The sequence below is a fragment of the Miscanthus floridulus genome, chromosome 2 (genome assembly GCF_019320115.1).
Source record: "Miscanthus floridulus cultivar M001 chromosome 2, ASM1932011v1, whole genome shotgun sequence".
NCBI classification, from domain to species: Eukaryota; Viridiplantae; Streptophyta; class Magnoliopsida; order Poales; family Poaceae; genus Miscanthus; species Miscanthus floridulus.
In genome coordinates, this window is record NC_089581.1 from 177,019,435 (window position 1) to 177,081,277 (window position 61,843).

Here is a 61,843-nt window from a genome sequence, read left to right on the forward strand (position 1 = left end):
ACCAAAGATAGCACTTTAAACTTAAATCATTTGTTTGTCGACTTAACCATGAAGAGTGGATTTAATTTGAATTTGATTTCTAAGCTTCCCAAAAATACTAGCTGATATTATTATTCTCCAAGATTTAAAATTGCATGTCCAGCTACGTAACTTGCCCTTAAATCTTTATTTCCACACTATACTCCAGTTATAATTGATCGTTGTTCATAGAAATTGTTTTCATGCCAACAATTAACACAACTCATTCTATTATTTTCGTTAGGAGTTTTCATCATCACCTCTTTACACTAAGTAAATGAACTCACTAATTTATTAGATCTATCTCACAGGCCATACTCTTAGTGCTTAGCGAGCTTAGTAACACAAGAGGTGTTACATTTTCTGTCGCGTTCGACGGACAATGACATCGCCGATCTGATCAAGAGTTTCGAGCCAGCTGCCAATGCCGTCTTACCGAAGGTGGGCCTAGACATATCAGTAGTATTAGTAGTCATGAATAAGTTTGATCTACGGGACGCCCTTGCAAAATATGTGAACTCATATTTGCATGTTGGTGTTAACTTTTATTGAACTTTCTATTAGGCCTTGTTTGGATGCATGTGTATCCATATCAATCCACATGTGTTGGAGGGAAATGGAATAAAATTTAGTTTAATTCCACTCAAATCCACTTCAACACATGTGGATCGAGATGAATACATGTGCATCCAAACAAAGCCTTAGGTGGGTTAAACTCTGTTGAGCATGGTGTAGCTCAGGTTCTTTGGTCATTTTGTAGCTGGTTTGTAGCCCCTGTTGGTTGCTTTTTGCTATAGATTTCTTTCTAGTTGTCTTTGATCTGATCTATAATATGCTAACCATTCATGAGTGCCTTTGATCTCTGTTGAAGCCAACTCATGTCTTTGATAAAATTTATTGAACTTAAAAGAACCATGCAGTGAGGAGTTCATTTGAACAAGTCTAGAATAATGTTTTTGCTTTTGATTTTTTGCTGTTTTGTTTTTATTTTATTTGTTTCCTTTAGGGATTCAACGAAAGTACTCGTACGAAATAGGTTTTCATGTATAACATGAGATGTGTCCAACCCAGTCAAATTTATGATGCTAGGGACTTTCTTGTGTGCGCAGTAAATTTGAATACCTATGTGGCTCCCTAAAGGAAATAAATCTAAAGAAGTTACATGTGACAACCATTACAATTTTAGCACCAAGAGCAAGTCATGCACTTATAATCTGTTCAGCAGTGGTGTAGCTCAGGTCATTTGGTTTCTGTTTGTTTTTTTGTTGCCTTGGTGTCTTTGTCAATCTTTGTTGAACTTGCAAGAACCTTGCAGCGAGGAGCAAGTTTTCGCCTCAGTGTAATGCAAAGCAGAGGAGCCATTGGTGTTGAAATGTTATTGCACACGTAAAAAAGTCGACCATAAGTCTCGCCTCAGTCTAATGTAGAGCAGAGCAACCATTGGTGTTGAAATGTTATTGCACATGTAAGAAAGATCAACCTCTATATATTTGAACATGTCTGCAAGTATCCTCCATAGTTTTCCTCGTCTTCCAGTGATGCTAGGTTACTGTGTCATTTATGATTTTAAGTTTGGCTAACTTAATAGTAGCATAGTCCAGTAGTACAATATTGTGGGTGCATTGTAATGCTTTTGAAGTGTCATTTTTGTGTATTTTGGAATGCCCTCATCAGCATACCCCATGTACCCATGACATTAGAAATCAATATAAGTATTGTACTATAGCAGAATTAATGGATGAAACGGCGACGGGAGCTATAACACCACCATAACACATGTGCGCACCAAACAAATAATTCAATTTGCAAACAAAACAAAGATGGCACACTAGTTTAGCTGAAATAATGACAACATCTATCATTGAGGAAATTAACATGCCCATAGACAAGCAAACAACATTGGTCCATTTAAAATGCATGACAGAGAGATACATCAAATACAACTTTATTTAATTTACTACTCTGCTAATGAGTCCAAGAACAAGGAAACATAAGGAAGATAGTATGGTCTACAGATGAACTCTTTTTTAATGGTACATCTACCATACTAAAAGACACGAACAGGGATAACATGAACTTTTTTGCGGTCCATATTATATGCGATGATTGTTCCATCCTCCCTAGCAAAAAAAATCAAATTCCATTATGGGTGAATTGTGATCACTATGTCCTCATCATCAAAATCTGGGAAACCAAATCTAACATTAATCCTTCCAAATAGGATCCGCATGGTGACCATATGCTTCAATGTCCAATTATCAGTACCATAGTCTTCACGGATCTAGATTGAAAGCTTGGAATAATTGGGACCATCAATAGTATATAAACACAAGTGACCCTGAGCTTGATGCAAAGAGTGGTGAAGACCATCTGTCCTATCAATTTTTCTCTATGTGTTTCCATCCATATCCATAGCAAATATCATAGAGTACCTCCTAGAGTACCCCATAATGTATAGACAACCATTAAGAAACACACTTGGTTGTCTATAAAATATCACATCAGTATACTCGCCTCATTCAGATTCCTTATAGATCCATGCTGCAGTTAAGATGAGTAGAACTCCACACCTGCGCACACAATGTTGACATCCACATATTCAATCACATGGAAGTGCGAGGAGGCTGTCAGATCAAACGTTAAGCGAGCCTCACCAACAGCATGGCCAACATCATGGGTGCTAGGCAACAAAATTTTAAACTTCTAGGTCATTAGGATTGCAAACAATATAGCGGTATCCATCAACCCCAAGGTACCAACATAGGATGAGGCCATTGCAGCAATCTAAGAAAGCTACATTGTCAATGTTGAAGGGCAAGAATTCCAAGGAGCGAGGGCATACACCACGAACGATGCTAGTGAAGTTTCGATTGCCGTTCTCACTGTCGTAGAAGAAGCCGGCCACAGTCTGGGACAACTTCTTATGATTGTTGGGGTCTAAGATGAGGTCTTTCCTGAGAGCGACAGACACATTTGCAGCAGAACAAGGAGTGGGCAGGGGAGGCGGCGGAGGATCTCAAAAATGAGATCCTTCGTGAGGCTAGCCAGTGCATTCCTCTTGTTGGGAGCCTCCTCCATTTTGTCGGTGTGTAGTACAAGGAGAGCTTCCTTAGTAATGAGATCACTAAAGAGGAAAATAATCCAACAAAGATCCATTAGTGAAGTTCACAACTCATACCAAAGTGCAACTATTAATAATTTTTATGGTACAACCTCATGTAAATTTAGAGTAGCACCACATAGATATATATAACTCAAACTACAGTAGCAGGTAATATAGCTATAACCATTATAATTTTAGTAGTTAGTTGAGCTTCCTCAGTTTTCACAAGTAGAATGTCAGTGAACAATTGGTAGTGATCATCATTGGCATCAGTAGCAACATGTGCAGCATAAACATTATTAGCCTCAATGATGTGAATGATGGACACAAAGCATTGATTTGCTTTCGATGCCTTCCTCTTATTTGGAACCAAATGGATAACTTGGTTGACAACAAGGAGAAGACACATAAAGCAAATATATGAGTTGCATGCTAATACATTCAACAACCATGTAGACACCATTGGCACAGAAATGTGGCCTTAGATATGTTACAAGTTCAAAATACCATAAGGACTCGCCGGTGGCACTGGAGCATACAAAACAGAAATATAGAATCAAGCAAGCACTAGATAGAAAAAAATAGTTTAAGGCAGAAGCAAATGGTCTGTATGTTTGCCTAGACAGATAGGTATAATCAAGCAAGCATTTGACAATTAACAGGCCTAGTTGCACATAGACATTTACATTAAGAATGCTAAACATATGCAGAAAACCAAGACACCAGCAGAAAACCAGTGTCACCTGCTAGTTCTTTTCATTCGCATTGGTATAACCAGATCTACAACGCTACAATGTTTCGTGTATACCTCATATTCAAGCAAGGACCAAAACAGTGAAGGCAGGAAAAGGCGAGAAAGTAGACCTACGGATTGGATATGTCGCCTCTACCGCGGCACACGACGAACACGGATGCCAATGCCATCGAGCTCCATCGGGAAGACCTACCGCCTAGCCTCTAAAAGGACATCTGAGCCACCACAGTACACTAGGGATCCTCCATTGCCGTTGCCGCCATAAGTCCAACGGGCACAGATTTATTTCCACTTGCAGGGGATACATCCAATATATAAGTCAACATGTCCACATAGAGAACATATACTACTATTAGGACTCCAAAGACATGTTAACACAACTAGACGTCTAGCATAATGGTGAAGACGGTCCATTCCTTGATCTGGGTCTCGGGTTTGACTCCTAGGTCTCATGGTTTTTTAGTTTGAATTTATTAAACCCCAGCGGCAGCAAGTGACACGCAAGCCATCGAGTCCCACAGGTCGGATAGAGATGGAGAAAAGTCCCACTAGCTGTTGGGTCCCAAAGGTTGGATTGTCCCATAGGTACACATGACATGCAAGCCATTGGGTCCCACGGGTCCATCGGGTTCCACAGGTCAGATGGAGATGGAGAATGGTTTATGTAACACCTCGGTGCTAAGCATACATTAACATTTTGCAAATCATGATCATAATCATTATTATGCATTCATAAGCATGACATGAAATATAGAATTGAAATATATTAATGAAACAGGTATGTGTATAGTCTTGTTTTAATAGATTGGATGCTATGTTTGTTTTGCCATGTGTGTACCTTGGTTGATCACTTAGACAACTTAGAAGTAATTAGAATGCATTTTGGAGCAAAGTTTATATTGAAAATTTTTCTAAATTATACTTTTAAAAATAATTCTTCAAAAATTGGGTTTTGAATTATTATTGATTTTTATTTGTAATTCAAAATCTACTGGGAATTTGATTTTGGTTATAGAAGCAAAGTTGTAGATCTCGAAAAATGGAGCAACTTTCATTTTTGCAACAAATCTTGAAAATGATTTTTGTTGCTCAAAATGATGAATTTGGGGTTGTTTGAATTTAGATTTTAAAAAGAAAATCATTTCATTTCCTTAGCGGGCCGCCGCCCTCGCTTCTCGGCCCACGGCCGAAGCTGGCTCGGCCTGCCTCCATGCCCGCCGCTCGCTTGCCTGCCCCGTGTCTAGCCCAGTAGCGCTTCGCCGACCCAGGCCCATGCCATGGCCGCTCCCGCACGCAAACGCGCCCGCCTTCCCCGCCTGTCCGGTTGCCATGCGGTGCCCATACACCGGCGGCGAGGGGTGGTGCCTGCTTCGACCAGCTGTGCTCCGCCTTCAAAGCTGTCCGAACACGCGCACGCCACTCCACCCCGCACGCCATCCTGTCTCCTCCTCCTTTCTCTCCAGTTCAGAGCTCCGCGGGAGCTCTCGCCACCGAGCGCCGCCGCTGCCCCACCGGCGACGTACCCCTCCTCCCATGCCTTTTTCTTCGATTCCCGCCGCCAGCAGCTCCGCCTTGGGTCCCTGCCTCGCTTGCGCTCGCTCGCGGTTGCCATCGTCGAGGTAAGGGCCGAGCTTGGCCACCTCCTTTCTCTCCGGCGAGTGCGCTGCCGCGGTCATGTGGACCGTCATGCCACCGGGCAAACTCCACCCTTCTAGTCGGTGCGGCTCAGCATGGAGTGCACGCTGGCACCGTCTGCGCCACTAGAAGAGCTCACCGTCGGTGAGCACCGGTCGGCGGGGATCCTCCCCTGCTCTCGGGTCACTGACCCGTGGGGCCGTAGGGCCCAGCCACAGTGGCCGGTGGAAGTTCCGGGTGCACCCAGCGTTTGCGCCCAGCTGATTTTCGTTTTTGAAAGAAAAAAAGATTTTTGGAAAATGCTTTTAAAGGATTCTAAAATACATAGTTGCTGCTGTGGTGCCCTAATTTTGGTGAAACAAATTTCTTTGTGTTTCTTATTCTTAGATCTACAATATAAAAATGTTGCATGTCAGTTTTGAGATACATTTATGTAGAGCTTTATTTAATTCTTGATATTGCTGATATCTTGTAAAATGGTTAGTAAATCCTATATGTATCAGAAAAATATGATTCTAAGTTTATTACTCTTCTTGTGTAATGTACTTTCTATGAAAAATATATTCCATGCATGTCCTGTAGAAAAAATTATGAGGTGTAGTTCAAGTGCCTTTAATGGTTGATTTTTGTTATTTTTGCTAGAGAGCAAAATTTGTATAAAACATGCATGTGATAATTTTTGTACAGCGATTGTATGCTATGAAGATCATGGGAAAAATACTAAATCTGTTGTTTGACACTTTTCATAATACAAAGTATTTTCACATTCATAATTAGGTCCAAGCTTGTCATTTTTGTGTAGGCTATTCCACTTATCCAAATGCCATAAAAATATGACGGTAGACTACTTAGGGTAGTACTGTGCTATGGTAATTTTCTAAGATTTTTCTAAGCTATAAAAATAGATGTTGCTATTAAAACCTATTATTAACTAGGGTTAATCAAATGTTGCTTTGTGTATGCTTAAGAAATTAGTGAAGCTTTGGTGTATCTTTGAAGCATTTAATGAGATGTGTTGACTTAGCATATTAGTAGTAGAAGAGAATGCAGTAGATGACATGTGCTTGTAGTACATGTTCTTGGATGCTGTTGACTACCTTGCAATCAAGCATATTCATTGTGTTCATTTCATTCGATGCACCTTTTGCATAAGCACTTACGCACCTGCATCATACAGTATCGCAAACCGAGAGCCCTGTCATCATACTCGAGGAAACCGAGGAGCAGCTTGAGGTGCAGCCGTAGGAAGTGACCGAAGCAGATGAGGAGGACATTGAGGAACTTCTGGAGTGCCCTGATCACCGCCCGAGCTCCTTCGAGAGGCAAGCCCCAGAGCATTTTTCTCCCTGGTTTGCAATTATTAATTAAATGCTTTACTTTAATTGATGCATTACGTTTAGGAGTTGTTTGCAACCGTTGCTGCATTATACCTTGTCTACCTTTGTTATACTATATCCTTGTTACCCTGGTATTTGCAGTCGAGTCAATGCTTAGCTGGCTTAGACCGATAGAAGTCGGGTGATTTCCTGTCACCTACGAGCTATAGGTGGTTACCTGGATCTGCTGGGAGCAGGTGTGGTACCTTTCGACCATGAAGCTGGGAGATTATTTAGGCCGAGTAGATTGCCCACAGCGCACTGTGCCGGAGCAGGTGTGGTAGGACACGAGGGCGCGATGATAAGACCAAAGGGCAGTTGATCGGCCCCTGGGTACATGTGGTTCCTGGCAAACTCGAGATTCCTGAATAGTTGACTCGGTGACCGATACCTCACTTTAGCGGGTGAGTGAGGTTTGTGTAAGGAATAAATCACCAGCTGGTTAGGAATCGATTCGAATCGCCATCGCTCCTAGATAGTGAGCACTTGACTTGAGTTACTTCATCATAGTAATGTTGATAGAACACTTGGAGAGTTATAATGAATATGACATTATGGAAGTTATTGATGATCATGGGTTATCATTATTTGCTTAATCACATGTTTGCTCTAGTATAGGTGCAAATCTAGTCGACAGGTTAATAATAATTAACTTGACAATAATGCTTTTGTAAAGGTTTTTGAAATGCTAAAATGCCTCCTTTTGCAAATGAGTCAGCTACCCTACTATAAAGCCCTTCATAATCCTTGGTGTCACTTATTTTCGGTTATGTCGGGTAAGTCTAGCTGAGTACCTTCTCATACTTAGGGTTTTATTCCCACTTGTTGCAGATGGGCAGATGTATTACGGCTACTGTATCAACTGCCTTTATCCTGCGATGGGAGATGCTTAGGACCATAGGCATGGTCATTCCTTACGTCTTGTCTGATGCTTTTGTTGGAGATGATCATTAGCTGGCACTGTATTTGAACTCCGTGTGAGTGGGTGTGGTTTTGAACAAATGGCTTCCGCTACTTTTATTCGAACTCGTTTTGTAATAACTATGTTTAAACTCTGATGTATCTATGATGCGAACTTTTATGTAATATGTGATGGTGACCGCTAAACTTATTACGATCTTAGCTGGTATGTGAGTTGGTTTGAAATCCTTCGGGATTTCATGGACTACCGGGTTATACGGGCTTAAGTTTGCTAAATCGTCTCCTCTGGCGGATGATTTTCTTACTTAATTTCGTATAATTGGTCGGTTCTATTACAGCTGGTATCAGAGCATGGTTTAGCGTATTACTGTTCACAAGTGTATTTAAAACAAAAAGGCATTTGAAAAATGTGATTTCCAAACTAAAAAGTGTGCCAGTGGTCATATCCTTTATGCCCAGTTAAGGACTCTAGGTGGCTTAATTAAGTACTGACTTGGGGTTCTTGCATCATATTTCTCTTTCGTTGCTCATATGGTGTGCTATTGTATGAGTGCCACTTGTTTGAGTGGTAATATATGGATCATTTGCCTCTACGCCTCGGTAAGTGTGAGTTGTGAGAGCATGATCGGATACACCGCTGATCTAGGGTGAATGCTTATATGATGCTGGAGTAATTACATGTTCTACTCATGTTTTACAAAGGTATCTCATGTGTGGGTATTCCGTCTGTTGAGGCGATGCCATCAATAGGACGATGGTTCAGGTAGTTACTACCATTGTACACGTATCTAGGGATTCGTGTAGAGCGTGTAGATAAAATTTACTACTTTTATACATTCATCGGGAATTGAGCTGAAATGAATCTTCTACAGGTACATAACAACATTATCATGTAGAACGTATTAGATACATATTTGAGAGATCATTTGTATGCCACTGAATTCATCGCTAGAAATTATTTATTTCATAAGTTTGTGAGAACGTACGGCACGTACATACATCATATTACTTGTGCATTTCATTCATGTCATGCATTCCTCCCCTTATAAATTGATTATCTTATTTTGATAAAAGTTGTATCACCTAAAATATGTTCTCATGGAGTAATAAAAGAACTTTTGCTACAGATGGCCCACACGAAGCCGACCGCCCGTAAGTCCACCGGAGGAAGAGCACCTCGACGTCCATTGGCCCTAAGGGAGCACCGCACCATGGACACCTTCTTGAGCGAGTTTGGCATGCCAACCTTGCTTTAGAGAGTGCTCCATGATGTGGGGTACCCAGAGGGTCAAGAGTCAGTATACTCTTGGAATGAGAGCCAGTTAGCAGAGGATGGACTTGCAGTAGTAGAGATCATGGTTCCTGCTCTTGGTGATGCTCCAGATTGGGATGGTTGGCACTTGGAGTTTGAGGGTCGCACTCCTATTAAGGGTGCAGAGGGAGCAGCTTTCTGTGTCATCAGGGATATCATGAGCAGATTTCCCAGTGAGCTTGCAGCAGCTCTAGCTGGCACCTTTCCTAGGGATAATCCTTGTGATGCTATTTGGGTTCAGCCTTAGGGAAGTGCTTTGGTTAGAGGTCCAGCTGAGGGACAGGCTAGCGACAACCATGCTATGAGTGCTATGTTTGCCGCTATCAGAGCATATCAGGGTCTTGAGTGTACCTACTGGACTTTGACTGGCTTACGTAGCCATGATGTGCTCAAGGTAAGAAAGCAAAAGAAGAAGCATGCACGTGCTATAGCTAGTTTGTAGGAGCAGTTGGCTGATATGAGCTTACAGCGGGACCAGGCGATAGAGAGAGGTGATAGAGCTATGTAGCGGGTGCATACGTTGACTCAGGCCAACAACAATGTAGACCGCATGATTGGACAGTTGGTTCAGGAGAGGAATGAAGCCTGGGACGAGAGGGACCTTCTACTGCAAAGGGTCGATGAGCTAGAGGAGTACAACATCAACCTGCACAAGGAGTTTCACACGCTCTACAATGGGGTTGGCCCATATGCTCCTCCAGACGTCGCTGGCATGGACATCGACGACGATGACGAGGATGAGCCTGTAGTTTCACCTGGAGGTGATGGTGACGTCTTCGATCCTGACGATGGCCCCGAGGAGTAGGCTAGTTGCCTTGCGCTAGTGTTTAGGTCCTATCGCGATGACCTTTCTTTTGTTGGCATGTAACCTAATGTATCTTGCTTTGAACTTATGAGACTGGCATGTGATTGGAACTTGGCTAGGAATGCGATATCTGAACGCATAAAAGTCCAGTGTATGTATGCTGGCAATTTGGTTGTATGGACATGATGTTTGCTGTTGAAGTAATTTAATTAGTGACATTGTTTTAATTGGGATGCGATTATTGTGCCTCTGTTTTATTGTATGAATTTATTCTCTCTAGTAAATTTAGTTTGGCATAATTTTTCATTCACTCACAATTATTATAGCTTCACTCAATCATTATTTGTTGCTGAAATATGCAGATGACAAATACTCGCCGTACCACATATGAGGCCGCTAAGACCGGTGCTAACGGTGCGGGGACCGGTGGTGGTGGTGGAAACCACGGCAACAACAATGAGCCTCCCTATGAACTGCATTTGCCACCTCCTCCCCCGTTTACCCCAGAGGTGTTCCTCGCACAGTTGCTCAGGAGTTAGCGCAACACGGAACAATCCTAGAAGAACATGGAGGATTTTCTGTGTACCATCGCCAACAATGTTCAGCGCAGTAACAATCAGGGTGGTGGCATTGGGGTGAATCAATATAGCAGCTTCAAAGATTTTATGGACACCAGGCCACCAATATTCAAGGAAGTAACAGAACCACTCGATGCTGAAGAATGGATCAACACTATGGAAGATAAATTCCGTGTGTTGAGGATGACTGAGGTATTGAAAATAGAGTATGCTGCACATCAGTTGCAAGGACCAGCGAGAATGTGGTGGAAGCACCATCGCACAACCTTCCCTCCAAATGCTCAGATTATGTGGAGAGAGTTCGTTGAGGCCTTCTGTGGAGTTTATATTTCACCTGGGCTGACCGAGATAAAGTTGGGAGAGTTCTTGGCATTGAATCAGGGCACCAAGACTGTGACGCAATATTTGCATGCCTTCAACAACTTGTGTCATCATGCTCCTGACATGGTTGACACCAATGCTAAGAGAATCGCTAGTTTCAAGAGAGGACTCAATCCAAAGATGATGAAGCATGTGGGTACCAACACTCGTGTCAGATTCAATGACTTCATCAGTGATTGTCTAAAGCAGGAAAAGAACAACAATGCCAGCACTGTAGCCAAGACTTGCAAGAGAGCCCTAGAAGGTGGTCCGTCCCAAGCAAGAGCACCTACGGGAGGTCATCCTCCCTATCGTCCATCTGCACCTGGCGCTAGGTTCAGGCCACCTCAGCAGAGAGGTCAGAATTTCAGGGGACCACAGAAGCCTTACAAGATGACAGTACAGTCCAACAAGGCAGTCACAACTGCGGTACAGGGCAGTTCCAAGGGAGCTGTGGGATCTGCTGGTACAGTAAGGAGACCCTGCTACAATTGTGACCAGCCCGGCCACTTCTCAAGGTTCTATCCTTATTCGCCTAAGAAAAAGCAGTAGACCTATAATGCTCGAGTGCATAGTACGACTATGGATGAAATTCCTGAGGGAGAGCCCATAACCGCTGGTAAGTTTCCTATCAACGAAAACCCTATAGTTGTTCTATTTGATTCTGGATCATCGCATTCTTTTATGAGTTAAGCATTTGCATAGAAATATGAACAACTATGCACAAAATTAGGTTATGGTTACCATATAAGTTCAGCAGGGGCTGATGTCTTGACCAATCAGATGGTTCGAGGGGCAACCCTTGAATTAGGTAGCAGGAAGTTTCGAGTAAACTTGATAGTTATGCCTGGACTAGTTCTAGATATCATTATAGGGATGAATTGGATGAAGGATTGGGGAGCAGTTATAGATACCGGAAGTCGGGTACTTACCCTTAAGGATCCCCTGGGTGAGGGTACTTTCCAAGTACCGTTGCCTCGGAGAACAAACCTTATAAGTTTGACATGTGCTACTGAAGTCATTCCTATTCATTAGATTCTGGTAGTGTGTGAGTTTCTGGATGTATTCCCGGATGAGCTACCTGGTCTTCCACCAGATAGGGATATTAAGTTTGGAATTGAGTTACTCCCTAGAACAGCTCTGATTTCAAGGAGACCCTATCGGATGCCTCTAGATGAATTAGTTGAGCTAAAAAAGCAACTAGAAGAGTTATCAAAAAAGGGGTTTATCTAGCCTAGCAAGTCTGAATGGGGATGTCCCGCCTTGTTTGTGAAGAAGAAGAAAGAGGGCACATTGAGAATGTGCGTGGATTATAGGCCACTTAACGCTGTAACCATCAAGAATAAGTATCCCTTGCCTCATATTGATGTTCTGTTTGACCAGTTAGCCAAGGCTAAGGTGTTCTCAAAGATAGATTTGAGATCTGGTTACCATCAGATCAAGATTAGGCCACAAGATATACCAAAAACTGCATTTTCCACCAGATATGGGTTGTATGAGTACCTTATCATGTCCTTTGGCTTGACAAATGCTCCTGCATACTTTATGTTTTTGATGAATATAGTTTTCATGCCAGAATAGGATAAGTTCGTGGTTGTGTTTATCGATGACATTCTGGTGTACTCCAAGAACAAGAAGGATCAGGAAGAGCATCTGAGAATTGTCTTGACCAGACTTAGAGATCATAAGCTATATGCTAAGTTTAGCAAATGCGAATTCTGGTTGAAGAAAGTTCCTTTCCTTGGTCACATTCTGTCAAAAATGGAGTTTTAGTCGATCCAAGTAAGGTGCAAGAGGTTATGAATTGGAAGGCACCGACCACAGTTCCTGAGATTAGAAGTTTCTTAGGATTAGCCAGTTACTACTGTCGTTTTATACCGAACTTCTCAAAGATTGCCAAGCCAATGACAAGTCTGCTACAGAAGGATCACAAGTTTGTGTGGACAGAGAAGTGTGAAGCAGCTTTCCACACCTTGCGGAAACTATTGACCACTGCTCATGTTCTAGCACAACCAGACATTGAGAAACCATTTGATGTGTTTTATGACGCATCAAAAACTGGATTGGGCTATGTTCTTATGCAAGAAGGAAGAGTCATTGCTTATGCCTCACGTCAATTGAGAAAGCATGAGGTCAACTATCCGACGCATGATCTTGAACTTGCTGTAGTTGTGCATGCCCTAAAAATTTGGAGATATTATCTACTTGGTAATGTGTGCAATATTTTCACAGATCACAAGAGTTTCAAGTACATCTTTACCCAACTAGAGCTGAACATGAGACAGCGAAGATGGTTGGAATTGATCAAAGATTACAACTTGAATGTGTAATATCATCCTAGAAAGGCCAATGTAGTGGCAGATGCTTTGAGTAGAAAGTCACATTGCTTGAATGTGTAGCCATTACTTGAAGATGGGTTCGATCTGATGCATCCTGCTATGTTACATAGTATTCAGATTAGTTGCTTGTTGGAGAGTAAGATAATAGAAGGCTAGAAAATAGACAAGGGAATATTCCACATCAAACAGAAAATAAAAGAAAAGCTGTGTAAGCACTTTAGAGTGGATGAACAGGGCATGTTGTGGTTTGATGACCGTCTTGTGGTTCCCAAGGATCGAGAGCTTAGGAATAAACTCATGGATGAAGCTCACCTTTCTAAGCTATCTATCCATCTGGGAAGTAGTAAGATGTATCAAGAACTAAGACCTCGTTATTGGTGGACCAAGATGAAGAAAGAAGTTACAGCCTATGTTGCTAGATGTGACACGTATTGTAGAGTGAAAGCTATTCATATGAAACCTGCCAGTTTGTTGCAACCTTTGTCCATACCTACTTGGAAGTGGGATGATATAAGTATGGATTTTATCTCGGGTTTGCCCACAACTCAAAAGGGACATGATTCGATTTGGGTGATTGTAGATCGTCTTACCAAGACCGCTCATTTCTTACCTATCAAGATAGATTATCGACCACCTCAATATGCCAAGAAGTATATTGCAGAAATTGTGAGGTTGCATAGTATACCAAAGACTATAATATCTAATAGAGGGCCACAATTCATGGCTCACTTTTGGGAATATTTGCACAAAGGCTTGGGAACTAGTTTGATTCGTAGTACCGCTTATCATCCTCAGACAGATGGTCAGACTGAATGAGTGAATGTTGTTCTAGAGGATATGTTAAGATCCTATGTGTTGTCTTCTAGGGGATCATGGGAGTCATGGTTACCATTAGCTGAGTTTGCTTATAATAATAGTTATCAAGAAAGCATCAAGATGGCTCTATTCGAAGCTTTGTATGGCAGAAAATGTAGAACACCATTGAATTGGGTCAAGCCAGGAGATAGAAGGTATTATGGCATTGACTTTGTAGAAGAGGCCGAGAAGAAAGTTCATATTATCCAACAAAATATGAAGGCGGCACAATCGCGTTAGAAAAGTTATGCAGACAGAAAGAGACCCCTTGTGTTTGAAGTTGGTGACTATGTTTATTTGAAGGTCACGCCAATGAAGAAGAAATGGTTTGGAGTCCGAAGAAAACTTGCCGCTAGATTCGTAGGACCATACAAGATCTTGGAAAGAAGAGGTCCAATAGCTTATAAGTTAGAGTTACCTAAGACAATGAGTACCATCTTCCCAGTTTTCTATGTATCACATCTCAAGAAGTGTTTGCGTGTTTCGAAGGAAAGAATAGAACCTCGAGGCATCCAACTCAAATTAGATTTGGTGTATCATGAGCAACCGGTCCGTGTGTTAGACACTAAAGAATGTGCTACTCGAAATACTATGGTGAAAACATACAAGATACAGTGGAATCATCATGATGAGGGAGATGCAACTTGGGAAACGGGAGAATATCTACAAAAAGCTTATGAAGATTTTTATAACAAATGGTTCGTAACCCAAATCTTGGGACAAGATTTTTATAAGGGGGGAGGGCTGTAACACCTCGGTGCTAAGCATGCATTAACATTTTGCAAATCATGATCATAATCATTATTATGCATTCATAAGCATGACATGAAATATAGAATTGAAATATATTAATGAAATAGGTATGTGTATAGTCTTGTTTTAATAGATTGGATGCTATGTTTGTTTTGCCATGTGTGTACCTTGGTTGATCACTTAGACAACTTAGAAGTAATTAGAATGCATTTTGGAGCAAAGTTTATATTCAAATTTTTGCCAAATTATGCTTTTAAAAATAATTCTTCAAAAATTGGGTTTTGAATTATTATTGATTTTTATTTGTAATTCAAAATCTACTTGGAATTTGATTTTGGTCATAAAAGCAAAGTTGTAGATCTCGAAAAATGGAGCAACTTCCATTTTTGCATCAAATCTTGAAAATGATTTTTGTTGCTCAAAATGATGAATTTGGGGCTGTTTGAATTTAGATTTTAAAAAGAAAATTGTTTCATTTCCTTAGCGGGCTGCCGCCCTCGCTTCTCGGCCCACGGCCAAAGCCGGCTCGGCCTGCCTCCACACCCGCCGCTCGCTCGCTCGCCCCGCGTCTGGCCCAGTAGCGCTTCGCCGACCCAGGCCCACGCCGCGGCTGCTCCCACGTGCAAACGCGCCCGCCTTCCCCGCCTGCCCGGTCACCACGCGGCGCTCGTACACCGGCGGTGAGGGGCGGTGCCTGCTCCGACCGACTGTGCTCTGCCTTCAAAGTTGTCCGAACGCGCGCACGCCACTCCACCCCGCACGCCATCCTGTCTCCTCCTCCTTTCTCTCCAGTTCAGAGCTCCGCGGGAGCTCTCACCACCGAGCGCTGCCGCTGCCCCACCGGCGACGTACCCCTCCTCCCATGCCTTTTTCTTCGATTCCCGCCGCTAGCAGCTCCGCCTTGGGTCCCTGCCTCGCTTGCGCTCGCTCGTGGCTGCCGTCGTTGAGGTAAGGGTTGAGCTTGGCCGCCTCCTTTCTCTCCGGCGAGTGCGCTGCCACGGTCGCGTGGACCGTCACGCTGCTGGGCCAACTCCACCCTTCCAGTCAGTGCAGCTTAGCGTGGTGTGCACGCTGGCACCGCCTGCGCCACCGGAAGAGCTCACCGCCGATGAGCACCGGTCGGCGGGGCTCCTCCCCTGCTCTTGGGTCACTGACTCATGGGGCCGCAGTGGCCGGTGGAAGTTCCGGGTGCACAGCACCGGGTGCACCCAGCGTTTGCGCCCAGCTGATTTTCGTTTTTGAAAGAAAAAAAAGATTTCTGGAAAATGCTTTTAAAGGATTCTAAAATACATAGTTGCTGCTATGGTGCCCCAATTTTGATGAAACAAATTTTTTTGTGTTTCTTATTCTTAGATCTACAATATAAAAATGTTGCATGTCAGTTTTGGGATACATTTATGTAGAGCTTTATTTAATTCTTGATATTGCTGATATCTTGTAAAATGGTTAGTAAATCCTATATGTATCAGAAAAATATGATTCCAAGTTTATTACTCTTCTTGTGTAATGTACTTTCTATGAAAAATATATTCCATGCATGTCCTGTAGAAAAATTATGAGGTGTAGTTCAAGTGCCTTTAATGGCTGATTTTTGTTATTTTTGCTAGGGAGCAAAATTTGTATAAAACATGCATGTGATAATTTTTGTACAGTGATTGTATGCTATGAAGATCATGGGAAAAATACTAAATCTATTGTTTGACACTTTTCATAATACAAAGTATTTTCACATTCATAATTAGGTCCAAGCTTGTCATTTTTGTGTAGGCTATTCCACTTATCCAAATGCCATAAAAATCTGATGGTAGACTACTTAGGATAGTACTGTGCTATGGTAATTTTCTAAGATTTTTCTAAGCTATATAAATAGATGTTGCTATTCAAACCTATTATTAACTAGGGTTAATCAAATGTTGCTTTGTGTATGCCTAAGAAATTAGTGAAGCTTTGGTGTATCTTTGAAGCATTTAATGAGATGTGTTGACTTAGCATATTAGTAGTAGAAGAGAATGCAATAGATGACATGTGCTTGTAGTACATGTTCTTGGATGATGTTGACTACCTTGCAATCAAGCATATTCATTGTGTTCATTTCATCTGATGCACCTTTTGCATAAGCACTTACGCACCTGCATCATATAGTATCACAAACCAAGAGCCCAGTCGTCATACCCGAGGAAACCGAGGAGCAGCTCAAGGTGCAGCCGCAGGAAGTGACCGAAGCAGACGAGGAGGACGATGAGGAACTTCCAGAGTACCCCGATCACCGCCCGAGCTCCTTCGAGAGAGGCAAGCCCCGGAGCATTTTTCTCCCCGGTTTGCAATTATTAATTAAATGCTTTACTTTAATTGATGCATTACGTTCAGGAGTTGTTTGCAACTATTGCTGCATTATACCTTGTCTACCTTTGTTATACTATATCCTTGTTACCCTGCTATCCGCAGTCAAGTCAATGCTTAGCTGGCTTAGACCGGTAGAAGTCGGGTAATTTTCTGTCACCTATGAGCTATAGGTGGTTACCTAGATCTGCTTGGATAACTATGTAGTCATGGTATAACTAAGTGTTAAATGAAGTTGAGACCGGACGGAGACTTGTAGAGTTTTGGACTGTAGTGCTTTCCATCTGTGTTGATTAAGGACCGACCGTTGTTGGGCCTCAGGTCATGTTGAACGCATGCCTTACATTTAGCTGGCCAAATAAAGTACCTTTCGACCGCGAAGCTAGGAGATTATTCAGGTCGAGTAGATTGCCCGTAGCGCACTGTGCCGGAGCAGGTGTGGTAGGACACGGGGGCGTGATGATAAGACCAAAGGGCAGTCGGTCGGCCCCAGGTACATGTGGTTCCTAGCAAACTCGAGATTCTTGGATAGTTGACTCGATGACCGATACCTCACTTTAGCGGGTGAGTGAGGTTTGTGTAAGGAATAAATCACCAGCTGGTTAGGAATCGATTCGAATTGCCATCGCTCCTGGATAGTGAGCACTTGACTTGAGTTACTTCATCGTAGTAATGTTGATGGAACACTTGGACAGTTATAATGAATATGACATTATGGAAGTTGTTGATGATCATGGGTTATCATTATTTGCTTAATCACATGTTTGCTCTAGTATAGGTGCAAATCTAGTCGACAGGTTAATAATAATTAACTTAACAATAATGCTTTTGTAAAGGTTCTTAAAATACTAAAATGCCTCCTTTTGCAAATGAGTCAGCTATCCTACTATAAAGCCCTTCATAATCCTTGGTGTCACTTATTTTCGGTTATGTCGGGTAAGTCTAGCTGAGTACCTTCTCATACTCAGGGTTTTATTCCCACTTGTTGCAGATGGCCAGATGTATTACGGCTACTGTATCAACTGCCTTTATCCTGCGATGGGTGATGCTTAGGACCATGGGCATGGTCATTCCTTATGTCTCGTCTGATGCTTTTGTTGGAGATGATCATTAGCTGGCACTGTATTTGAACTCCGTGTGAGTGGGTGTGGTTTTGAACAAATGGCTTCCGCTACTTTTATTCAAACTTGTTTTGTAATAACTATGTTTAAACTCTGATGTATCTATGATGCGAACTTTTATGTAATATGTGATGGTGACCGCTAAACTTATTACGATCTTGGCTGGTATGTGAGTTGGTTTAAAATCCTTCAGGATTTCACGGACTACCGGGTTATACGGGCTTAAGTTTGCTAAATCGTCTGCTCTGGCGGATGATTTTCTTACTTAATTTTATATAATTGGTCGGTTCTATTACAGCTTCATAGGTACACATGACATGTAAGTCGTCGGGTACCATAGGTCGGATGCTGAAGGGTTCCGCATGTACTCATCGAATGAAGAAAGGACTGAGCTTAGACTTCTATGATGAATTGCAAGCATCACAGATGAGTAACTATAGGTCCCACAAGTACACGTCGGATGGAGAAGAGTCCTATAGGTACAAGTCGCATGGAGAAAGGGTCGAGTGAAGACTTTTATGACGAATTGCAAGCGCCACGGATGAGTAGCTGTAGGTCCCACAAGTACACGTCAGATAGAGAAAGTGTAGTGTGGAGATCTATGATGAAGCCATCCATTTTAGATCAAATATCATTCGTCATAGATGTGTAATTAGTTCAATGACGAAGCCCTGTTCATCATAGGTTTAAACAAGATCATTACAGATGAGTCACGCGAGTGATCTATGACAAAACCCTATGCTCTTCTATGACATTTTTTATGACGATGCCTGATTTCATCATAGAAAGGGAGGGTTGCAGGATCATCACCACTGATCTATGACAAAACAGAAATATTTGTCATAAAAACGATCTTCTATGACGATTTTGGATTCATCATTAGCATTTTCGTCATAGAAGTGGATATTTATAGTAGTGGCTCTACAACGGTGTCACCGTATCTCCTTCGGTTCCGTGGTGGAACTGAGACTCCATATAGACTAGAGCCATATGGGTAGACCTATAGATGCACGTGGGTATCAAAGCAAATTGCTATGAACATTGAAAATTCACACTAATGCACTCTCTTATCTCGAGCAGTATCCATTGGACCTATGCCCTTCTCTTCATCGAGTAAATCTTGATGACTCCCGACCTAACCAAAGCTTTAATCACCTAGTTTGTGCTTCTTTTAAATTTATCATGGATTATATAAAGCATGTTGTCTTCTCTTATGCAACATTGACCTAACTACAAGTTGTTGCTTTTCTCTACAAAGTATTCCACCCAACCTTCTATCCTAATCCTTTGACCAAAAACAATTCCAAAGAATCTAAAACTACTATATAGATCAGAGAAAACTTCAAAGCTTACAAAAATTGCGTAAAAATGCTAGAGAAAGTTTGAAGGACGAGGAGCTAAAATAAAATATTTAAATCTCATGAAAAAATATTTGGAAGTTTCAAATAAATGGATTAAGCTCAAGGAGAAAGGAATTAAAGCCCCAAAAGCTAGAAAATTTCCTAGGTGTAGGGTCGAGATGGCGGACTAGAGAGGGATGAATAGTTCTTTCTAAAATTAATCGCGTCGGCTAACCAAAATAAGTGCGGAATTAAAACTATCGGTCTAGCCAAGACTACACCCCTCTATCTATATTCTCTAGCACCTTCCAAAGATACTAATTAAGCAACAAAGGTGCTGGGCTAGCTAGAACTCACCTAACTAATTCTAGAAGCAAGGTCACATAAACCTATGCCACTAGTACTTTAAGCAACAAGGAAGCTTCTACACATGCTAGTAAGCAAAAGCACAAAGCCAACTAAGCTCACTAGCAATGCTCAATAACAAGACAACCAATGCCAAATTAGAGAGCGCAAATACTTAGCTACACAAACTAAGCAAAGTGACTAACAAGATTACACAAACCAAATTAGTCACGCAAGGGAGCTACTTCTGTGCTACACAAACAAGAAGGTAACTAGTGAGCTATACAACCAAACTAATTACAAGAGCAACTACACAAGCATAGTGTATATGAAAGTAATTACAAGCTTGTGTAACGAGGATGCAAACCAATGGTAAGAATAAAGTTGACACGGTGATTTTTCTCCCGAGGTTCACGTGCTTGCCAACACGCTAGTCCCCATTGTGTCGACCGCTCACTTGGTGGTTCGGTGGCTAATTAGCATCACCCACCAAGCTCGCACGTCGGGCACCACAAGACCTACCCCAAAAGTGAGGGTAGCTCAATGACACGCTTTATTAGAGTTGCTCTTCGCGGCTCCCACAGGGCGAGCACAATGTCCATCACAAAGCTCTTCTCTGGAGCACCGCACAAGCTTCTTGCGGGCTTCGATGGAGACCACCACCAAGCCATCTAGGAGGTGGCAACCTCCAAGAGTAACAAGCACCACTGGCTTACAACTTGATCACCTAGTGCTACTCAATGCAACCTCACGATGTAATCGCACTAGAATCACTCCCTCACATAATCGGATGATCACTATCAAGCATATGTGAGATGGAGGACTCCTAAGCACTCACAAGCATGGATATAAAGTCCCTCGAGGTGCTCTACCCCAGCCATGGCTGAGACCACCTTCTATTTATAGCCCCATGGGCTAAACTAGCCGTTACCCCTTCACTGGGCAAAACTCGGGATGACCGGACGCTCCGGTCGTATCGACCGGACGCAGGACCTTAGCGTCCGGTCAACGGATGCTCGCCACGTGTCGCCTCTATTCAACCTCAGTCACTTGATCTCAATGGTCAAGTGATGACCGGACGTAGCTGCTCAAACTGACCGGACGCAGCAACCCCAGCGTCCGGTCGTTTCTAGTAAGGTACCAGTCGTGACCGGACATGTCCGATCGGTCATGATCGGACGCAGCATCAGTGTCTGGTCCTTCTCCAACTTTTCTGTGTCGCCTACGTCACCGTACATCAGCCTGACCAGACACACCCTTCTAGCGTCTGATCACTTCCAACGCCAGCGTCCGGTCGAAGACTGACGCATGTGCGCGCTCTGCTGCCACTGACTGGACGTAGGACCCCAGCATCCGGTCACTGCGTGACCAGCGTCCGGTGCACCCTGTGAGATCCTGTCTTTTCTATATAGGGCACCGGTGGCATCGTCGGGCTGTCCGCACTCTATGGGTGGACACTCCACCGGTAGAGTTTCAAACCATTCTCGCCTCCATTTCATCGCCGAGTTGATCCACATCAACTCCAACTTCATCTCCATTGTAAATATGCTAACACCACCAAGTGTACACCATCATGTGTATGTGTGTTAGCATTTTCACAATCATTTTCTAAAGGATTAGCCACTCAACTTGCCACGCCACTCAATTCTAGCGACGATGCAAAGTTAGATCACTCGAGTGGCACTAGATGACCGATATACAAACAAGTTTGTCCCTCTTGATAGTACGATCATCTATCCTAAACCTAGTCACAAACTTCTCTACACACCTATGACCGGTGAAATGAAATGCCCTAGGTTATACCTTTGCCTTGCGCATTCTATTCCATCTCCTCTAATGTCGATGCAACACATGCACCAACATGATCAACAATGATATGATCCACTTCATATCATCACGTGATCATATTGGTTCATCGATCTTGACTTCACTTGCTTTTCACTGTTGCCTTCGTCCATCGGTGCCAAGTCTTGCTCAAGCTTCACCGCTACGCGGTCCATCGCTCCAAAGCCTCCGACTTGTCCTTCACGCTTGCAACCGGTCCATCAAGCCAAGTCTTGTCTTGATCTTCTCCACCTTGATCACATGACTCAATGTCATGTCTTATATGCAATGAGCTCCTTTATCATCACATGTGTGAGCTTTGCAACATCTCCAAGCCATTTTTACCTTCATGGCATATGTTGCTCACACATATGTATATGTGGACTAGTCACATATGTATCTCATATAAACATAATTAGTCTACCTAAGTTGTCACTCAATTACCAAAACCACACAAAGACCTTTCACTAGGGAAAGATGATCATATGCTAAACATATTTAAAAACTTTTACACATATAAACGCTAGGTGCAACCGACATGAATGCAACACCCATATGTAATTTAACTCGTGACGACATTTTTATCTAACAAAAAATGGTAACAATCTAGCTTAAGTCTGGGATTTTAGAAAAACATTTGATATAACATTTTCTATATATTTACAACACAAAATTGACATCATTTTGTGTTTGATTGTACCTGAGCTAGATTTAAAAAAATTCGGTGAATTATTATTAGAAGAAGAACGAGGAAGCTCTCTCCGTACGCTGCGTGCACCGTGTTGTTTCCTTTCCTATTCTTTTCCTTGATTATATTAGTACAGATTAGATAGAAAATAGAGATTCTGTTTTTTAAATAAAAAATAAATTCAGGATATTATAGAATATATTATAGATCATAGAATATATGCTGTCTTGTTGTATTTAACTGGACAGTACAGTAGTGCGGGGTCCAGGCCCAGCCCATGGCCATGGGTGATGGGTGCAGTGCACGAAACGAGAAGAAGCGAACACGTGTAGTGAGCGAGTGCGGCGGCGGCACCCGATACGAGCGAGGGGGGACGCGGCCTGGGCCGGGTCGAGCCCGGGCCCAGTTTAGCCCAGCCAGCCAGGTTCGAATTGGGTTGGGGTCTTGTTCCTCCGTCCGGATTCGATTGATTCATTCATCTTTCGTTCTTCCTATATAGTCTGGTCTCCGCGCCATTCTCCAAATCCATCGATCGATCGTCACCATCCCGACCCCAATCCCAGCCCCGATGATGCAGCAGCAGCAAGAGGAGGAGGACCCAGCACCGCCGCCCGCAGTCGCCGATGCCGACCCACCGCCGCCCCCCCACCGCGGTGATGCCGCCGCCGCCTCCTCCGCCACGCAGACGCTCCCCTCCCGCAACGCCTCCTCCAAGTACGATTTCGTCAAGGTCAAGGTGTGGCTCGGGGAGAACGCCGACCACTACTACGTCCTCTCCAGGTTCCTCCTCAGCAGGATGCTCACAGTCACCAAGGTACACACACCACTAAGCAATTCCCTCTTTCCTTTCTATATAATACTCTCTCTATATATATCCATCAATCAATCAATTAACCCGTCCGTTGTTCCCCTTTGTTTTGTTTTTATTTTCAACACACACACACACACACACGCAGATTCCTAATCATGTCGCCATCAAGATTGCCCTTGAGCTCAAGAAGCTGCTTGTCGACAACAGCCTGCTTGATGTGTACCTACCTATGCATCTTCTTCCCTACTCTTCCATCTAACTATCCTAGTATTAATTTTCAACATGCTATATGCTAGCCTTCAACTATCTTCTCGAATACTCTGTATTTTAACTCCTGCAACTCCTCATTTTGCAGCTCCCAGAGTGATCTAGAGGCTAATCTATTCAAGGTTAGGTCCCTTCCTGCTTCACTTGGTGGCTGCTGCATGCTACTTTCTCAACTGATTACACAAACTTATAACTTCCCTCCCTCCACAGCTTATGGAAAAACGGGGATATGGAGAGGACTATATAAATCGCTATAAAATGATGACAAGGTACTCTGCTCTAGTGGCCAAAAAAAAAACACCTTCTGTTTCTCTATAGCCGAGTATGTAGTGATCGTTAAGAAACAATGTGAACATTATGAGGCCTGTTAATCCAGAAAGAAACTCTTGTACAGCAGCGGCATTCAAATAACATGTTTCTGCTGTGCTCATCCCCCTACCCTGTGCAGGTTCCATCATCAAAGGGTTCCACTAGTAATTTTAGTGTGTGGAACTGCATGTACTGGAAAATCAACAATCGCTACACAACTTGCTCAGAGGCTCAATTTGCCTAATGTTTTACAGGTGGGTTTATTAGTTATCTCCGCCAGTCTATAGCTCATGTCTCATATGCCTCGTTTCCCTACCCTTGTACAATTGCAGACAGACATGGTGTATGAGCTGCTGCGGACATCAACAGAGTAAGTTGTGTCTTCTTTTTTGGTTGTTTGAGGAAAAAAAATATATGCCAGTACCTAGTTCCGTTGCTGCCCTTGGTTCCTCCTTTTTGCAAAGATATGTGGATTATTCATGATTTGAATTTGGGCACATAAATTACTCATGTGATTAACACATGCAGTGCGCCACTTACTTCAGTTCCCGTCTGGGCTCGCGATTTTAATTCACCTGAAGAGCTTATCACTGAATTCTGCAGAGAATGCAGAGTTGTACGCAAGGGTATGCCATATTTTATGCCCACATTATCTGCTCTGCAGACGTCATTGTCACTTTATCTGGATAAAACTAGCTATAGTCACTCCATTGGTTTTTCTTGGTTACCTGATAATGTCGGCCCTATACTTCGTGCTACCTTTCGCTAGGTTTGGCTGGCGATTTGAAGAAGGCCATGAAAGATGGGAAGCCAATTATTATAGAGGTATGCTGCCTTTTGTTGTGTACATTCAGGATAAATATCTATTTTACCTTCATGTGTTTCTCACTATCCGACCACCGAAATACCTCTCCCGACCAGACTTGGATGTCACATACCTTTCTCTCATCTTTGTTTCATCAGTGTACATGGATGCAAACATGGATGGGTACAGGACGCAAGACATGCACAGAATATATCAATGTGTTTTTTTTCCAAAAAGAATATAAAATTGGCATGGTTATGTGTTAGAAATCAGAAAACATACACATGAGAGCATGATTACCCAGAAATAATACTATCTAGAAAAAATAATTATGTATGTTTATATCAGCATGGAGGCTTAGATTAAAAAAATTGACCCGCGGGGGATAAGACAGCCCCCAGCCATTCTGCTTTTGATAGAAGGTAACCTTCTCACGCAGGTCGAGAAAACCCCAGAATCCCTGCACCCCCCCATACACAGCGTCACCATTGCCCATTTGAGAACTTGGGCCGATCTTTAGACATGTGCTTTGGCATGGGATGGAGGCTTAGATAAATCATTATGCTAGGTGGATTTAAGCATAGGTCTGCATATGTCTTGTGCTGTAAGTGAATTCTCTTGTGCATATGACTATTTGTATGATATGGCAATTATGCATAACTCCTTGTACCTATTGCAGAACCATGTTGATAAACTCGTTTATTTTAGATGAAGGCATATCCATTGGACGACACACCTCCGGTGCTTGTTTTGTTTAACACATTTATGCTTTCTGGTAGGGTGTCTGTGCTGCCTAGGTCCTTTGTACTTATGGTATTTTGTTAGCGACCTAGTGTTTCAATTTGTTTGACACCAGATATTGCCTGTCTACAACAACAACAACAACAACAACAAAGCTTTTAAGTCCCAAACAAGTTGGGGTAGGCTAGAGTTGAAACCCAGCAGAAGCCATCAAGGTTCAGGCACGTGAATAGCTGTTTTCCAAGCACTCTTATCTAAGGCTAAGCCTTTGAGTATATTCCATCCTTTTAAGTCTCCTTTTATTGCCTCTACCCAAGTCAACTTTGATCTTCCTTTGCCTCTCTTCACATTACTATCCTAAGCTATCCTGTCTTAGGATTCCACTGCGCACTGGTGCCTCTGGAGGTCTCCGTTGGACATGTCCAAACCATCTCAACCGGTGTTGGACAAGCTTTTCTTCAATTGGTGCTACCCCTAATCTATCGCGTATATCATCATTCCGAACTCGATCCCTTCTTGTATGACCGCAAATCCAACGCAACATACACATTTTCGCGACACTTATCTGTTGAACATGTCGTCTTTTCGTAGGCCAACATTCTACACCATACAACATAGCAGGTCTAATCGTTGTCCTATAAAACTTGCCTTTTAGCTTCTGTGGTACCCTTTTGTCACATAGGACACCAGATGCTTGACGCCACTTCATCCACCCTGCTTTGATTCTATGGCTAACATCTTCATCAATATCCCCGTCTCTCTGTAGCATTGATTCTAAATATTGAAAGGTATCCTTCCTAGGCACTACTTGACCTTCCAAACTAATATCTTCCTCCTCCCGAGTAGTAGTGCCGAAGTCACATCTCATATACTCAGTTTTAGTTCTACTGAGTTTAAAACATTTGGACTCCAAAGTCTCCCGTCATAACTCCAGTTTCTGATTCACTCCTGTCCAGCTTTCATCAACTAGCACTACATCGTCCGTGAAAAGCATACACCAAGGGATGTCCCCTTGTATGTCCATTGTGACCTCATCCATCACTAAGGCAAATGGATAAGGGCTCAAAGCTGACCCTTGATGTCGTCCTATCCTAATCGGGAAGTCATCCGTGTCTCCATCACTTGTTCGAACACTAGTCACAACATTGTTGTACATGTCCCTAATGAGCCCGACGTATTTCGTTAGGACTTTATGTTTGTCTAAAGCCCACCACATAATATTTCTTGGTATTTTATCATAAGCCTTCTCCAAGTCAATAAAAACCATATGTAGGTCTTTCTTCTTCTCCCTATACCGCTCCATAACTTGTCTTATTAAGAAAATGGCTTTCATGGTTAACCTTTCGGGCATGAATCCAAATTGGTTCATAGAGACCCGCGTTATTGCTCTCAAGCGATGCTCGATAACTCTCTCCCATAGCTCCATAGTATGGCTCATCAACTTAATTCCCCGGTAATTAGTACAACTTTGAATATCTCCTTTATTCTTGTAGATTGGTACCAATATACTTCTCATCCACTCGTCAGGCATCTTGTTCGATCGAAAAATATGGTTGAACAGCTTGGTTAGCCATACTATAGCTATGTCCTTGAGGCATCTCCACACCTCGATTGGGATACTATCCGGTTCCATCGTCTTACCTCCTTTCATCCTTTTCAACGCCTCTCTAACCTCAGATTTTTTGATTCTCCGCACAAAGTGCCTATTGGTGTCATCAAAAGAGTCATCCAACTGAAAGGTTGTGTCCGTATTCTCACAATTGAACAATTTATCAAAATACTCTTGCCATCGATGTCGGATCTCATCCTCCTTCACCAAGAGATGCTCCCTTTCATCCTTAATGCACTTCACTTGGTTGAAGTCCCTTGTCTTTCTCTCTCGAACCCTAGCCATCCTATAAATGTCCTTCTCTCCTTCCTTCGTACTCAAATGTTGGTAAAGATCCTCGTACACTCTACCCTTTACCACACTTACAGCTCGCTTTGCAGTCTTTTTTGCCACCTTGTACTTCTCTATGTTGTCCACACTTCTGTCATGGTACAAGCGTCTATAGCATTCTTTCTTCTCCTTAATAGCCCTTTGGACTTCCTCGTTCCACCACCAAGTATCTTTAGCCTCGCCTCCACTTCCTTTGGTTACTCCACACACCTCTGAGGTCACCTTTCGAATGTTGGTCGCCATCTTCTCCCACATGTAGATATTGCCTGTCTAGCAAATTGTAATTAGAATTTCCTTATTTTTAATACTTGGATTGGGGGTTTGAAGGTAGCCATATGATTTACAACATATACACCTTTTAGTACGGTGCCATATGTATAGATAATTCATATCTGATCTAAGTAAGTATCTCACTGCAGGGAATACATTTGGATCCAAGCATTTATCTTATGGATGAGGAAAAGAGAGATGGTAATTCCAGGACGGAGAAGACAGTAATGGATTCTGAAAATCCAGGCATCTCTATAGAAAGGAAGACCCAACACCAATCCAAAAATGGACTAGCAGAGAACAGAATGAATCCTATGGAGGAAAACAAAAACTTTGTCAAAATCAAAGAAAGCATGCTGGAGGAAGGTAGAACCAGTGAAGGACTATCTTATGCTGAGAGCCATGAAACCAAGATTCATGATTCTGCACGTTCTCAAGAAAAAAATCCCAAAGATGAAAGTAAGAAAAAAAAAACAAGTGAAATTAATTTATTATTAGTATGTGGTCAATATATCTTTACTCAAGTTTAAGGCAAGCTTGGGGTTTCCCAAAAAAAGAGAGTAAACTATCAAATTTACCAGATTAGTTTAAGGCCAGCATAATCTTTCTACAAATATCAACAAGTGAATGTGTGTGTTGGTGGGGTTTGGGGGGGGGGGGTCAAATAAGGAAGCACAGAACAAAATCTTAAACATGCCCCAAATTTCCAGAACACAGTGCTATGCCAGGTTGTTTTCTGAGTTTTTCTGTTGCACTTAAAAGAGAACTGTTTTCTATGCCTTGTAGGTGATGGGCACAAAGATTTGGACCAACAGAAGAATAACACCACCAAGAAAGACAAACCTGCTGCTGAACCGATAGTTGTTCCGATTGTACTGAGGATGTCTGATTTTGATCACAAAGTCTGTGCTCTCGTTGGTTTATATTTTAAATGCCTATCTACCTTTATTTTCATAACATACTTCTGGTTTTTACTTCTTTGAAATAGCATTTGTAATTTTTATTGAATACATAAGAGGATTAAAAATGTCTATGTAAATTCTTAAAGCTCAATGTTACTGACCTTGGCATAGTGCCAGCCACCAGGGAGAAAACCTATCTATTTTTGTTTTATATATGACTGCATTATCTGTACTAATTATGGCTGCACACACCTTTTGAATGAGAGCTGCTGATTTGTGGACCATATTTTTCATTCATTGCTTCTGCATTCTCATTACATGGATTATTGATTCATTTTTTATCTTCTCTTATGATTTGCTTTGTTGTTCTGTTCAGGCATTGTTAGAGGAATGGATAGCCACTAGAGCTTTCAGAGATAATTGCATTCCTCAGGTATCTATGGAAGCTTTAGTACTCATACAATCTACAAACTTAGGCCCTGTTTGGTTGAGCTGTGGCTGTGGGAAAAAGCTGCTGTGGGCTGTGAGCTGTGGAAAAGCTGCTGTGGGCTGTGAGCTGTAGAAAAGCTGAAAGCTATTTGGTTAAACAAGTATAAAATATACCTTTTATCTTTATCTCTCTTGAAACAACTATGGAAGAGCTTTTTATTCCACCAATTTCGAAAAGCAGAAAGCCAAAAGCAGGGTCAACCCAGCTTTCAAAAATGAACTACGGAAAAGCAGCTGCTTCTGAAAAAGCACCCTCCAAAAGCAGCCCCTTTGGTTGGGCTTTTGGCTTTTGGGGCCAAAAGCCAAAGCCAAAAGCCCAACCAAACAGGGCCTTACATTTCTTTGAAAATTGTTGTGCAACCCTTATACTTCTTGTAATTGATATAAAATGATAGGTCTTATTTGTCTGCAATGCTTGCATGAAGTCTTACCAGCACTTGCAGTCACCTAACTGGCAAGCTTTTTTTTGACCGCAGTCATAGATATTGTATAAAGCATATGTATCCTGTGGCTGTGACACCATATGGAAGATAGTAACATATACTCATAGATATTGTATAAAGCATATGTATTCTGTCCATGTGTCACACATGCTACACCTTGAAGTTCCTCTTTTTAAGTATATCAGGGTCTTCCTATGGGTTAAGTATATATATAACAAATAAGTTTATGCATGATAGAGATGTTACTATAAGCAGTGATTTTGTGGGGCCTACTTTCAGGTTTGCTACGTCATGCAAGTAGTATCTAACTCTTACATGGTGCTAACTTTCTGATGTTATTCAGGATCATCGGAAACTTATAAACAACCTTAAGCTTATTCAGGACTACCTTTGTTCTTTTGAGTCACAGGCAAGTTTTCCTTGATTGACAGGCTGGTATATTTTAGGTTGTTTGTTATCATCTGATGAACTTGATCTATTTTGTCTGGAGTTTGAGTGTGTAATTCTAAGCCTCTTTTAAAAAACCTTGTTCAGGGATTGACCATTGTTGATATCTCAGCAAATTCGTTTCCTCAAACATTAGATTGGCTTCACAGCTATCTTCTTCAGGTACACCTGCTATACTCACTTTCTTGCTAGCCATTGTCCCATCTGTCTTTTTTCCTTTAATAACGTCATGCTAATGTCCTAAATTGTAATGTGTCTGGGTGAAGGTCCAGCTCCTCTGGTTTTGAACATGATGAAGTCTCCAAAATACAACTTTGGCTACTCATGTCATTTTTAAATATCCCAACCCAACACATTGAAGTTATTTAAGATCAAAGTTGACTTCAAACAACCCAAGAACTTTACCGTTGTGGAAAAAAACAACCCAAAAACAGCACTTCTTGGTATTTTTTATTTGTCAAATTGCCATTTATCAAGTTGTCTTAGGGGGGGCATTTTGTGCACTTATTTCCCTTGGCAGTGCATCGAGCGAGGTCTTTTGGCTGCGTGTTCAGAAAGCTGCAATCAAGGGGGAAATTAATCGACGTGACACTATGGGATTGTCCTAGAGAGAGATAGGTTACTGTTATGGATGAGGCATTTTCTTCAATGTAACCTGGTTGATATAATCTGTTGTACCGGCAAAGTCGCAGGGAGTGATATTACATACGATCCACAGTGCTGACTATTATTCATGCAAACAGAAGCATTCTCCCTGGTCCTGCTAAGGTTAGAATGGTATGCACATTGGCAATGGACATTAAGAATAGCAGTGCACTGACATGCGACTAACTGATTCACTTTCCTTTGCAGGACAAGGGCAATGTAGTATCAGCTAAATACCGATATTTGCAGGAGCGAACTGTTAGGTTGTATTTTGCTCTGAGACACCCAGGGATGGGATGGACCCGTCTCAGTTTTCAGGGCAGGACGATCCTGTTTTGTGTTTGTCTTAGTTTTCAAAAGTGGGATCAGAAACCTGGCTAGTGGGGTCCACCTGTCATTCTCTCTCTTTTTTCCCTTTCTTTCTTCTTCCCCCATCCGCACGCAGCACGCCGGTGCCAAGGGCGGCGCTCACCCGCACGGCTGCGCAACGGTGCCAGGGGTGGATCTCGTCGGAGTGCCGCCCGTGTAGCTTCCGCATGCGACCGCCTACCTCGCTTGCGCGCGCGGCTACTGGGAATGAGCGTCGCCTCGCCCGCGACCGCCCCTCGACGGAGCGTTGCCTCGCCTGACTTAAAGCAAGCCTCCGCGACCCGCACGTCTCTTCTTCCTAGCCCCTTCTTCCACTCGTCCCACCGGGGACGTCCCCATCCATGAATTTTTTATGGGCAAGGTAAACTCGGATCTATGCAGTATATTCCATTTCCATGGTGGAATGTTCCTGTCTCTAGATGTCTTGGAACCAAACACCAATTCAAATGGGATAATCCCATCCCTGCAACCAAACAACACCTTAGAGTCGGTGTGGGTGTGAACTCCATAAACCAATGTATCCTATACATGGGACCTATGTGGCCAATACTAAAATCTATACGCTACGATGTTATTTCCCAACAATGTTCAGCTAACAAGCAGTCTACGAGGTGAATCTCACCCAAGATAAAGAAAATCCCGTCATCTCCAATCCATCAGCCAAAACAAGAAGGGGGTAAACCCTAAACCCCGAGAAAAAAGAATATTTTTTTATTCTATATGGGAAGTCCATAAGATTATAGGTATCTTTTTTTTTTGAACTGATCTCACAATGTTTCATGTAGCTGGTGAAAACTATTTTAATCCCTATAGACTGACCTGCTAAACATTGGAGCCAGCAAGCGTGCCCTTTCCCGAAAAGAAATTTATCCCGAGAATCCTAAGAACTGCTTTGGTACACATTGAACTGTGTCGCAGCAGTGGCCGTTGCCTTCACCTACGTGCAGCAACAGCTGCCCTACCACACGGTAGTACCAGCAGCCTAGCACCAGGCGACAATAGAGACAAATGGCGAGGCGATAACCTGCATAATTTTCTTTTTTGAAAACATTAATTGATCGTGAGTCAATTTCTTAAATTTAGTGAAATAACTTTATTTCTTGTACTACTAATTATAAGCATAGTGAAATAATTCCATTTCTCGTACTAATATTAATTACTCCCTCCGTCCTAAAAAATAAAGTCGTTTTGGACACAACTTGGGTCAAACATTGAGAATATAAATCATGAATAACTTTTAAGTTGTTGAGTTAAAAAATGTGAAAGTCATATAAATAGATTTTTCTTGAAAATACTTTCATAAAAATATACATATATCACTTTTTGATAAATATTTTTATAAAAATAAGAGTCAAAATAATACTTTAAAGACCTTGTCGTTATCCAAAACAACTTTATTTTTTAGTATGAAGAAAGTCTAAGAGCATCTCTAAGAGTTCCTAACAATGTTTTTTTTAAAACCATAGAGTTTTCCAACTCACCAAAAATTATTAGAAGGAATAAATAAGACAATATTCCACTATTTTCGATAATTCACTCCTAAAATATAAAAAACAATTTACATTACTATACTATTTCTAAATTATCCTAATACGCACACAGTGGACACATAGATATATCCATACAATCGGTCTATTTTTTTCAAGCGCAAAAAAATTAGTAGTGGGATTGGAAGCTGTTAAAGATGTTCTTTTTTCATTTTTACCAAAAATCCTGAATTGAAAGGCTTTATTGAAAACCCTTGGAGGTGCTCTAATACTAATTATAAGCCTAAAGTATGAAGTGGTGATACATCAACTTATTACACTTCACAAAAACAAAGAATTAAGAAGTGGAATATGATTGACTACATCATTCCACAAATCAATCACCTTATAAAGCTCTGTTAAATGTTATAGCCCACAATTTACAATACTCTGCTGCAATTTCCAAATAATATCTTATTTGGTGTGCAATTTTAAAAGGTAGACAAGTACAGACTGATATTGGAATATTCCGTTCTAAGAGGTGGGGGTGTTAGGCCAAGCGGAAATCAATATGAATTCAGCACACAACACAATGAGGGATCGAGAGTGAGTGTTCAGAGGCCTGCCTTGATGGATGATTTTCTTGACAAACATTTGGTAGCAATCGTTGCACCATCTACCATTCTGATAGACTTGAATGAAAAGGTCAACCAATCCACAGAAAATATTGCACCTGGAACGCCAAATAGTTGACATGACGCACTATAATTTTCCAGCTTTATTTACTATATATACAGACGATCTGTACAAGCACAGATAGGGCAGCACGCAAAAATTTACAGTGCCAGATAGAAGAAATAGTACAAAAACAACACTTTAACAAAGCAAATAACTTTAGTGACTGCCATCCTGCACACTGATTCCTTCGTCTACAGCTTTTGCACCGCAGGACCTTGCCACCGACTCGAACAGTTTCTCAATCTCAGGTGCACAGTGTGTAAAAGACCGGTTCCAAAAGTTGTAACGCGGATTCTAACACAAGAAAGGTACATTAGTGCTCGAGTGTTTGCGATATTTTAATTAATCACACGAAACAAAGCATGTCACGTACCTTTATCAATTCAATGAAAGTAATAAGTAACCCCCAAGGATGGGGGCGGTTCACTATGAGACGCTCCAGAAGAACCCTCGTTATTTGCTCCTGGATAATTTCCTGCTCAATCACATAGCATGGACATTAGAGGGTATGTCATAGAATCTATACAAATAGCAAGCATATACAATATGGCAAACACTAGCGGCCTCCAAAAAATGAATAAGGGGATGTGAAGATGCGTGCGGAGATTCGTTACAGAGGGATGCACCACATACAACATGAACCCAAGAAAGCAAGGTGGCACATGTAATCGTACAAGTAACATCTCGCAATACCTGGGTAGCCTCGGCAAATAGATACAGAATGATGAAGGAGAAGTAGTGCGTATGGCTATTGGGATAGCGCAGTTGGTTAGCAATTGCATTCAACAGAAGGTAGCGGCCCTCTGTATCCAAACTTGTTATAAGATTTCTGAACATCTCGGTAGCTGTTTCAATCTGGAAAATGTCCATCGGAGGCATATGGTTAATCTGCTGTACTGATGCCGATGCATTAGCCTTGTTCAGTTGCAGTTGTTGCACAGCCTATATATTGATTCAAGTACGAGGTTAGAGATGCAAACCATATTTTTTTAGAAAAAAAAAATAACTAAAGAACAAAACACAAACAAATTAAACCAAAATACACTGCATCATTAATGCAATTTATGGCGAAGAAACAGAACAGATTATAGGTTCTGCCATCTATATGCTGTAAGATACAAGGACTTTTGCTAAAGCTAATTAGAGACATTCAAATATACTAGCTGGACGGAGAGATGCTTTGATCAGGCAATCAAAGCCTAATGCAAGTTTGGATCTTTCTCAAAGAGCAAACGAAGATCAGGTAGGGCAATTTTGGATTCTTCTGCAGGAACTCATGGGATTGTGGCCTCGTAATTACTGAAGTGGGGTGTGGTGCATCATGAGTGCGAATGATAATAACATGATGAAAATAATAATTCAGAGGATGCTTAAGGTGATGTAACAGCATAACTTTCATCCTTTGGTTCTTCAGTGCATACTTTTGCATAATGTGTTTTCTTTTTAATGAGAAAACTGACTGGGGGAAAACTCACTTGGATGCCAACATAAAGAACAAGTGAATTGATCAGAGGCACGTTGTAGCGTGTCCCGGCAACAGTTGCTTCATTCTGAGGCAGCAGCAATTTTTGCTTCAGGTCACTTAGAAAGGAAGAGCCTTCCGGCCTCTGTGTGATACCAAAGTGAGAACAGCATGCATATCAGCCCATGAATAGCAGTCGATAGCAGTCCAAATTCATACAAAGGATAATAACAAGAAAAATTGTTTGACCTTGAGATATTCATCAACCTCAGTCTTCAACTGCTTTGATTTGAGGGCACCATCAACATCCGACATGATTCGTGGTGCTATTGAAATTTCAGCCAACAAATCAATCTGTAAAACAAGAAAAAACGACTTAAATATGCCCAATTGGTATCAGGACAGAGAAAGCACCGCTCCACAGATGGCATGTACCTTTAGATTAGGAGTAGAAGGGTCTGGCAGTCTCATGTTACGTGGAAAAGCACTAAGAATGACATTGCGCATTTGAATGCAACTTGAAGGAATCACATCACAGAAACTGAAGTGATAATCACAAAGAAATTCAGGAAAGTCATGCAGTAGTACAAGCAGAACTCTCATAGTTCCTTTGTATAAAAGGTCCACCTACAAAAAAAAAGGTAGATACGATACAAAAATTAAGAAGTATTCCTTGAATCAGGTTAGTAATGATTACAAAATAATACAAAACTTACTGCCTCTGGGAGTTCAGCATTTCTCAAATATGGTTCCATGAATTTGAAAAGAGCAACAAGCAGCCGCTGAAAAAACGGCCAACCTTTCTGTGAATTGCACATCAGCAGTTTTGGCATGAAGCTCCTGTGACTCACCAGCTCAAGCCAAGCAAAGCTACAGAAGAGGATAGTTTTAATCAGATAATGCAGAATAGCGAACATAGCATGTGTTCAAAAAAGGTTCAAAATAGTTTTAGTCGATAATAAAGCAGCAATGACAAGAAGCAGGTACTTGTATGCCTAGTGTAAAAGCAAACACCAAGTAGAGGGAAAGAAGAATCAGTTTGACTTAATGGTGCAAAAAAGAACAGTTCCAAGTTTGGAGTTTGAACGTTAAGCTGCCTAGGTGAACTAATTTCTGCTCCCATCACCTGAGCAGTGTGAGTAGCAAGAATTGAGGGTTGGAACTCCATAAACAGGAGAGAAAAAAGAAGTCCTAGTTCTGTGAGCTCACATTATGATCCCAATCCAGATTAAATGATGTAAGGTCAGTTCGTACAACAAATATTTTATTGGGCCACCAGGACATTACTGCTTCAATGTAACACATGTTATGGATGACAACTAAGTGTATGTATAGTAATGTAAAGCTTATAGTTAAGCATAATCACCAGGACTTGCATACACATGCTTTTAAACATCACGTGACACAATAATTGAACACATCAACATAGAATAGAAAGGTAAAATTGACAAAGTAGACCAAAAGTGATGGACAGACCTCCAGGCAGGAACTCTCGAGGGTTGTAGCATGTGGAATGCATTTGCAAATGCAGTCAAAACCTGTCACCAATCAATATTGCTATATTACAGATGTCACAATAAAAGTATTAAACAATACATAGCTAACATGCGTACCTGAAAATTAGAACCATCATGGTGGCCATCGGTAGTAGTAAGGTCATAGAGCCAATTTATAAACAATCGAAAGTATGGCCGAGGATTAAATGAAGCTTTCTTTTCCTCAGCATCTTTCTGAATGGTTCTCACTGTAACAGATAGAATCTGGACAAGACAAGTTGGAAAATACTTGTTTTATGAACTATCAATACATGTATACTGAGTAGGTTCCAAAGCCATAACCAATTTGTAAAAACGAACCTTGGAAAGTATACTGGCTTTATTTGGCGTTATCTCCACTGAAGAGTACTGAATACAAACAACAAGCAAGGAATTAATAACACTCGAAGTGAGTTTTATCAATCTTAGTTGGTATTACCATTTGTCAATAACTCAAGGAGAATATGGAATTGCCCTTCTAGAGAAAAATGGAATTAATTAGGCAATATAAAGATCCCTACCAGATATAACTCCAATGATACCCAGCTCAGCTAATAGCTCAAATGTTACTCAAGTACCATGATAATGCAGCTAAATAGAACAGAACAGATTTGACACTATAGTACATCAATCATTCTGCACAACACAAACCTCGATAGCAGAAAAATAAAATAGAACTAAACATAACAGAATGCAGGGATCAAACTCTGCAGTTTGATCCAACATGACTAGTCACTTTCTGATAACCTCAGATACCCAAAGGCCCGGTTCTCATGCAAAACAACACTTACAGCCAAAATACATTTTACTCAATTTTAAACAGTTATGATGCATGACTATAATGAACTCAACACTGAAAAACTGTAGTCTAAAAGTCACATTTAATACATGTGGAAAATCCTATAGGTACCTTGAGAACCATAACCACAAGCTTTGCATATGAATCAATGGAGAAATATGAAATGTGAGGTTGCTGTGGTGATTGCTGAGATGATCCACCAGGAGCAATGATTTGCTCGGAGACTAGAGAGTGTGTAACAGCAAGTTCCTGAATGATTCAAAATAAGTATCTGAGTATGCCAAAGTGTACTGCATAATCTGGTACAAAGGTAGATTCGTCACCGTGAGAATACGAAAGAAGTGTTCAGAGATATCATCTCCCTTCAGCAGACCATCATGCTGCAACTGTGTGACAAAACGACTGTATGCCGCATCACTAGCACTTACATGATTACACATCTGACACCACTCAGAAAACAGGACTGCCACCTGTACATCAAACAATTTAACAGATTAATTAACAGTCTAGCAAATAGATTCAAGGTATAGTTGTGAGAATGGCTTGAGCAAGAACCGCAATAAAATACAGGTAACACCACCAATGGAAGACCTATACAACCGACTTATCCCCTGGTTGAACTAACATGCTAATATGTGACCACATCACCGCAATCATGACAGGAAATTCTGAGTGGAAAAGGGAACAAACAAGATACAAACAAAAATGTTGCTAATTAAACCAAACAAAAAACTCTTGAGTACACTAAGGAATTCTGATTCCATACCCAAAAAATTGAAAAATGGAATCAAAAGAAAACAGAAACAGAACCAAAACATCTAATTAAAAATGAAGAGAATAGGTTATGAAAATCAAACTAAGGTTCTGTAAATCTGTAGGATTCATGACATAAAACTGAATAAGAAGTTTCAGCATGTCAACCGAACCTGATTTGAATCAACTAGTGTAATTTCATTAGCAGTGCTTTCCTCTATGTTTGCCCGGGTAGCTAGAACCTACAAATTGAGTAAGAGCAATCAATAGAATAAACAGGGCAGACATTTTGAGGACAGGAGATATCAAAGAATATTTATAGATGTGAAGGCAAATGATATTTTTAGATCAGATCATAAACCTTTTTATCCTTTGGCAGTTTCACCTTTTCATCCTTCCCAACAACAAAACCAGTAGTGGTGCTCACATTATTCCTTGCAATTTCGATCAATTGTTGCAACGATTCAGGTGAACCTGGTCTCCTTGCAAGCTGCAAACCAACATTTCCTACTGTTGAACCTGGTCCTTGGATAAATACTAGAAGAAAATAAAGATCATGTCCAGAATTATACATACCTTCGACAGTGCATCAACAACATTGTAAAGCTCTGAGACGCCAACAGAATCTTGAGTAATCAATGTTTGGACAAGAGACATTGCAAATTCCGTTGCTACCTCTGAGTAGGACAAAAGAAAGCAGGTAAATCCAACTAACTGAAAAACAATAACAATCTCATTTAAAAATGAAGAATAGTACAAAATAATCCAGTCCATGAAGCTCTCTGATTTACAGGAACAAAAACGTGGAACAATTACGCCAGTCCAGAAGATTAAACAGGGATCACCGTCTAAGACTTGCACTAATCCAGTGGGCAATTGATGCTAGGCCTAAATTTTTTTTTGGCGCACACATGTGAAAGCACCCAATATGTTTCTTCCTGTCCTGTTCTCTAGGTCGTTTTTTCCCTGCTGAACATTCATGCATTTTTGTTGCTTTGTTAATGCCTTAATGGATGAGGAACTGCCCAGCACCCCCCCCCCCCCCCCCCCCCCCCCCCACAAAAAAAAAAAAACGTACAAGATATTGATTTATTTGCATGTGCACCTTATCACTCTTATAGTGTAAGATGCACATAAATCATTTAGTTCAATTGCAAGAAAGGAGAAATCCACTTCCATGTGTAGTATCACACTTTCAAGCCAATTTTCCCTGTACAAAACTATAATACTGACACATTGTGCTAACTAAATTGTAAAAGATCCAACTTGAACGTTGAATTCAGCATCTTATGCTCCTTCTGCTCAAAATTTGATGAGTTAGGAGTTTATGCTACAGGATTTCAAGAGGCATACCTACATCCTCCTAAAAGCATGATGCATCTATCTCAATTGGTTTGTCACTACAATTTACTAGGTTATATAATCCGGGTATACATGTAGCAACAGATATCACCAATGAACTTTGAGACCATCCAGTAGCTTTTGGTGATAAATGTGCACAAGTATAAAATAAGAATAAATAAAAATGAAAGTAAATATTTTGTATCTCAACATACTATTTCTTCCCCCATCAATTAGCTTTGCCAAATGAACATTGTACTCCCCAAGATTCAGCAACTCGGAACGAATAAGGCCGAAAATGATTTCAATGTTAAACTTCTTATCTTCATCTGAATATATTACCTGAACAAAAAGGATAATAACAAATAAAGGAAATTAGTTCGCTTTCAAATCCCTCATGATGAACTATGAAAAGGAAGAACCAAACCAGGGCGACATCAAGGTAATCAACTTCATCAAAAAGGGAAATGAAATAGTACTATAATTGAAACAAAAAGGTATAGACTATAGAGTAAGAGTTCCCTATTAAGACCTCACACCAAATCATAGCTCACAGGTTAATATTTGGTGCTTGTGTTTTATATTGTTGATGTGCTGTTCACGCAATTAATGCTAATTGACATTAAACATACAGAAGCAATACTCAAACAAAATTTTACTTTAGTGTCAAAGAAGACCCAAAAAACCTAAAGCTTCACTCCAATAAAAAGAAACCTATGAACTATCAAATTTCAACAATCTCAGCCATAGAATGTATGTACAATATAAAAATATAAAATGGAAATGGAATGACACAAAATCAAAACATAATTAAGTAACTCAACTTGTCTCAACGTAAAAAAAAAATCACCGTTAACAACTATATCACAATAAAGCAGAAAACATGGAATACAAAGGTTAAATAAAACAATGAAACATACCCAACTTGTTAGCTCTTTGACAACAAGCTTGCAGACATCTCGTATTGCAACTAAGGTTGCCAGAAGCCAGGAGACTGTAAGTACTATTTGATGTGTTATCGTACAAACTTTTGAAAACCTGGGACATAATGCACCAAAATAAGCTTGCTGTTAAAACAGTCAAAACAGTAAGTTACAAAGAACAAACAACTGAGAAATGCGTATATTCCTAATCAAATAGATCAATTACCTTTTGTGCTACTGCTAATGCAGCCTCATCCCGGCTAACACACTTACGTAAGATATCAGGAACTTCCGCAATAACAGACTGAACACAAACATTACATTAGGTATCATCAGATAAGAAGAAAATGTGACCTATTTGCAAAAAATACACATATGAAGCAGAACACAATAGCATGCCACATTTTGCTAAGCAAATAGGCCTTGAATCCTACAAGAAATATTGATGTACTGGAGCAGTATAAACAAAGCACTGTCTGACCTGAATTTCCACATCTTTGCCATCATTAACAATCAATGCTTCCAGCTGTAGGGAAAGAATACACATATTAGTCTATCAATAGGTTACCAAAGAAAACAAAACCATTCATAGTAGATTGGCAAAGCAGAAAAAAAAAAAACTGGTTGAACCAACTCATAAATAAAATAGGATACCAAATGATTGTAGGCATATTTCACAGGACGAGAACATCTGATCTTTAACTTAGGAACCATCAAATAGAAGGCTTCAGTCAGTAAAGTGTAAGGATATAAAAGCAAAGGCATGTTCATTTCAATTTAGTAATTCCCATTATATTATATTTAATAAAAACAAGCCCAAAAGGATCTTGGTGACAAGCACGAACCAAAATATCAGTACCTTTTGGGCAACCTGTTGGTATCTCTCCAAAGCATCCCCAGTATCCAAAGGTTCAGGTAAAATAGATCCCAGGCGATCGGCAGCAGATGTTGATAGAGGTGGCACCATAGCACTTATTTCCTGGCAGAAGGTTAGAAAGGTCTTAGAAAATAATATATGGCAACATAGTCATGAGGTCAACAGGAAATATTACATTGATTGTGACAGTCGTTGCACTGACAGGAAGGTCGTTAGATGCCAATGGAGAAAATGTAGATGCAGCACCAATGGTTCCACCAAGTAAGACAGAAGACTCGCTTGCTCCAACTTGGGCAGGATTACTATGGAAGACACAAGATATTAATCGGTCCAAAACAAGCAACAGAAAAAAAAAAGAACCACACATCACGTAAAAGATAGCCAAAGCATGTGTACCTCGAAAATTGTGCGATACCAGTAACTGATTCATCAGACCCCAGTTCCGTTGGCTGAGTTATAGATGTTAGTCCACTCATATGAATAGTTGATGAATTACTTGAGGATACCTGGTGCTGAATTTGGACTGTAAGCTCGAGGTACACCAAGAGTGCTCGAGGCAGTCGCACCACCAGACAGACCAGAACCTGTAGTACTGACATTTTGACTATGGGGATTCCACACATGAACAAAGTCCTGAAAAGAACAGAGTTGGATGCAGATAGTCATGTGTCCAATACAGAAACAACATGCATAATTTCAATTCAGAAGTTTATGTTTTGCAGCTATACCTCATACACTCTTTGTTGGGAAGTAGATAAATGCCCAGGCTTAGGACGTAGTGCTTCAGGTAAACGAGCAAACGGCCCTTGAGCATAAGCAAAGGTATCATGATATGCAGGACCACCGGCCTCTCTTTGTTTCCTTTGTGAAAATGATTGTGCTATTTCTACATCAATCAATTCAACAGCCTGACAAAAGCATGTTAGTCATGAGGATCAGGGGAAAGAAAAAGAGCATCAGCCACTTATCCATTATCAAAGTAGAGGTGGTAGTGAATTTGGATAATACGAAGTCCAAATGGACTCTAGTTGCTTTGGATGCACTTGGATAGGATCTATTTGGATTTGGATGTCCATAATCATTCAATCCAACAAAATCCAAAATCCATTGAAAATTGACTCAAAATGTGGACTTGACTACTTGAGAGGTAGACCGGCCTTTAAAGGCAGGTTTTAAGTTTATGACATGGGACCCAAACATATATCTAGTCATACCGATCTGCCGTCATGAGCAATCGTACTAAGCAAATCTCGAATAAACTTCAGTTAAATTCGCTAAAATAAAAAAAAAATTAGGGTATGACTTTCAACGTGGGGCCCACGTATATATCTATTCACACTGATCTACACAAAGTAGTGAGCAATCGTATTAAGTCATCTCCAAAAACAAATCAATCAATTTCAATAAAAATTTAAGGTTTTTAGTTAGGGTCCGAGTCCGACACTCCGACTTTCGACATGAAACCCTCATACACATCTAGTCACACCGCACAAAGTAGTGCACAATTGTACTGAATCATCTCCAACAAATTTTAATCAATTTCACTAAAATGTTAAGTTGTGAACGCGAGGTTTTAATTCTAGGGTCCCGACTTTCGACATGGAATGCTAATCCATTGCCCTCTCTAATGAAAAGCACATGCTTGGCTAAATGATACTAGGTCCAGATCTCCATGATTAATGGTGATCAGACAGAAATTGTCGTTAATAATAAGTACTACATCCATACTGAAATATAATGGATTTTGAGTTGCCCTAGGTCAAACTATCCTAAGTTTGGCAATTTTATAGAGAAGAATAATATTTACAATATTAGATGAACATCATTAGATACTCCGTACATTTATGAAATATATTTTTATAGTTTATCTCCTCGATGTCGATAATACTTAATACTCTTTTCCATGAACTTGGTCAAACTTGATGTAGTTTGACTTACGACAAACTCAAATCCATTATATTTCAGGACGGTGGTAGTACCGAACTACCCCTTAACATAATATAGTTTATCTTTATGAGTAATCATTGTTAGATGTCTGAGCTTAAATGACTTGAAGCAATTACAGAAGACTGACAACTCCGTTGGAATTTAAGAACAATCCAGGATTTTGAACCTTATGCTCCTAAGGGGAAGTAAAAGGTATACGTAGCTCAGCAGAATTAGAATTGTCAAGGTGCTACCTGACGTGTTGCCACAGCCTCAATGATGGCACAGCCAAGATCCAAATTATCATTGACTAGCATATGAATAAGTTGCTCGATAGTTTCAGTGCCGCTCATAAGGTTTTGAATGAGATTCCGAAGATTGGAATATAGTGCGACACGAAGAGGTTCCTATAGCAGAGAAAAAGGAAATACAGTTATCAGTTGTCTTCAACAGATACAAAATGTTAGGGGCTAATAGAATCAACAAGCAGGCATAGCACTGCATCAACATAGTCTCAAAGGCCTCAAGCAGAAATACCTTGCAAGTAACATGTGCCAGACTTCCAGCTAATGTTGCAACCATCAAATGTGCAGATCGAGTTATCGTATTGTTATCAGACTCCAGTGCATAATCCTTCAAGAAATATAAGTGTCAACAATATCATCACACTAACATCTTAAACCAAAGCAAGGTCAGAAAGTAACCTTCAGAATAAGTTCTTTTGTAGTTCGGCTTGCTATTGTCACACTTCTTTGAATAACAGGGAGTATTATCTCCCTGTTAGCCTTATCCAGAGCCAAATCCATAATTCTAGATAAACCAATTAATTTATCAGCAACAAAAGAAGTTCAAATGAAATATAACAAAGTCCTTTCAGAAACTTGGAAGCATACTTGCTATACTGCAATTGTGGACCAAGGGAGCCAAGCTTTGGATTTATTTTGAAGCGTATCTCATCACGTGGAATAGCCGCCATAAGCTACATATCGCAAATGGTAAACAAATCATATAACATAATCTAGTTGTTTAGATAAATAACAGCAGTTAAAACATTAAGCTAACCTGATTAACAGAGAATGGAGATGGTGATGGTGATTGTGTTTGTGCTGGCGAAACCTGGGTCAACGAGGGCACTTGCTCAGGCATCATCAGAGCAACTTTGTCATCTTCTACCGTGCTGTTTGTAGGTAGACGGAGAGGAGCAGCATACTGCAACAAAATATATTCCAACTATAATGGCAGAAGAGTGTACCACATCATAATTGATACAGAGGTTCAAAGCCAACCTGATTAAGTATATTTGGAAGGCTCATAGCTCGGGATGTGATATTGATCTCAGGCTGCCGTTCCATATGAGTTAGTGATGGGATAGTTCCTGAAGGGACTTCTGCAACCACAGGGGTTTGAGATGCAGTAACATCTTTATTTGAAAAATCCGGATTTCCCTCGACTTCTCGCAGACGATCTTTAAGCAGGGAAGTTGGTTTCACATCCTTCATGTCAACAGTAAGGTTCTTAAATAGAACCTAAAATCACAAAAGAACAGTAAGCATGGGTAGCTAGGGCAGATACAAGGCCAATAAAGGAACTATCAAAAAAGGAAATGTTGAGAACCTCGATATCAAATTTCAGATTCATCTTGAGGTTTGGAAGATTATAAATTTCAGCAAGTAGACTTAGAATTCCCATGGTCCAGGGATTTGGAGGACGATATGCGATACTTGAGTGGCAAGGTTCAAGAATCTGCAGAGCAGCCAATGGTCATGACTCATGATATGCGCCCAAGTTACTAATTGGATTTTCTTTGGGCTATTTTAATCGGATTATAATCTTTGGAGAAATCTTTTACAAAAAAGATAGCAGGAATGGACACCTTTGAAGTGAATGGTATGACCGCAATCATCAATCCTTTCTCGTATGCCTGAAGAAAGAAATTCTCAAAAGATTATAGGCAGACAAATTGAATCCATTTAAGTGAATTGTACACACCTCAAGAAGCACATAAATAATTTACCACAAAAAACACAGGTGAAACAGAAATATCTTATTAAATAATATAGAGCAATACTAAATAAAGGCTCTAGACGGCCTAAGGGAGCTTTCAGAACTCCCAACTACTAGAGTTTAATGCAGAGAAGCAGTACCTCCACAATAAGAGATTTTGGGTCAATCTCCTTAGCCCTTAGTGCCTGGTTCCTACCGATGGTGAACTTTCCCAACCAGCTGCCTAAGTTTTTTAGCAAGGAGCGCTCCTCAGAACTAGATTTGATAAGGTCTGATCTTAACAAGACCTGCAGCAAAAGTGTCCAAGTTTAAACAAAATGGCTAGCAAAAACATAAAAAAAGGCAGACGAATTGGAGTGAACAAAAACCTTGCAGTTCTCATATGTGGCTTTCAGTATTTCCTTGTTCAAGGATTTTGAGTTTACTTTATCAAAGAACTTCAAATACAGATCATGGAAATTTGGTTCAATGCTTGCCCTGTCAAGATGAGCAGTGATTTGTATACCTCAGCATTGTCAGACAAATCTATACGAAACCAGTAAATTCAGAATGATACCTTTTCATGACCATGTATTGTGCAAACCAAGGATAATACTGTTCCTGTATGACCTCATTAAATTCCTTTGCCTTAGCTTCCATGTTTGAGATGGATATATTGTTGATCATAAAAAGAATTTTGTCCTGAACTTCAGGTGGAGGTGTCTAGGTTAAGAGACGAAGTCCATTAGCACAGGACGAGTTATGTATTAACCCAAAAGAGCAAACTCAAAAAACAAAACCAACCTCAATTGGTGTATCTCTTTGTTCCGCAGCAGCAACAAGCGTCTCTATATTTAAAGCAGTCCCAAATCCAGTAGTATATGAAGGCTGCCTAGGCAATCCTAGAAAAGACAGGCATAACAGTGTAACTGTAAATTAAAGGTAAAAGGCTTGAGTAATTGATGCTATCATCAATGTGTTAAGCTAGCAAGCCACCTGAGGTACTTCGAGGACGCAGAAATCCAGTATGCACATTCATTGACACACTGGTAGACTGATGAGGTGAAGCTAGTAAAGAGGGTGGAGCAGTTGTCTGCATTGAATTGAATATATATAGGTGAAGGGAACAAGCAAACAGGAATCTCAAATACAGATATTCCAGAAAGAAATGGAAACAGCCACTACATCGAAATGTCTTGCTATCAGAAATTAGGAGGCATGCATATGAAAAATTCCTAATACCTTTGGATTAATAGTCAAATCAGCAGATGATGAAGCAAGGGGAGGCTGACTGGATACAATGCTCTTGTTCAGTGAACTCATAGAAACCTTAGACCTCTCCCCAAGAAGACCCTGCTGCCTATGTTGCAAAGGAGAAGAAGAAAGAAGCCTTCCTAGTTGACTTGGGATAGTACCCATCAGCCATGATGATTCAGACACCTACATAAATTCAGTAATTCACCATATCATTTAGAAAAATGTAGAAGGAATCATGAAAATCCAACCATTGCATTCAAGAGACAGTTGATAACATAGCAAATCAGTCAGCATGTAGCAATCTCTCATAATCCTAAATTGGCAACAAAAAGGAAACCAATTTGCAAGAGCCATTATATATTCAGTTCAAATTCAAAGCCTGCCACCAAAATGTGTTCTCCTTCCTCAAGTTTATGTGATAAAGTTACCTCTATGCCTTCCATGGATGATGAACCAGAAACATGCTGCTCTGCAGAAAGCAGGTTGCCAACATTTGGCTCGTTTTGACTTGATGAGATTTTGGCTAGGGCTCTCTCAATAGCAGAAACCATTTCAAAATGTGTTCCGCGAAGATGCGAGATCTGCAATATGTGATTACAGTATTGTGGCCACTCTATGACACGATCCATAAACTGCTCCAGTGCTGTTGTACCAAACATAAACATCTGCAAGCCAATAACACCATCAGCATTCCATGTTTGAAGCATCAGTGAACAATTGGAGATGTAAAGAATGTCACTATGTCAGAGGTCCTAGAAAACCTTTGAATCAACAGATTTGCGCAGGGCATCGAGGACACCACGTAGAGCAATTCCAAGCGCAAGGTGAGCCACAAGCTGATGTTTAATAAGAGATCCTATTTTCAGGAATAGAACTGTATTAGAGAAAGACATTTTTTAGACAAAAAATAATTCATTCCATCAGCTAAATGGAAATAATTCATTCCATCAGCTAAATGGCACATCAGCCGAACCACTGGCCGAAGGGCCTGTTTGGATTGGAGCTGGCCACACTCCAAGGCATTTGATTTCAGGACACCTGCGTCTGGCAGCGCTGCCTGAGCCAGGGATCAAACCAAACACACCCCCACATACAAAAGGAGCAGCATCAATCCATAGGCTGGATGGTTGCCATCTTCAAACTCGGCATATAACTGGCAAGTATGTAGGCTACATTACAGACTACCAATGACAAAATCATAACCAAGCCTTAGCCAAAGCAAAGATACATAAGGCTCTTGGCCTCACGAATCATCACAACTGATGCAAATGAAGAATTTTATTTTTCGAGTCGATGCAGCAAAAGATAGACTCAAAAATTATCTTGCGATTAGTAACCCTAGTTGGTATCCTAGACTCGAGTAGGGACTACGACTCAATTAGGCCGATTAGTTTTCTGGTCGTCCGATTAGTCAGACTAATCACGATTAGACAGATGAATAGGGGGGCGGACGACCAGAAACACAATGGAACTACTGTGTAGCTAAGGACATGAGCTGCATCTGGGATGGCCTAGGCCACTTGAGCTCATGTTTTATAGCCCAATTTGCAACTCTACATGCAGCCACCACCCTAGAGTTATCTTCATGCTTGATTTCTACTCTAGAACATATAGTATATTAGTATATACAACAACAACAACATAGCCTTTCAATCCCAAGCAAGTTGGGGTAGGCTAGAGTTAAACCCCCCAAGAGCCCCAAGTCACAGTTCAGGCACTTCAAAAGCTGCTTTCCAAGTACTCCTATTCAAACATAGATCTCTAGGTATATCCCAAGCTTTCAAATCTCTTTCTATTGCCTCCCCCCATGTCAATAGGGTAATAGTATATTTGGTAATAGTCCTGATATATATAGGACGACTAGGGGACAACTAGGACCTGGTCGACGACTAATCACAGATAGTTGCTTGGTCGGTCCTATGGCGACTAGGATTGACTAGACAACTTGATAACATTGATCTTGCCTATACCAAAATCACTCACAAGAGGAAAGAAACTGCCATTTATGCTTTCAGTTCAGACTATCACTCCAGCACGACATGTTTGATCCTTGGACTTCCTTTTTTAGACAGACTAAGATTAACTTCAGTTTTAATGTAGCACAAATGAACATAGAGCAAAACTGCGGAAAATGAAAGACTGGAAAACAATAAGAAAATAGAAGCTTCATTTCAGTTGGAATTTCATAGAATGGGAGATACTACGATCGTCAAGTAGAATAATTATCACCCTGGATCATAAGCCAAGAGCATTATTTTGTAAGAGACTAAATTTAGATAACCTGTCATTGAACTGAAAAGAGTGCATGAAAAAAAGTAACATCAGGTTACAATTACATACAATAAACAGCGTTAATTTGTATGTGCGGCAAGCAGTACACGCGGAGAGGGAAGAAGCCCAAGGCGCCAGCCGGCCAGGAAAGTGGCTAGTTCAACCATGATCGCCGGCCTGCAGCCGAGCCTAGTTTATCGATTAAGGAAATAAGCAATTAGGAGATTTGGTTTGTGAGATTTGATCGAGACAATTTAGGCTTCAGTTTAGGAGCTGTTGGGCCAGAGGCCTATGTAAACCGTTTAGCAACCTGGAGTCGAGATTAAGCAATGAATCAATCTATTCCCTGTCTCTTCTTCCTCTAACAAAATAGGGAGCCGCACAGGGTAAAACCTCGCTCCGATCCTGCCGGCAGGTATAGACTGCGAAGCCAAGGAAACTCCGCCTACTCCACCTTACCTACCTCAGTACCTCCTTACCAACACCATAACAGAATGCAATCTAGCAAACTAGCTGTAACAAATCATCTTCTTCATATTGCAATTTTACGCAGTTCCCTGCGTGTATATATATACAGTAAAAGGCTTGTGAAGGCCAATCAAAATAAAGATGTGCTTACCAAACAGAACAGCTGCTATCTTAAGCTGCTTATCAGGATACTTGGGAAAGAACTTATATTCTTCAAAAAGATTTGAGATCATACAGTTGAAAATTGATACCTCCCTGTCAACAAAAGCATTCAAATAATACAATTATTAAGAGCTGGGCACAGACTAGTGTAAGCAAAATTCTACTGGAGCGCACAGATCTACAGAAGTTATTGCACAACAGAACAGAGTACTAGTCAGGCAGCAACTTTGAAGGCAAAAAGAACTGGCAGTAAGCATTGAAATTTCCAGATTATCCTAAGCTTATGTCGAAAAAAATGCAATCCTAACACAGTACTGCCCCAATTTGGAACGAATAATGTCTATAAAGCATACCTTAAATAGAATATACAGCGTAATACCAACAAACAAAAAAGCTAAGTTTCAACGAAATGATCATGGCTGTAATTTTAGCACTCGGGTTAATTAATTTGTTGAGCGTATATCTTCTTCAGTATTTTATAAGCTGGTCCAAACCTATTTCCATCAACAAGTCTTTGAAGTATGTTGTGAAGTGATTGTCCAAACCACACGGTGAGTCAGAAAGCAACAAAAATCAGTCCAAATTAATTCCAGTTATAGCTTAAATTTGTACCTCTTATCTGTAGATTCTTTGAAGCGCCCAAGCATTTGTATCATGGAATCAACGCTTATCTGTCCAGAGAACATGTGTTGAAAATATGCATTAGCCTCTACTTCAATGTCATCTGACCCTCCCTCTGAACTAGTAAGCTCTCTTACAGCAGAGCTAGGATTCCTCGATTCATACAGAGAACACAGTTTCCTTATTTCATCCAGTATTACATCTGACAAGAGCTGGCCCGAGTGAGATTGGAGAACCTGAAAATGTCCATGACATGAGTCCATACTGATTCCCCCACCCACCCTACCCCCCCACCACCAAAAAAATGGGGGGGAGCAAAATTAAAAAAAAAACAATAACCATGCAGACCTTTATGAAGACATAACAAGACTCCCAATATATGTTTTTGGCAATAGATTGAGGTTGTGTCGTACCCTCTAAGACATAATCTGTGTTGCTCATAGTTGCTTTCAGGAAATTAACACATTCCTGAGAGTAGAAAGAGTTAAGTTAGGCAAGATAAACCTTATAATCGAGCATTGAAATAAATGGGTAGTTTGCTAGCCGAATTGAACAACATGATGGATGTGGAAGAGGTCAGCTACAATGTAGCAGCTTACAAGAATAGATTATGCATATTACCTCAACAAAACCTTTTCCATATAGAGATAACTTTTCAGTCAGCCATTTCTCAAGATGACTAGAGTCTTTCCTCAAGGCAGCAGCAGCCAATTTAATAGAAAATGCAAATGGAGTAGAATCAAGGACAGAAGACAGAATCTGTTTCAAGTAGAAATAAAAGTTGAGTGAAACAAATTTGATTTGACAAAATAGTGTTACAGCATTGAAATAATATTGTAGCATAGTCCCAATAACAAACAGATGAAAAAAATGGTTATTAGAAGCATGTGGATAAGTTTTGATACAATACAATTTTAGAAAATAAAGTGTATTTTTCTTATACAAACCTTCAAGTCATGACAAACATCAACAATTCTTAGCAAACAATCTGGATCACTATGAGCATCAACAAAACCTCGAAGCGTGAAGTATGGGTTTGTATGCCAGAGATAATTCACTACATTGCGCTTTGTTGGATCCTTCAGTACAGCAGGAAATACGCAGGACAGTACTTCATATTGGAGGAGATTATACACGGTCTGCAAAGAGACAAAGGGAACTTATAGCACTATTAAAATCAATGAAATTAGAGGCAACTCATTATGTGGGACTAGAAATGCATACATTGATGCAGTCTAACACCAAAAAGTAAAAGACAAGGTGAACGTTAACACTATTAAAGTCATGAAACTAGAGGCGAACTCATTAGGTGGGACTAGAAATACATACACTGATGTGGCTAAGACCAACAAGTAACAGTTCAGGGCAATGTCCCAGTGGATACTCAAGCATTGATCGTACAGATGCAGTGTACCCAACTTCAGCTAGTTGGCATAAAACTTCTAGAAGGTCAAGGCAGAACCAAGCATGATTGCCTTGACTAGGACCTGCCAAATCCTGAAATGCCTACAGTATATAACTGTTAGGTGTGAATTGGATAGAGTTTTATCAAGAGTGAGGCCAGATGATGTCAAAATTACCAGGTGCCTGGAAGAATGTGCAAATGTAAATTTATCAGGTGGAGCAGAAACCGCATGCTTTAAGAACGATACCTGGCCTTCTGTGTTTTTCCACAATGACCCACAAACAGCATGAAGTGGAAATGGATCCTGTATAATCCAATTAATTTATCAACCAACTAGTTAATTTTCAAAAAATAAAAATGTTTATACACATACCTTGCAAGCACGTGCGTATATAGATATCAATAGATAAAAGCCTGTTTCATCAGGTATATTGAAACCCTCATGATCAAGATATTCCATTACACGCACCCAGTTTGTACTTGGGGCCTGCATGATAAAGAGACATGGAGTGTAAGGGTGCAAAGCAAAAAAAAAAAAAAGAACACCCAATGAAAAAGCAAGTCAATAGCTTACAAGTTCATTGATTGAATCCACTAGAACATCTGTGTTCCATTTAGTAAGCTGAGGTGAGTCATTCGTGTGGCTATTACGAATAGCAGATACAAATGTTGCATATGTGGCCTCTCCAAGACCACTATGAGTGCCAACAACAGCCCCAAGCAACTTAGATACAGCGACATCATCAAGAGGCTCAACAATGGAAAGTATTTCCTTACAGTGAGTGTTGTCAACAGTACATCCATAACCCAACTCGGCTACAATGTCAGCCATGCTTATTTCTTTCCCAATTTCAGAGAGAAGCGACTCAAAATCATCATCTGTGCTACCAAAGTACATATCCAAATGTCTACATGGCACAAAAAAGAGGGGGGAAAGCATTTGTCAATAAATGGGAACGAAGAAGTACAAATATTAAGGACCTGTTTGGATCCCCTCCTCTAAACTTTAGAGCTCTAAAAATTTTAGAGCACTTTAGCTCAGTTTTGAGCTCTAAAGCTCTAATGTGAGGTGGGTTAAAGTTTAGAGCTAACTTTAGACCACCTGTTTGGAGACTTAGCTCTAAAGTTTAGAGGAGAGGATCCAAACAGGCAATAAGATTTTGATTAGTCAGAAACTGAATACCTTGAAGGGTTTGGTTGTCTACCAAAATCTCCATTTGGGACAGGTGCAAAAAACGGCCTCTCTGTGACTTTTAGTAGAGATATAACATTATTTAAAGTGTCCATATGCTTCGACAGGCCATCAGACTGATGCAGAAACACGATGATTTCATGAATTTGATCATTGGATACAGATTGGATAGGATTCGTGCACAGCTCTTCAATTTGAGCAATTGAAAACAATTGCCCTGAAACAAAAGAGGCAATGTCAATGACCATCTGAAAATAAGAGTAGCAGATATGATATCACTAGACTCACACCGAAATGTCTACCTTTCTGCTTTATCTCTGAGTCCTCATAATCTGAGAGCGCAAGTCCAACACCAACTTTCTCAGCAACTGAGAGTTCCAGCAGATTTGACAAGCTTTCAAGAAAATCATCCGTCAAGGCTATCGTTGTCAGCACCTCGCAAAAACTGGTTGCGAAGCATGTCTTATGCAAACAATATCTGAAAACATCAGATAAAAGCTTTTGTTGCAACTGGAGGTTCTTGACCTCCCCAGCATTCAGCAACACTTGATTCAGACATACTCGGAGCACCAAAATGCACCCATCCAGGCCACTGTCAACTAACTGAAAAGGTGGGGGAAATAACTTGAATTAGAAAACATCGAGCAGACTCAGTATTCAGTAATTAGAATTAAGATATGGTCGAAGCCAAAGAAGAAACTTATTTTAACCAGCAAGTAGGTAAACTGTCTATTTTTCGAAACTACAGTAGGTGGTTCAACAAGAATTTGAACTAAAATTGCCAATGAAAAGTCAGCAAGAGCCCTGTGCTTGAGGAAATGAGATAGATTAGTCACATTAGCACAGCTAGTGAAGCGAATGAGTTTTAATTATTCACACAGAGTTTAAGCGCGGCCATAAGTCCCAAAACCCCACTTGTTTGCAGTAATCAATTGGATGAAAAGTTAACAACCTAGGTCGCTAGGCGCTGAACTTGTGGCCTGCAACTCTAACCAAGTCTAAACTCAGAATCGACAATCTTACCGTTAAACGCTACCATAGCGTAACCTAGGGTAGAATTGATCGCGCTCACAAGGAGACAAGCGACGTAGCATTGGCGAGAACGCACTGGAACCCGCGGATCCAGACTGGGAAGCGACGAATCGAAGGGAAGGGGGACGTAAGGCTGGCAGGAAGCGGGGAGGGTCCAGCAGTACTGATGGGTACCTGGCAAAGCTCGCGCCGAATGGAGTCGAAGTTGGAGTCCGTGGCGCATTCGAGCAGGAGGCGCAGTTCCGCAGCGACATCGGCGCTGACGGGGATCATCTCGCCGTCGGCGAGAGGCGGAGGCGGGGTCGGGGAGCGCTAGGGCAAGAGGAGTTTGGGGGTCGAGCGAGTTCCTGTGAGAGCGTCGCAAAGCAGATGGGAGATTGGAAATCTGCAGCGTGAGGGTGGACCTCAGCCCACCATCATGTATATATACACACGGAAAAAAAAAAGTTGTTTCCATCCCTCAACTTTTACAATAATAGTCTGATTTTTTTATCTACTTATATTTATATTTATATCTCAGATTTTTAGCTCTTCAATTTTTAAAATCGTTTGATTTTGCACTTTGGACGGTTGAGGATGGCGGTTTTATTATCTAATATAATATGACATCAAGCGCTAGATCAGCCACCAAGAAGATAAATTGCATTTCTTTGATAGTCTAGGAAGAGGTAATCAGACTATAACTATATTATTCTTTTATATTTATCCTATACAATTTATGCAATTAATAAGAATCTAGGAAGAGGTAATCAGACTATAACTATATTATTCTTTTATATTTATTCTATACAATTTATGCAATTAATAAGAAAACTAAAATCTTATTTAATGTTTAAAAAATATATTAAGTTTATTTTAGCTCAAAAATTATGAAATCAATTTCATGGTTTTCCTAAAATCACACAATACCTTATGGTGCCTGAACTAAAACTATTTGAGTCTTCTATAAATTCATTGTCTTTTTATTTGCTAGTAAGTATAAACTCTCGTTCCTATTAGAATTAGTCTATGTCCATGATCTAGTCTGACAAGACCGCTCCTCGTCCAGACCAGGTGTTTAGGCTAAGGCCCTGTTTTGGATTTATGGAGCTAAAGTTTAGCTCATTTCTTTTAGTCATTGTCGATGAAATATGGTCGGCAGTCTACTTAGGGGTATGTCCAAGGTAGTAGATTGTCGGCAGACAGATGCGCAAGCCATAAACAAGACGGTGACGCAAGACAGACACGAGGTTTTATCCAGGTTCGGTCGCCAAGAAGGCGTAATACCTACGTCCTGCGTCTGATTGTATTGCTGTATGTCAATGAGAGATGTTTTTTAGAGGGGTCCCCTACCCGCCTTATATAGTTCGGGGGACAGGGTTACAGATCTAGAAACTAATCCTAGCCAGTTACAATTGCCATAGGTGGTCGGATAAGGATTCCTATTCTAACCGACCAGGATCTTGCTTGATCGCCAAATCTGCCTTGACTCTTTGCGCGGGACTCCGAACAGGTTGGGCGGGCCACGTGTCGTCTTTTGGTGGACCGGACCCTCTGATCTGGGCCGGCCCAAGCCTAGCCATAAGGGTATAGAGGTTAATACCCCCACAGCTAGTCCCCGAGCACCATGTATTATGCTGCGACACGCCATTTTAACCTTCTCCGAACAATGAGGTTTGAGTTCTTGACATCTCTGACCACCGTTGTCACCGGAGAAGTAGGTTGTCCGAAGAATGTATGGTGCTCTTAACAAAAAGAAAAAGATTTTCGTCCTGGAAAGTGTGCCCACTTGTATTTCTGAAAAGAAATGTAAGTGCGTCTTGAAACGTAGCGTCCTTGATCACCAAAGGCGTAGGGGTCGAAAAACAAACACATTCACCGTAAGGTGAAGTGTGCCCACTTAGTCCCCGAGCCTGGTAGTAGGTGACGCGGGCACGTGGTGCCAGGGTCTAAAAAGAATTCCCAGTCAAGTCGAAAATCCAATCATAATATAAGCCATACGAGATGCACCGGCAGGTGCATCGTACCGATGTAGTCCTCGAGCTTACTGGAAGACAAAGTATAAGCCTTATAGCAAGGTCTAAATAAATGTCTCTCAACTGTATGTGAGCACAAATCACATGTAGCCGAGGAGAATGGTCTTCAAGCAGTGGTCGGGATAGTTCCTGAGCACGATAGTAATCCTAACAATCAGTCAAAGCGTAGGGGTCAATTAAATAAACACATTCACCGCAAGGTGAAGTGTGCCCACTTAGTCCCCGAGCCTGGTAGTAGGTGACGCAGGCACGTGGTGCCAGGGTCTAAAAAGAATTTCTACTAGAGTTAAGAATCTAATCGTCATACAATCAATACGAGATGCACCGGTAGGTGCATCGTACCGATGTAGTCCCCGAGCTTGCTGGAAGGCAAAGTATAAGCCTTGTAGTAAGGTCTAAATAAATGTCTCTCAACTGTATGTGAGCACAAATCACATGTAGCCGAGGAGAGCGGTCTCCGAGTAGTGGTCGGGACAGTTCCCGAGCACGATAGTAATCCTGGCAATCAGTCAAAGCGTAGGGGTCGATTAAATAAACACATTCACCGCAAGGTGAAGTGTGCCCACTTAGTCCCCGAGCCTGGTAGTAAGTGACGTAGGCATGTGGTGCTAGGGTCTAAAAAGAATTTCTACTAGAGTTAAGAATCTAATCATCGTACAATCAATACGAGATGCACCAGCGGTGCATCGTACCAATATAGTCCCCGAGCTTGCTGGAAGGCAAAGTATAAGCCTTGTAGCAAGGTCTAAATAAATGTCTCTCAACTGTATGTGAGTACAAATCACATGTAGCCGAGGAGAGCAATCGCCGAGCATTCTTCGGAATAGTCCCGAGCACGGTAGCGGTCAGGGCAGTCCCCGAGCACGGTAGTGGTCTGGGCAGTCCCCGAGCACGGTAGTGGTCAGTGCAGTCCCCGAGCACGACAGTGGTCAGAACAGTCCCCGAGCACGATAGTGGTCTGGACCATCCCTGAGCACGAGACACGCAGCGAAGAAACGAACACCGCTTATACTATTATTTGGTGTACTTATTTATCTTCTTTCTCTGTCAAGTCCAATCTGACACGTTTGGTCAAAAAAACAGACGGGTATAGCACGTCATACTGACCTCTTGTCCTTTCAAGCAAACAGTCGCTTGGCACCTGTAAGGAGGTGCGTCAGTGTGGGCCCTCTCACACTAGCAACGAAGAGGTGCGTACACTGGTAACGAAGGAGCGCATATATTGGCATAGATCTCGAGATTGTGAAAACAACCGTCTACGGCGCGTGCGCACGTCTCCCAAGAATCTCGGGCAGACGAAACGGCGGAACTCTTGGTTATTTATAATATAGAACTAGCAAGTTACTTTTTAATGTCTTGTGCGGTTTGCAGTTTTAAAAGTCAATGCCAAGAAGCATCTGGAAAATGTGATGAAAGATCATGACAGCTGAAAGGCGTGATGCCTAGAGATTACCGAGGATCGGGACACATGGAAGAACCGGTGCCAGGAAGTGGCAACTGGCATTTTGCCTGTCCTCGACCTTATCGACCCAGCGCTTACAGAGAAAATGCTAAGGACGCCACAGCTCGGACTGGTCGAGAGATGCCAAAAGGCATGAGAATGGTTCCAAGAGTTCGTGAAGGAGGCGGGTGAGTACACAGGCGTATATGTGCTAAGCATGGTGCGCTGATCGATCTCAAGCGCCTGGAGGCTGGGTACCCGAAGGAGGTAGACCCAGACAAGGCTAAGGAGCTTCGGATAACCCAGCTGGACCTGTCTTCAAAGATAATTGGCAATATTAACCTGTGTGGAGGTGGAACAACACCTATACAGGGTACGCCATCAACAAGTCAGCTAGAAACACCATCAGTTCCAAGCCAACCAGCGAAGCCTACGGTCTCGATCAGCCAGGCATCGGCGGGGCCATCCTCTTTAGTTCGACCAGTATAAGAGTCCCCGAGACTCGAGCAGGATGTTGGAAACAGCGAGCAGCAGGTACCGCGTGCCTCGACCAGCCAACAGGATAGGCTAGAGCTATAGAAGAAGGACGTAGTTGTGTTATTGTAAACTTAGGCCTCTTTAGGCAAGCTTGTAATAACGTAACTGTATATCCTCATAAGCTTGTTTGTTTTGTATAAAACGTATTTAAGCTTGAAACTCGTGTTGGTGTAACTAAGTAAGAACATGTTAGCGTTCTGTTTAGTTGTACCAGTTTACTCGACACGTCATCCTGCAAAGTTTGTATGGCCTTGATTTGCCATGTGGTCGGAGTGTGAAGTACGTGACCTGTGCACATGTAGACGCAGACAAGTCAAACTAGGGGGGACTTGCCGATCACCCGTAGCGTAGAGAGCGGATCTCGTGCACGCGTTGGGAGGAACCGGAGGCAAGGCCTGCTCCAAAAACCCAGAAAGGAATGGTGGTCGGCTTTGACTGGCTAAGTTAGAATAACCGTAAAATTCAAAGTGACACATCAGAGTGGTCGGAAAAATCACAATAGCTTTATTGAATTAAATCGAAAGTACAAAAAGAGTACATATCTTAGTAGTTAAGCATAAAAACGCCTAAGCTTATCGATGTGGCATGAATTGGGTACGTCCGTACCGTCCAGGTGAGCTAACCTATAAGACGTTGGACGTGTGACTTCCTTGATCATGAAGGGCCCTTCCCATGGAGTTGCGAGTTTATGGACACCGGCCTGATTCGTCTTCCACTTCAGGACCGGATCTCCGACCACGAAGAACCGCTCTTTAACGTTCTTGTTGTAGTACCTGCGTAAAACAACAAGGTATCTGGTTGTACGTACGCAAGAATCGAGCCGCTTTTCTTCAGCACTATTCACTTCTAGCTCCCATACTTCGTTGACCTTGCCTTCATCAAAGTTCTCTACTCGTGCTGATCTGAAAGCTATATCTGCTGTGAGGACTACCTCAGCGCCGTAAACCATAAAGTATGGTGAAACGCCGGTGTTATGACTGGGCTGAGTTCTGAGGCCCCAGACCACGGCTGGTAACTCTTTGAGCCATCTTCCGGGAGCTTTGTTATTTTCCCTGTACATCCTCTTCTTCAATGCGTCCAAAATCATACCGTTTGTCCGCTCGACCTGTCCATTAGCTCTAGGGTGCGTCACCGAGACGTATTTTACTACTATGCTTCTTTCATCGCAGAAGTCCCAAAAAGCATTCTCGATGAACTGAGTACCCAGATCAGTGATGATGCTGTTGGGTATGCCAAAGCGGTGGATGACCTGGTCAAGGAACATGACAGCTTTTTTTGAGGATGCCTGTACCAGAGGCATGTACTCTATCCACTTAGAAAATTTGTCGATCAGCATAAAGACACATGTAAATTTTCTAGGAGCCAGTTTGAAAGGCCCGATCATATCCAGTCCCCAGCATGCGAAGGGCCAAGAGGCTGGTATTGTCTGGATCTCATATGCTGGCACGTGGATTCTCTTGGCGAAGAACTGACAACCCTCACAGTGGCGGACTAGCTTCTCTGCATCGGCTACCGCTGATGGTCAATAGAACCCTGCTCAGAAAGCCTTACCGACCAGCGTTCTCGAGGCTGCGTGGTTGCCGCAGGAGCCAGAGTGGATTTGGTCCAGGAGATGTTCGCCATCCTCCTAGGTTATATACTTCATCAAGATTTCCTCCTTTGCGTTCTTACGCCATAACTTGCCATCGACGAGCAGATACTGCTTACTGCGATGCATCAGGCGCTCGTTTTCTGTCCGATCAGTGTAACCGCTGCCATCTATTAGGTACTTGATGAAAGGTACTCTCCAGTCGGGCTCATAAGTGGTCGGAGGTGGCTCGATGGTGCTCGACGCCAGAACCGTAGCCACCAATTGCTGGTCTGGAGGCTTATCGATCGTGGAATCTTCCTCTTTGATGGAAGGCGTGAGCAGGTCTTGGACGAATACGCCATGTGGGACTTTGGCTCGGGATGATCCTAACTTTGACAGCGCATCTGTTGCCTGATTTTTGTCCCGGACCACGTGTGTGTACTCGATGCCATAGAACCTGCCTTCCAGCTTTCTTATAGATTTGCAGTATGCATCCATCTTTTCGTTGATCGTGTCCCAGTCCTTGTTGAGTTAATTGATGACCAGAGCCGAGTCTCCGTAGACATAGTGTCGGGTACCTTGGAATGGGGTACCCCAAGCAAAACATCAAATGGGTTGCCCAAGTCCCATCTAAAAAATAATTAAAGCAAAAAGGTAAGTCGTGGGCCCCTCCCCGTCGCGACCAGGCCCACTGGGTCCTCCTCCTCGCCTCGAGCCCCGAGAAGGAGATCCCGGCATCCTGGCGAGGCTCCCAGGGAAGGCCTCGGCAGGGAACGCCGTCTCCGCCTTGCCCGAGGCTCTCCACAGAAGGCCTCGGCAGGAGGCGCGTTCTCCGTATCGCGTGAGGCTTTCCGCACGAGGCCTCGGCAAGGAGCCTAATCTCCGTCTCGCGTGAGGCCGCGTTCTCCGTATCGCGCGAGGCCTCGGCAAGGAGCATTCTCCGTGTCGCTCGAGGCCGGCTCGTCCGCGGTCCCTCACCCCCCGCCTCGGCCGACCCTCCCGACAGCCGGTCATGTCCCATTAATGCTTTCAACCACTCCAGTGATCTCAGCCGGACAGCGGCTCAATGTCACAGAAAGACCGACGCGACTCGAAGTCGCATCCGCACCATACCGGCCAGGACAGGGCACGGCGGGGATTACCGGCCACTGTGTCCAAACACTGTGACCACGACCAGCCGCCGTCAGCGCCTGGGGTAGGATATGGCGGGGATTATCGGCCACTGTGTCCAAACACTGTGACCACGAACAGCCGCCGTCAGCGCCTGGGGCAGGATATGGCGGGGGTTACTGGCCACTGTGTCCTACCACTGTGTCCACGATCAGCCGCCCGCTCAAGGCCTCGGCGGTGTACACCAAGGCCTCGGCACTGTACATTAGGGCCTCAGCAATATTGGGGTCCGCGCCTGCCGAGAACCCCCACCGCAGTACCAGCCTCGGCCCCGACCAAGTTTCGGCCTCGTGCATAGCCCGTCTCTAGCGGCTTATGGTCGCCACCACGTTCACTCCGAGACATTCCTGGGGCTCCCATGACGCACAGGATCTGATGGGACGACCACGCCACCCCAGTACTCCAAGGATGGGTCACTCCGACGACCACGCCGCTATAGGAATAGGCCACAGGGCTCGGACATGCCGTCCCTGTCGGCACGACGCCGCATAGTAATATATGTACTGCCCTTGTCTCCCCTTCAACTATAAAAGGAGAGGACTTGGGCCACTTAGGGGGGACGCCCGATCACACACACACGCACACCTTCCAGCCACTTGAGAGCAACGTCTCAGACGGCCCCACGACACCCTGCTGAGACCTGGGACAAGTTCCCTCTCTCCCTTAGCTTGTAACCCCCTACTACGAGCGCTTCGGTGTAAGGAATACAAGTTCTATCCCTCAGACTGGATGTAGGGCGCCGATTGCCTGAACCAGTATAAACCTTGTGTCTCTTTGCATCACCATCCAGAATCGGGAGCACGCAGAACAAATTCACTAGTCGGTTGAGGACCCCCCGGTCCGAAACACCGACAGTTGGTGCGCCAGGTAGGGGGCGTCTGCGTGTCAGTTTCGTCATCCCAGCGGGTTCCGAATGGCAGACCTCGTGCGACCATTGAGTCTCGGCACCGTAGTTTGGTTCGGGAGCCTAGAGTTCATGTCTCTAGGGCATGAGTACGACATGGTACTCCTCGCTCCTCGAGCCCCACCGCCCGACGATGAAGTTACGCACCGGTAGCCCAGGCGCAGGCGGCGCCCGGGCGACCGCTCTCGCCGCGCTCGCCAGGCACAACACGAGCAAGACCACCCCGACGCTACACGAACCCGGGGCGGCATGCCACTCCCCGCCGATATCCTACGACCAGCTATTGGTACGGGGTCCCTGGCTGGGGACCTATCTGGCCTAAGCTTGGACAAAGGGAAATCGCCGGTGGCTCGTGATGATGCCCAGTCGTCAAGCTCTGCTCCACCACTCCCTGAAGAACCGACTCTGGCGAAGCAGAATCTGGCAACGACATCATCCCCATACCCATTTGGGTTGAAAAATGCTGCCGCTTCTTACACCTACGCATACGCTACTGCTCATGAGGGTCCCTCAGAACGCTGCCAGCGCTTCGGTCTCGACCTAAGCACCCACGCTGACTCCTCGGGTGAGGACGAGGCATGGCCCAGAGTGGATTTCTTCGGGCTCCACGACCCTAGGACTTTACGCCAGTTCTTGGCCGCAAGCGACTACTGCTTCGGTTACTCCGACTCCGACGACGAAGGCACTTACGACCCCACTCGCGAGTGTTTTCACGTCGGGCTTGGGATGTCGAGGGCAGGCGAAGAGGATGAGGGGGCAGGTAGCCGCTCCCCACTTCGTCCAGGGGCGGGCGCCGTCATGCCCCCACACAATGCCCTGCCGACCGCACGAAATGAGAACGTCGCTCTTGCACGACCTCAGCGCCCAGACCTAGAGCAACTCCGTGAGCTCCAGGCCAAGGTCGAGCAAGACCAACTCCTTCTGCAGCAGCTTCGAGACTCTCTCGAACAAGAACAGCGAGGCCACAGCGAAGGCGGGGGAGCCCGACGAAGAGCTCGCGATGTGTATCACCGCATCCATGACGACGAAGGGAGCGAGCAACCCCCAGTCTTCAATCGCGCCAGCCAGAACGTCGCGGCTGCGGCAATGCT

The 61,843-nt window shown here is 42.2% G+C and overlaps 2 protein-coding genes across 3 annotated transcripts; one reads left to right on the plus strand and one right to left on the minus strand.

Moving 5' to 3' along the window:
• The first annotated feature begins 22,896 nt into the window (after positions 1-22,896).
• LOC136535848 (P-loop NTPase domain-containing protein LPA1 homolog 1-like) lies at positions 22,897-30,877 on the plus strand. 2 transcript variants are annotated; one of them, XM_066528269.1, is made up of 15 exons: positions 22,897-23,281; positions 23,424-23,497; positions 23,634-23,667; positions 23,756-23,814; positions 23,994-24,108; positions 24,187-24,224; positions 24,383-24,480; positions 24,624-24,679; positions 27,759-28,068; positions 28,396-28,511; positions 28,888-28,944; positions 29,787-29,852; positions 29,978-30,052; positions 30,411-30,667; positions 30,743-30,877. In XM_066528269.1, exons 1-14 carry the CDS (start codon positions 23,036-23,038, stop codon positions 30,468-30,470), a joined length of 1,404 nt encoding a protein of 467 aa, XP_066384366.1. In that variant the 5' UTR covers positions 22,897-23,035; the 3' UTR covers positions 30,471-30,667; positions 30,743-30,877. The 2 variants fall into 2 exon arrangements, with proteins under 2 accessions (XP_066384366.1, XP_066384365.1); XM_066528268.1 differs by having other exon boundaries at positions 30,411-30,658.
• Positions 30,878-33,070: 2,193 nt separating this feature from the next.
• Positions 33,071-53,496, minus strand: LOC136535849 (uncharacterized). Its single transcript, XM_066528271.1, is given in 53 exon segments — positions 33,071-33,402; positions 33,482-33,583; positions 33,802-34,050; positions 34,584-34,715; positions 34,820-34,924; positions 35,006-35,197; positions 35,287-35,440; positions 36,047-36,108; positions 36,184-36,330; positions 36,427-36,474; positions 37,016-37,153; positions 37,228-37,374; positions 37,831-37,899; positions 38,019-38,147; positions 38,234-38,334; positions 39,214-39,340; positions 39,919-39,996; positions 39,998-40,036; positions 40,148-40,225; positions 40,403-40,447; positions 40,781-40,900; positions 40,974-41,100; positions 41,195-41,304; positions 41,306-41,431; positions 41,527-41,706; positions 42,979-43,131; positions 43,262-43,357; positions 43,429-43,534; positions 43,618-43,703; positions 43,787-43,933; positions 44,011-44,250; positions 44,339-44,467; positions 44,598-44,645; positions 44,869-45,015; positions 45,097-45,205; positions 45,285-45,430; positions 45,512-45,609; positions 45,704-45,800; positions 45,950-46,147; positions 46,393-46,629; positions 46,726-46,820; positions 48,855-48,958; positions 49,478-49,722; positions 49,835-49,954; positions 50,108-50,245; positions 50,434-50,625; positions 50,816-50,992; positions 51,067-51,195; positions 51,265-51,378; positions 51,466-51,799; positions 52,075-52,300; positions 52,386-52,686; positions 53,290-53,496. Coding segments are annotated over 53 exon segments (7,254 nt in total). The 5' UTR covers positions 53,389-53,496; the 3' UTR covers positions 33,071-33,264.
• Positions 53,497-61,843: the final 8,347 nt, after the last annotated feature.

Bases quoted from the DNA above. Each gene is read 5' to 3' on its own strand.
- LOC136535848 (XM_066528269.1), top strand. From the start codon at position 23,036: ATGATGCAGCAGCAGCAAGAGGAGGAGGACCCAGCACCGCCGCCCGCA. The intron at 24,109-24,186 runs GTGGGTTTATTA...GTACAATTGCAG, and splicing joins ATTTGCCTAATGTTTTACAG to ACAGACATGGTGTATGAGCT. The intron at 28,945-29,786 runs GTATCTATGGAA...GATGTTATTCAG, and splicing joins GAGATAATTGCATTCCTCAG to GATCATCGGAAACTTATAAA.